The 51,694-nt window shown below is 47.3% G+C and overlaps 1 protein-coding gene across 1 annotated transcript; it reads right to left on the reverse strand.

Moving 5' to 3' along the window:
- Positions 1 to 13,438: 13,438 nt before the first annotated feature.
- On the reverse strand, positions 13,439 to 39,948 carry MALL (mal, T cell differentiation protein like). The gene is made up of 4 exons (XM_055327756.1): positions 39,743 to 39,948; positions 19,720 to 19,887; positions 17,561 to 17,683; positions 13,439 to 15,103 (listed from the first exon to the last, which is right to left on the reverse strand). Exons 1-4 carry the CDS (start codon positions 39,848 to 39,850, stop codon positions 15,041 to 15,043), a joined length of 462 nt encoding a protein of 153 aa, XP_055183731.1. The 5' UTR covers positions 39,851 to 39,948; the 3' UTR covers positions 13,439 to 15,040.
- Between the last annotated feature and the right edge of the window lie 11,746 nt (positions 39,949 to 51,694).

Below are 51,694 nucleotides of genomic sequence, written 5' to 3' on the forward strand. Positions count from 1 at the left end.
GGAGAAGCAGGCTCCCTAAGGGGAGCCTGATGCAGGACTCGATTCCAGGGACTCGATCTCAGGACCCTGGGATCATGACCTGAGCTGGAGGCAGACACTCAACTACTGAGCCACCCAGATATCCCCAGTGTCCCTGTCTTAACCACAGAGCTATAATCTGTCATAAACCGGCAAAGTTGTCTCTGTGTCTCCATAATGCAAATTTAAGATTATTATTTATACACTTGCAGTTTGCAAAATGTCCACAACACACAGCTTTGCTTATTGCCGGGCTCCCTCCCAGGGCCACAGAAGGGCCTGGAAGCTGAGACCTCGCAGCTTCGTGGCAAATTCTCCCCCACTCCTGCTCTAGGCCATCATACCTTACAAATAACTGAAGAGTAGGTTTATTAAATAGCAGGATACATGATGGATTTTGAAATGACAGCCTTCATGATGCAGATTAAGAGCAATGGACAAAAATTGTGACTCTGAGGGAGAAATCAGTTCTCTTGATTAGACTTTCCCTGTTTTGATCATGGCTTTGGGGTCACCCTGGCTCCCTCTGACCAGCCCCCTGAGGGAAGGCTCCTCTCTGGCATCTTTTACAATCTGTAACGAAGGTTTGTGGTGCAAGGTCACTCTGCTTTACAGGTTTAATATCCAATTCATTAAACTCACAAAAACCTAGTGTTTACTTAAGCATTTAATGTTAGCCAACAAATTTTTAGATTTTACATGTTTTATCTTTCATATTTAGCAATCATTTTAAGGGTGCCTTTACTTCTTTAATACTGTTAAGGTTTTACAATTGTATCTATAAATATAATAGTTTCTATTTTCCTTTTATATATTTCAATTATTTGATGTATATTAAAATCTTCCTGAATGTTTAAATAAGTCTCACAAACCTAAAAAATTAAATTTAGAAATACTGTGTATTTTAAGTTCTCTGAAATATATTTTTTTAAGATTTTATTTTTAAGTGATTTCCACACCCAACATGGGACTCGAATGTACCACCCTGAGATCCAGAGTCTCATGCTCCACTGACTGAACCAGCCAGGAGCCCCAGGTTCTCTCAAATATTTTAATATTGGTAAGTTTAGGATGTTTTGACTTAAAATCATAGACCTCAATTGATGACACATTTTAACCTTTACTAGGCCAAATTCTCTTAAACTTGACAAGACAACTAGAACATGAAATATGTACAAATTTACATAAAAAATCATTATACATTTGATTAATTCTCAAATAGTTCTGTACTTCATTCTAAACCTTCCTGGGCTGTGGTTACATAGACAGGGAGGAGCCAGGTCAGCAGAGCAGAGTGGGGGTGGAAGCAAAGGTGCTGATGGAGGTGACCAGCAGTCCTGAGTGGTAGGCAGCCTGTGGTCAGGCCCCAGGGTGTGAGAGCAGCAAAGCAGCCAGGACGTATGCCAGCCTGAGGAGGCTGCTTCTCCATCAAGGTGTCACAGAAAGAGGGCCTGGAGCCAGGCTAGAGGGGGTTTCATTACACCTGTCTTGCAGGTATTCTGGGATCTGCCATGTGGAAACCACAATGTGAACCTATAGTAACATGGAAAGATGTTCAAGGGGTGTATCCAGTATGAAGCCACTTAGCTTCACATGCATGCAGCAAATATTAACCTGGAAATGTCATTGTAGGCTCCAGAGACAGTAGATGCTGCATTTCACAGGAGAGGCTGGACCCTAGAGCATAGAACGAGGCGCCAAGTGCAGCCTATTAGAAGTTGAGAAGACGGGACGTCTGGGTGGCTCAGCAGTTGAGCGTCTGCCTTTGGCTCAGGGTGTGATCCTGGGGTCCCGGGATCAAGTCCCACATCGGGCTCCTTGCAGGGAGCTTGCTTCTCCCTCTGCCTGTGTCTCTGCCTCTCTCTCTCTCTCTGTCTGTCTCTCTTGAATAAATAAATAAAATCTAAAAAAAAGAAAAGAAGTTGAGAAGCCCGGTTCTCCACATGACCATCTGAGGATGTGGAGGATGTTAGGGCACAGATGGGCAGTTGGTATCACGTTGAGGGCTTTAAGGAGCCTGTTTGAAGAGTTTAAGCTGTGACCCTGAAGTATGAGAGACATACAGACTGGTCTCAGATTCAAGCTTGAAAAATCCAGAGAGAACGGCTGGCAGCCTGCTTTCATGTTGGAGCCCAAGTGGGCCATGGCAGAGGATGCCAGAAAAGTTTGCCGTGGACCAGACAGGGGCTAGGCAGCAAGGGAAGGGGCTGAAGTGGTTTTAGCTCCTGCGGGAAGAGGACCACACACAGGGACTGGGGAGAGGAGGGAGGCTGGCACTTCAGAAAGCAGCTAAAGTGGACCGAGCCACATCTTCCTCATTCAGGGTCTGCAAGCCAGAGGTGCATGGCAAAGCACCTGAAGGGCAGGGAGCGGGGCTGGGCAATCTTCACAGAAATCAGGAAAACACCTTTCAGAGAAAGAAGCAGCTTCCCACTTCTTCCAGAGCCAGATCACACCCAGAACCCATCTCCTGAAGTCCTTCCCACTGCCCATTCCATCTGCTTTCCTCATTCACCCCATCAGGGTCTGAAACTATGGTAGCAAGCAGGGGCATGAAGAAGAGGGGAGAAGCCCCCCCCCCCCGCACCCCCCCACCCCTCCCAGGCTGCAGCAGGTGGGAGGCAGGGGAAGCAGTGACCGTGGGATGGGGTGGGTTGGATCCAGGCTTTATCACCTAAGAAATGACCTGACAACCTGCTGGGTTTTCAACCAGGTAAGAACTAGCCCCAAAGAGTGAGTCAAAGGGACAGAGGGAAATTAAAATGTGGCTGAGGGGCACGTGGGTGGCTCAGTCTGTTAAGCATCTGCCTTTAACTCAGGTCATGATCCCGGGGTCCTTGGCTGGGTCCTGTGTCAGGCTCCCTGCTCAGTGAGGAGTCTGCTGCTCCCTCCCCTACCCCTGCTCACGAGCGCTCTCACACACTCTCTCTCTCAAAAAAGGAAATAAAGTGTGGGGGATCCCTGGATGGCGAGTGGTTTAGCGCCGCCTTCAGCCCAGGGCATGATCCTGGAGACCGGGTATCGAGTCCCATGTCAGGCTCCCTGCATGGAGTCTGATTCTCCCTCTGCTTCTCCCTCTGCCTGTGTCTCTGCCTCTCTCTCTCTCTGTGTGTGTCTCACATGAATAAATAAATAAAATCTTAAAAAAAAAAAAAAAGAAAGTGTGGCTGCTCAGGGATTGCTTTGTTCCTCTGCTGGAAGGGCTGGGCATGCTAGGGAAAGCAGAGATGTTCCCTCTTCCTTGTTTCATCTGTTCCTCCGTCTGACAGCCGTTGTCTCTGCCCCGGCCCTTCCGCCTTTCCCGCGGCCCAGGACTAGAGAGCAGAGCAGGGCCTGGAAGACGCAGGCAGGATCCGCCCTGGGCACCTGGCCGCACCCCCCCCCACCCCCACCCCCACCCCCCGGGCGCAGTGCACATTCGTGCAGGGGGCTCCCCCTGTGGCTGCCCAGCGGCGGCTCCGGTTTTGCGGGCCACCCGCACCTCGGCTGCACTGCCGGCTGTCCACCCTCCCTGGACACCCCCGGGAGGTCGCCGTGCGCCTCTGGTCCTCCCTGGGCCCTTGGAGACCCCGGCCCGTGACTGCCCCAGCGCCCCTCGCTCCCTCTCCTGCCACACCTCCTGCTCTGAGATTTTCCAGGCACAGATCACCTGGCTCCCACCCCCACACACACACTCCAGGGGACCCAGCCAAGTTCTGTGGCTGCTCTCTAGGTGTCCCCTTTGTTTGGTTTCCGAGCACCCTCCTCCCTTCCCCTCTATCATCACAGCAGCCCGGGAACCAGCAGAGCATCCCTTTCTGTGAGTCCCGTTGGCTGGACTCCCTGTCCTGGGGATTCCTGGCAGCCGCTGCTGTCGGTGGAGATGCCGAGACCCCATTGTCACCCTGTTGCATTTACAAAATACTGCCAGGAAGGGCACGTCTGCAGCAAAATATTAACATTGGCAGCCCCTGGGGAGGAGCATTCCAGGTGATATTTGATTTCACTTTTTGTATATTGGAATTCTCCAAAATAGTTTTTAAATGCCTACAATTTATTATTTCTAAATGAGAATTTTTTCAAAGATTTGTTTATTTATTTGAGAGAGAGAGCAGACCATGCGAGAACATGAGTGGGGAGGGTAGAGGGCAGAGGGAGAAGCAGGTTCCTCACTGAGCACGGAGCCCAATGCTGGACTCAATCCCAGGACCCTGGGATCATGACCTGAACCCAAGACAGATGCTTGACCCACTGAGTCACCAGGTGCCCCTCTAACTAAGATTCTTTTTTTTTTTTTTTTTTGGAGAAAAGCAATGACTTCTGGGAGTCAAATAGGGTAAGGATATGAATAGTCTAGAGAACATATACTTCTAGAGTGAAGTAAATGGCAGGGGTGTGTGTGTGGTATCTTTGCACACACGCATGTGTAAACAGGATGCTGTGTATTTGGAGACGAAAGCTTCTTAAACAGCAACTCTCCGGCCTTTCTCTGTTCTGCTTTGCATCACCTCCCAGGCTCCCGGCTGCTTGTGTTTTGTGATGTTTGGCCAGTGGTAGGCTCTGGCAGGACACTGTTCCGTGGGTGGGTGGGTGGGTGGGTGGGAGAAGCCATTGTTCTTGCCCTCTGCTTAGGGAAGTTGTTCTGGCTGCCCCAGCTAGCTGTGGGGTCCAGGGGCTTCTGATGGCTTCCCCTTGGCCGCCACCCTCTGCAGATGGGTCAGTTGTGATGCCCTCCTAGGGGACGGGGTCACCACCTCTCCTCCTGTGCTCCCCTGGCCCTCAGGGCTGTGCCGCCTTCCGGCGGTTACTAATCTGTGGGCTGCCTCTCATCTCCCTTTCTACTCCTTCAGTCCTTCAAACCATTTGTCACACGTCCCTGAATTAAATCCTCTCTCTGTGAAAAATACCTGATATGGTTTCTGTTTTCCAAACTGGACTCTGGCCATTTCAGTTAGCCAAGCATGTTGACAACATCGGCCTGGGTTGCTATGTGGCCGCAGCAGCCCTCTTGTCACTCTGTGGCTCCTGGTTGGCTCTGCCACCAGGCCGGGTTCTCTGCCTCCCACCGGGAGCTGGCATGCAGTCATCACATGAACAGCTGGCCCTAGGCTAGCTTGGCCCTGGGCCTATAGCAGCTAGTGACTCCTTGTCTCTAGCACCTCACATCCTGTGCCTTGCCGGGCCCTGAGCCCACCCCCCAGCCCCTGCGGGGACAGGGCATACCCCCGGAGGCCAGTCTGTTCTGTACAGCCTCTCATCTGTGCTCTCAGGCCACAGCGACACCCCAGCTATGACTTGACTGTCCACCCTGAACAACGCCTTTGGGACATATAAACCTTCATTTTCCAGATAAGGAGACAAAGTGAAGTGGAATAAAGAGAAGCGTCCTGCCCAGGGTCACACAAGTGACTTGTAGGAGCCACCACAGCCAGATCCCAGGTCTCCTGCCTCCTGATCCAAAGCACTTCAAAACAAAACCAAAAACTTCTAATTTTAGATCATCGTAGATTCGCATGCAGTTGTAAGAAAAAATACGGAGAGAGCATGTGTGCCCTTTGTCCAGTTTTCCTTAGTAATAACATCTTGCAAAACCATCGTACAATATCATAACCAGGATGTTAATGTTGGTAGTCTACTGGTCTTGTTCAGATGTCCTCAGTGTTACTTATACAAATCAGTGTGTGTGTGAGTTATGAGTGTGTGGCTGTGTCTTTAGTTCTATACAGTTTTATTACAGGTAGATCTCTCTATCCATCGTCACAGTCAAGATAACAGAAGGGTCCCTGATGTGTCCTTTCGTAACCACATCCACTTCCCTCCTACCTCACCTCCTCCTTAGCCCCTGGAACCACTCATCTGTTCTATTTTTGTCATTTCAAGAGTATTATTTCAATGGAATCATGTAGTGTATAATATTTGGGGATTTTTTTTTAGTCCAGCATATTTCTCTGGAGATTCATCCAAGTGTTTGTATCAAGAATTCATTCCTTTTCATTACTGAGTACTACCCTATGCTATGGATGTGCCGCAGTTTGTTAACCAGTCTTCTGTTGGAGGTCATCTGGATTGTTTCCAGTTTGGGACTATTACAAATAAACCTGCTGAGAACATTTGTGTATAAGTTTTTGTGTAAATATAAGTCCTCATTTCTCTGGGATAAGTACCCAGGAATGCAGTTATAGGGTGGCTGCATGTTTAGTTTTACAGAGTGCTGTACCATCTGACTTACATTCCATCAGGAATGTATGAGAGATCCCTTTTTTTTACATCCTCACCTGCTTTTGGTGTTTTCATTATTTTACATTTTAGCCATTGTGATGGGCATGTGAATTTAATATGCTCTTCCTGCCTGCAAATAGAGTTTAAGAACTTTGCACATGCTTCTTGACCACTCTTACCTTTTTCATTCAGATCTTTTGTCCACTTTTTAATGGGAATTTTATTTTTTATTTTTATTTTTTTAAAGATTTTATTTATTTATTCATGAAAGACAGAGAGAGAGAGAGAGAGAGAGAGAGAGGCAGAGACACAGGCAGAGGGAGAAGCAGGCTCCATGCAGGGAGCCCGATGTGGGACTCCATCCCGGGTCTCCAGGATCAGGCCCTGGGCCAAAGGTGGCACTAAACTCCTGAGCCACCCGGGCTGCCCTTTTTTTTTTTTTTTTTAAAGATTTTATTTATTTATTCATGAGAGACACACACACACACAGAGGCAGAGACACAGGCAGAGGGAGAAGCAGGCTCCATGCAGGGAGCCTGACATGGGACTTCATCCCAGGTCTCCAGGATCACACCCTGGGGCTGCAGGCGGCGCTAAACCGCTGGGCCCCCAGGGCTGCCCCCAGGCTACCCTTTAATGGGAATTTTAAAAATTGTTGAGTTGCGGGGCTCCTGGTGGCTCAGTCAGTTAAGTGTCTGCCTCCAGCTCAGGTCAAGATCTCTGGGTCCTGGGATGGAGTCAGGAGCCTGCATCTCTTTCTCCCTCTGCCGCTTCCCACTGCTCATGTTCTCTCTCTGTCTCAAATAAATAAATAAAATCTTTAAAAAAAATTGTTGAGTTATCAGAGTTCTTTATATAGTCTATATACTTTATAAGATACCTGATTTGGACATATTTTTCTCCCATTCTGTGAGTTGTCATTGTACTCTCTTAATAAAGTGTCATTTGAAGCATAAACGTTAAAATTTTCATCAAGTCTAATTTCTTCTTTTTTTCCCCTTGTGCTTTTGGTGCCACATTGAAGAAACCATTGCCTAATCTAAAGTCATGAACAACAACAACAACAAAAAAAACACAAAAAAAATAAAAAATAAAGTCATGAACATTAACTCCTGTGTTTTCTCATATTTAGGCTTTTGATCCACTTGGAGTTAATTTCCATATCTTGGAATGAAGTAGGGCTCCATTTTTTGCATGTGGATATCTAGTTGTCCCAGCATCATTTGTCAAAAAGACCATTTTCCCCCACTGAATTGTCTTGGCACTCTTGTCAAAAATCGATTGACCATAGACATGCAGGTTTAATTCTGCATTTTCAATTCCATTCCTTTCATCTGTATGTGTAACCTTTGCCAGTACCTGACTATATTGATTACTGTGGCTTGTATTAAGTTTTGATATAGGGAAATGTGAGTCCTCCAGCTTTGTTTTTCTTTTTCAAAATTGTTTTTTATTCTGAGTCCTTTGCATTTCCATATGAATTTTGGTGTCAGCTTGTCAATTTTTGCAAAAACTGCCATTGGAGTTTTGACATTTGGCATTATGTGGAACCTGTTGGTTAATTGGGAGAATATTGCCATCTTAAGAATATTAAATCTTCTGACCTATTAAACACAAGATGTCTTTTACTTACTCAGATTTTTAAAAATTTTGTCTCAGCAATGTTTTGTCATTTTCAGTGTACAAACTTGATACTTTTTATTTTTACTTTTTTAAATCTTTTTTTTTTTAAAGGTTGATTGATTGATTCAGAGAGAGAGAGAGAGAGGCAGAGACGCAGGCAGAGGGAGAGGGAGAAGCAGGCTCCTTGCAGGAAGCACAACGTGGGACTCTATCTGGGGTCTCCAGGATCACACCCCTGGCTGCAGGGGGCACTAAACCGCTGCGCCACCGCTGCTGCCCTGATACTTTTTAAATGGAGTTTAATCCTAAGTATTTTATTCTTTTTGATACTATAGTATATGGAATTGTTTCCTTAATTTTATTTTTGGATTATCTGGTGCTAGTGTACAGACAGCAATCATGGGCTTTTCATTAATATCCAGCTTCAGTTGAAAACTTAGTTGAGGAAACGTAGTTAATACATAGTTAATACCTTCTGGTATTTTAAACTATCTTCATAAGTTTAATATATGTGTTTTCCTTTTTAAGCACTTCCATGGTCTTATAAAGTCATTGTGAGCCTTTTAATTTCAAATATTGAATTTGAAATACTATGAATTTTACATTCCCTCAAATGTCCTAATGCTGTTTACAAACTTAGATTTCTGCCCAAAGCCACACATCTAAAGCAGGTATGAAGTTACACACAAGCATCTGAGAGTCCCAAATCTCTCATACATTACTTGCATAAAATTCCAGTTATAAGAGTTCTTCTTGGCACCCAGATCCTAATAACTAAGTATTTCTGAACTCACATCCAGTCCTTCTGAGATAGGCATTTGGGTGCCCTCTGGGAAGGGCGGTCACCTGCAGACCTTGAAGATAATTCCACTCACTCAGCTGAAGAATCACCTAAAAATCTTGATCAGGAATTGATGGTAGCCCATTCAAACAAATTACACCAAAAAGTGTGTACATAAATGTAAGCATGAGTTCTTTTGAAAAGACTCTATTTTGATGTTTCATACCAATTCCACATTAATATCTCCCCTAACACTTTTTTAAATTTTTTTATTTAGTTATGATAGTCACAGAGAGAGAGAGAGGCAGAGACACAGGCAGAGGGAGAAGCAGGCTCCATGCACCGGGAGCCCGACGTGGGATTCGATCCCGGGTCTCCAGGATTGCGCCCTGGGCCAAAGGCAGGTGCCAAACCGCTGCGCCACCCAGGGATCCCTCCCCTAACACTTTTAAATTATTTTTATTACAATTAAATGTCTATATAAAGATAATGTAATGAATTTTTTCACTAAGCCCTATGCAGTCTTCCCAGTTTGTCCCAATGTGCAATAGATTGTATTATTTTCTGTGTGTTCCACGATGGGAAAATATCGGGAAACACGATGTAAGGAGGGTGTACTATGTGCCAGGCCACTGACCCACACCACCTTACTTCATTCTCACAACAGAAGGGCCAGAAAGAGAGTGGATGGCCCAGATTGAAGCCTCTGACTGCTGGCCAACTGGTTCTCAATAAACATTTGCAAAGAAAGGAATGGCCTGTAGTAACCATTTACACTTTAGTGTGAATTTAGTTTTAGAGTATCATTTCACATCTACTTGTGAAATAAAAGGCAAATGTTTCATTTAAACTGCACCAGTCAGAGATCTCAGGAGTCTGGCTGGTTTCAGCCACACAAATGTTTGGATCCAGAGCTGTAGAATACTCTGGCCTAATTCAGCACTGAGAACACAGGTCTGTTAAGAATTGTGACTGCACTGTAGGTCTGAGGGGAGCCAGCTGCTTCCTGGTGGAAGCCCACTGCTTTACAAAGCACCCCCCCACCACCACCAGCCCTCCCACCGCTGGTGCCATCCACACCCTGCTTTATCTTTTCTGGAAAGTGTGGGAGTTATTACCAGCCAACCTGGCTGCTGTTGGCTGCTGAAGCAAGGCTGCTCTGAGCCTGGGGACCCTTCCTTACACTGTTCCCTATCCCTATCACCCTCCCCACTTGGTCGCATCCAACCAGGTGACTCTAGGCCAGGGAAGGGTCTAGAGTGTTGTTGATCACTGGTCATTCTGGTAACTTCCTGGAGGTCCCATTTTCTATGAGACCCTTTATAAATTCCTCCCTTCTATTTCCAGTTGGAGCAGTGTCCTGTCACTGTAGGACACGAGCCCTCTGGCCCCTGCCACACCCCACTCCTAAGTTCTTAAGAGCAGGAGAGCTTGGTCCAGGGCCCGGCATGCAGGAGATGTACAGCAAAAATGCACATAACAGAACTAAACCTGAATTTTTGCAGAAAGCAGACTTCATGGCTGCTCCCAGAAGACATGTGCCCTGGCAGGGCTTTGCTTCTGGAAACCTGGGCATATACCAAATAGACAGAAGCTAATTAAAGGAACATGATATTTTTTAACCAGTGAGGACATTGCAATTCTTCTCCTGTAACCCTGTGACTGGCATCGTCCCCTCTTCCCACAGCCGCTCCTGGCAGCAGCCATGGGAGCTCAGCTCCAGCCCAGCATGTGTCCCTGTCTGGCGCAGGCTCACTACCAAGGGACTCAGAAAGCTCTGGGCATTCCCAAAAAGGGGTAGAGGGGGCTGGTGATGGCTAGGAGGGCATTAGACAGAGGCCCCTCCTTCCTCCTTCTGGGCAGAGTAGACCTTTTCTCACAGCCTAGGCCCAGCCATCCCCTGGCCACAGTGACAGTGGAGGGACAGAGGGGGTCTCTGCAATACCCATCCTCCTTCCTTCAGCTCTGATTCAACATGCAAACTGCAAAGACACAGTCTGTCCCTGGGTGTGAGGCCGGGGCAAAGCTCTGAGGCAGGGGCCCCTTGCATCACCCCCTGAACAGAAGAAGCCTTCCTTGGTGAGATCCCCAAAGATCCCACCTGGGTGGTGCCACCTGCCACCTCTGACCACCTGCTTTCACCGGGACCCCTCCCAGTGGAGCCCACACGCCACCCAGTGGGGCACTTGGGTAACTGCACTTGGGAAACTCCAACCTGTTTCCCACCTCAACTGGGCTCCTGAGTGATTATCCCTTAAAAGGAGTCTTAATTCTGAAAAGAGAAATATTTCCATCATCTTAATGGCAGTGAGGTTGTTTTCTATCGTTGTGGAAGGAAAGGACTTGACCTCAGGGGTGTCTCCTGGGTTCCTGCCAGTTTCGATTCAACCAGTCAGTAATGATTAAGCTTCATGGGCTTCCAAACCTATTGCTGACGCCGCTCTCACCTGGGCCTCATGGCCGCACCTTACCTCACGTGCCCCTTGAGATGACCTGATGTAAATACACCTTGAAAGTACCACACCTTGGTATGATCACACCTTAACCTCGTTGGCCCTGGAACTAACTTCACTGCGGCGTGACCTCACACTAATGCATCTCCGTCTTGACCTACTGCGCCTAGATATTTTGGTGTGGGGACCCCTGTGCATCCCAGTTTATGGAAAGAACACGTTGTGAAGCAGCAGCATGCCTTGCTTGAGTTCACAGAAAGATATGGAAGCAGCATCCTCTGGACTCTCCTCCCTGCCCTCCACCATCTCCCAATTCAGGGTCCCGGGCAGGTAACTTGGTAGGGTTGACCTTGAGACAATTGCCCACTGCACTGCCTTCTTCCTTGAGGTAAGAATGAGTGCTGGTATAAGGAAACAAAGGCATGAGGAAGGAGGCGCCCACAAAGAGTTACTGCTCCTCTGCCTCCACCTCCCCCAAACCCTGGAGCCAGCATTCTTCATGCTGAGAATAAAGGGGACCCCACCCTGTCACACTCAAGGCCACAGCTGACCTCCTGGCCCCCAAATCCACAGTCCTGAAGGCCAAGTTTGAGTAGCTACCTCAGAAGAGCTCCCTGATTGAGGTTTTCCATTCCATTAGCCCTACTATGTGCTGGACTCAGAACCAGGAGTGGACTGAAGGCAAAGTGGCCAACCCAAGTAGCTCTGATAATACATGGTGCTGCCTACAGCGGGGCCCTACGGGCTTCCAGAGCTGGCCCTGCCCTGGTGGTGGTGGCTGGGCTCTTCTCACTGTGGATGAGGTTCTAGGGTTCTAGGATGGAAGCAGCTGAACTGGAAACCCATGGAAATCCGGGTGTAAAGGATAGAGCAGAGAACAGCCTCTGCTCAGGGTGTGAGGCGTCAGATTATGGGGTAGAAGTGAAGACCGGGAGGGCTCAGAACTTAGCTCTGCCTTGGGTCCCTGCAGACTGGCTATGGCCTTTGCACATCCTCCTTGTCCACAGTGCTGGGGCAGAGCTGAGGCTAGTGGGGGCGACCAGGGAGGGTAGGGAAGAGCAATGATGGTAAAATATCCAAGAACCAAACTCCTGCCCTTGAAAATCTCCTAGTCTAGTTGGGGAGACCCCACAGCACATGGGGCAACCCAGTGGGACAGCAGCACACAGCCCTGGTGCAGCCCTGCCACCCAAGGAGGCAGTGATTAACTCCAGGGGATGAGAAAGATGACCTGCAAGATTAACCTGAGTTTTTCACGTAGACAAGAAGGGTGGGGTCTTCATGTTCCCAGGAGGAAGGAACAGAATGTCCCACACACGCATGGAAGCAGCAGTGGGACTCAGCTGGCCAGAGCAACTGCCCTGACAAGCTAGGACTGCCAGGCTAGGCCAGAGCAGGGGGGCAGCTGGACATGGGATAAGGGTCACACCCGCATTTAGGGCCTGGGAAGCCACTTCCTGATGGGTTTGGACTTGATTTTGACAACAGTGAAGGATTTGGGGATAAGGAAGGACCGAATATGATCTGCGGCTGGAGGACTGGCCGAGTGTTCCTGGAGGCAGTGCCTGGCTCTGGGACCCCGGGTCCTGCGATACCCAGTGATGAGGGACTAGAAGGTCTCTGAGCCTGGGGAGAGCCATACACAGACAGGAGAGCTGGAGAGCTGCCCCTCAGGGCTGGAAGGTGCTGGCAGGCTGGCCAGTATGGCCACTGCTGGTGAACTTAGGGGAGCTGGGGCTCAAGGCCAAGTCTACCCAGGGTCATCGTGGGGCACCTTGCAGTGTGGCAAAACAGAAGGACAGCACTCCATCAAGAAGAGTGGGAATGGGGATCCCTGGGTGGCGCAGCGGTTTGGCGCCTGCCTTTGGCCCAGGGCGCGATCCTGGAGACCTGGGATCGAGTCCCACGTCGGGCTCCCGGTGCATGGAGCCTGCTTCTCCCTCTGCCTGTGTCTCTGCCTCTCTCTCTCTCTCTCTCTCTCTCTATCATAAATAATAAATTAAAAAAAATTAAAAAAAAAAAAAAGAAGAGTGGGAATGAGTCAGAGGGCTGGACAAGGGGTCCAATGTGTCTATGGGGGCATCTTCTCCTCCCCAGCCCAGCTAGTGTACCCCATCCCCAGCTTTGCCTAAATTGGAGTTTGTTTTCTGGAACTTGCATTCAAACTGTCCCTCCTGAAGTGGACGTGACACAAGCCCCAAGCCCTGGAGACAAACTTGAGCACCCTTGCGGCTGCCCCAGGAGCAAGGCTGGTGGGCTGGGCCCTGAAACCCTCTCCCTGGGGGGCTCCTGGTGAAACTGCTCTCAGGATGTGTGGAATGGTGGCCAGTTCTGGCTGCTAACATCATGAAAGTGACCAACTCAATACTTTTTACCTACAAACAACTTTTATTTGGATATGGCTACTTGGTAAATATTGAACAGTAATCACCCCAGGCAATAAAATGAGGGATAAATGGTGGCTTTTCAAGATGGTTGGAAAGTGAGTGGTCAACAAAAATGAGCCAGAGTTTTCTCTTTGGTGGCTTTCTGTACCCGCCCTCTACACCCCCAGGAGCAGAAAAACATTGGTACAAAACTGTAAGCCCTAGAATTGGCTAAGACTAGTCCCTTTCACGTAATAATTTATTTCATTTCAAAACCATAGCAGACACATGCTGGGCCCTCCTTGCCTAGGGTCGGGAGACTCAGGATATAGACAAAGGCTGGGGGCTGGTGCCCCTGCACCAATGAAGAGATGCCAGAGAGCACAGCTTTCTTTTGAAAAACATTTACTTTGAAATCAAACACCTCGATTTTATGCTTCTGTGTGTGGAACGCCAGCCTTTTCTTTGAGAATGGCCCCAAATCACAAATGCCTTTGCACATCCAGATGTGTGAACCGTTCACTGCATGAGGCCCTGAGCCCCACCAGCTGGCACCACTCAAGGGAGTGCAGGGGGAGTGGGTGCAGGTGGAAGACCACAGAACATGGGATGGGGGGCGGGGGGTCCTTTCCAGCCTTCTGAGATGTCCCACATGTCAGGACAGAAGGCCACAGAAGAATCCTTGCATGGAACGTCCTGCCTCCTTCCTTGATGGTCATTTCTGAGCGAAAAGGTGGCTTCTGGTCCTTAGGAGGAGGGCTTCTGGAGGCCTGGCGCAGGAGTCCTGTAGCCCTGCAGTTTTCTGACAGGCCTGACTTCCGGAGAAGTGGAGAAGCAGGCCGCATCTCCCTCTCTCCCCTTCTCCCTCCCTCAGGTCTTACTGCATCACAATTTTGTAGAGTCAGTCACTTATTTTTCCCACAAATCTACCCTCAAAGTTGCTTTTATGAAAATTTTCTTTGGATCCCAAAACTGGGGAGGAAAGGGAAGGGGGTGTGGGATGGGGGGGGGCAGTGTGGCTGGTCCCTGTCAGCTCCCCCAGGGAGAGGGAGAGAGGGTTTGGACCATTGCTCCAAAGCAAAGGCAGAACCAGGCACCAGGAACCAGGTCTGTGGGTCTCTTCAGATCTGAAGGCATTGACAGCACCATTTTGATTGTCAAAGAACAAGACTGCATGCTCCCTTCAACCTGCCGTAGGGAACCTCATGGCTGAGTGAGAATCCCCAAACTGGGTGCGACAATGGCAGATCTGGGATTCTCAAAGGTGGCAAGGGCTTCAGATTATTAGTTTTCCAACAGAGTGAGGTTCCCTGTCGGGGAGACATTACTTTTCCAGGCAAAGACCAAACCAAACCAACAAACAAGCAAACAAGCCCCCTCCCCAGCTTTTTCATATTCGCCATAATGAATGAAAATGTCCAAGCTGATAGGCCAGAGTGCGATCTCATCCCTCAGTCTGAGCGGCTGGTCTGTCCTTCCCATCCATGTCCTTGTTGATCTTCTGTTTGTCATCCAGATGGCGAATGTTGAAAGCTACTTTCGGGAGCCGATAATCCAGGTGTCGAGGGGGCACCTCTCCCTGCAGCCGGGCTCCCTGCGCGTCAATGGTAGTAGATGCTGAAGGCGTGGAGGATGTAGAGCAGGGCGGTGATGAAGGCGAAGAACTGGAGGAAGACGGGAGGCTCCTGTGTTAGCGATGGCCAGGGCCGCAGGCCGCCCCCCTCCATCCCGGGGGCCCCCAGCGCTCGCAGCTTGGAAGGCCACCTGTTCTGACCCTGCCTCCCCTGCCTGCCCCATGCTGGCCCGGCCACTCCACCCTCCTCAACACTCGCCATCCCCGGGGGGTCGGAGGCTCCGACTCTCCTGGGCACACGAGTCTCCTGCATCTGCGAGCAGCAGGCTTGCTGCATCCCCGCCTGGGCCCTGTGTCTCTCACTGTCCCCTTGTCCCAGCGTTTCTGGACGCCGACCACTCCCACACGTCCATCCGGTAGCCCAGCACTCTGCGCTGAGCGCCTGCTCCGTCAGCTCCTTGTGAATGCTTCGGAGGCCCCTCCAGCTCTCTGTGGTCCAGACTGGACTCCTGAGCTTTCCTCCCTAGCCTCACGAGCTCAGGGGGCGCCATGACCCTCATCTCATCCCACTGCCCGACGGAAACCAGCCTGATGCCTCCCTTCCCCCACTGCCGTGTCCAAAGCCACCCCCAAACCCATCTGCATGTACTGCCTGGCCATCTCCTGGTATGCCCACTCCTTCCTCGTCTCCATCGCTGTCATCCCTCACCCTCGCCAAGATTTCTCGTGGCCTTGACTTGTCCACTTCTGCTATTCTTCCCCTCTAATCTGTCCCAAGAAGAAGCTGTGATCTTGTTGCTCCCATCATGTAGTTGAAACTGTGTGAGGAGTCCCTGCTTCTCAGGGTAGAGGCCATTGCCCTTAACAGGCCTTCCAGGCCTGGATGACCATTCCAGCCTCACTTTGCCCCACTGTCCACTTACACCCTCTTCTTGTTCATTCATTCATTCAACGAATATCTTTCAAACACCTGCTATATTTCCAAAACAACAGGTGCTGTATCAGTGAACAAAATATTCAAAAATTCCTATTCTCACAGTGCTTACATTCTAGTGGCAGAAGCAGAAAATAAGCAAAATAAACCAGTAGAGTAGCAGGTTTGATGGGGATGAATGCCCAGGAGAAAATAAGCCAGAGAGAGTACAGGGCCTGCTTGGAAGGGGGAAGGGCAAGGCCTCCCCGAGAAGGTGGTCTGTGAGAAGGGAATAGAAGGAGGTGAGGGGTTTGCCTCCTGGAGAAACGGTGTCCCTGCCAGGAGGAGGTGAGAGCAGGTGTCGTGTGTTCAGGCAGCAGCATGGAGGTCAGCCTGGCTGGAGCATCTGAGCAGCAGGAGAGAGGCCAGAGGGTGCCAGGCCAGACCGTGGGAGGGGTATTGCCAGGCAATACCGTGTGGGTATTGCTGGAGTCGGGAGTTTAGGGGAGTTAAAATAGTTGGAGGAGGGGGGCACCTGGGTGGCTCAGTGGTTGAGCATCTGCCTTTGGCTCAGGTCGTGATCTTGGGGTCCTGGGATCGAGTCTCCCTCTGCCTGTGTCTCTGTCTCTCTCTGTGTGTCTCTCATGAATAAATAAAATCTTTTTAAAAAGTTGGAGGAGGAGGGAAAGGCAGCTGGAATACCTTGTGGCCATCCTAGTGCCTGACTGGCACCCCATTCTTACAATGGGGAATGGCACCTCACCCCGTAACCCTTCCTGCTGCCACCTGATCCTTGCTGGAACTCCCACGCTGACACAGGCCTTGACCTTTCCGGGCACAGTGACTGGTCACTGTTGGGTTTATACCCAGTCTGGGTGCTAGATCCTTTCTGAGAAGTTTACAAAGTGGGAATAAGGGAGGTTAGACCACTACAGAAGAGGAAGCTGCTGGCTGTGAGCAAGCTGCCAAGTGAGGGCGCCATTCCACTGAGGGAGAAGTGAGGGGGCGCCTAGGAAGGCAGGCAGGCTGGCTGAGTCTCTGGTCCTAGTGGACCTACGGTCTTGGAGGTCCTGCTCTCCCTACGACTGGCTGGACCACCTGGCTCTGGATTCCGTCAGCCAACAGCCCTGTGGACTTCTGTCACTGAAATAAAAGGACACTGGAACAGTTTGGGCATGCTGAGGAATTCGGGTTCCTGTCCAAAGCAGTGGGGGCCATGGAAGGATTTTCAATAGGAGAGAGAGAGATGCGCTCCAATTCGTGAAGGCGATATACTGGGTGTACAAGTGAGCAAGGCAGAGGCGGGAAAAGCAGGAGATGAGAGATGACACCTGGACCTGTGCTTGGTACCCTTTGAGCTTGTGCCCGGCTGTTTACACGTACACACACGCACACACAGACACATACACAGACAGAGAGACATAGACACAGACATACAGACATACATAGCGACACACACACACAGACACATAGACACACACAGACACATAGACACACACACATACACCGCACACACACCTCCTGTCCCTCAAGGCCTCTTCAGCCTGAGGCTCAGGGTCGCCCGGCCTGCAGGAGGCAGAGCTGAGCCTCCTGCGACGCGCTCCCCAGGGGCTCGGTGTTCTGTGCAGCACTCACCGAGGCCGCAGTGTTTACGAAGTAGTTATTCAGGTCCTGGGTCTCAGACACGATGGTGGCGTGTGCTTGTAAGACAGCGGCACTCATGTACAGGATGCCAGTGGTGCCGTGGTACAGGCTGTCCTGCAAAGGCAGAGGCGGGGCACAGCCAGTGTCAGGTGGGTACTTCAGCAGGTGACACTTGCCTCTCTGACTAGACAGCTGGGAGGAGTGAGCAAAAGAGATAAGCCTGCTCCCCAGACTCCTGCTTTTTTTTCTGCAGTGTTTCTGAGGATCTATCGATACGTTGAACAATGATGGATTAATAAACGCCAACAATGATATCAATATGAGCCAACATTTGGCTGAGTGCTTATTCCATGTTAAGCCTTTTCTCAGGTAGCTCATGTAACCTTGTCAACTGTGACAAGGCACTACTTATCATCAGTACTATTCCATTCTATATACCCTTCAGTATCCCTCCAAAAAATATGCACACTTTCTTACATTATCATGCTTATATGAAGTTATTAACAATAATTCCTTGGTACCATCTAAGACCCAGGCCATATTCAGATTTACCCAGTTACACCTGAAATGGAAAGCTCAAATGAAAAGGAAATAGAGGCTCAAAGTTAAGGTTAGTGAATAAATAGCTGAGTCAGGATTTGAACCCAGGCCAGATTAACTCTGAGCCTATGCTCGTAACCATTAGCATTATACAGACCTGCAATGGGATGCCTGGGTGGCTCAGTGGTTGAGTGTCTGCCTTTGGCTCAGGGCATGTTCCTGGGGTCCTGGGATCAAGGTCTGCATCAGGCTTCCTGCAGGAGACTGTCTCTGCCTATGTCTCCATCTGCCTGTGTCTCTGTGCCTCTCTCTGTGTCTCTCATAAATAAGTAAAATCTTTAAAAAGTGGTAACCAATTCTGGAAGGAACGTCATCATAGGCAAATTGGCATTTTGCAACCCCTGATGAGATATGCAGTTCAGGCACTCATTAAGAGTTGAAAAAAAGCGTTTGGGAAAAAGTTGATGGGGGCAAGCCTGTCACACTGGAAGAGGGGCCACCAGTCACCGTGTGTGATGTGACTGGAAACACTTAACAAAACGTTGTTGCCAGAAAGGTTAACCTATCTTCAATTCAGGGACTTGGAGGAGCAAGTCACATCACACCAGGAAGAAGCCAACAGACAAACCCAAAATGTCAGATCTTCTATAGGACAGCTGACTCTCCTTCTTCAAGGAGAAGGTCACTGGCAGGGAGAGCCATCCTATAGATTAAAGATACCCAAGAACCATAACTACCACGTGTAGCACATGGTGCCTGTGAAGATCCCTATCAAACAGGCCAACTGTAAAAAGACATTTCAGGTGTAACTGGGTAAAGCTGAATATGGCCTGGGTCTTAGACGATACCTAGGAATTATTGATAATAACTTCAGATAAGCATGATAATGTAAGAAAGCGTGCATATCTTTTGGAGGCATCCTGAAGTGTGTAGAATGGAATGATATGATGTTTTGGGTTTGCTTTAAATTCCTTTAGGAAAAAAAGGCTAAGTGCAACAAGTGTGGTGATATCTTACTAGTGCAGGAATCTGGGTTATGGTTACTTAAGGGTTCACAGGATGATGTTCCTTGCTTTTGTGTATATTCCAAATTGTTTAATAACAGAAAAATTTTAAATGATTACCAAGATGATGTGACATGAAAACAATTTAATGACATAATATTAATGAAAGAATTGACATCCAAAATTAATGGTTCAGTGTGATTATATGTACATTTTTACATAAGATTTGCAAGGAATATAGGAATCACAGTGGGATTGGGGTGATTTCCCTCCACCCACTATCATTTCCTTTAATGCTGCTCCAACAGTTTAACCATAAATAAAATTTAAAGGGAAATGAGTCAGGATGTGCTTGATATAGGATATATATATTCCTAAAATGGAAGACAATGGAAGGGAATACGATGAAAAATTTACTGTGGCAGAGGAATGTTTTCATTCTGGCTTAATAGTAAACACATTAAAGTAAAAAGTCTTGGTTCCAGAGTGGCCCAGTCCTGAAAAGGCCTCTGGTGCCTGGTCTCTGGTTCTCCCTCCCAGCCCAGAAGGCCCAGGATGGACATCAGGAGGAGCCCAGGGGCCTGGGTCACTCCCTCTGGTTCTTACCAGGACTCTCCAGGACTGGTATCTTTTGTAAAATCCAAACAAGTAAGACAACAGGAACATCAGGGAGATGAGAAATGAGGTGAGTGAGACATATAGCACCCATCCTTGCAGTAATGGGTTCGCTACGTGGGTGGCAGCTACCAGGATCCAGACCCAGCACCCAAATATCTGTAAGAAAAAAACAAAAGAAGAGCTGTCATTTGCTTGTGGAGGGTATACTTTCCTTTGCAGGGCATCTCTTCTCCTCTGTCTAGTTAAAAACTCTTCATGTGAAGTTAGGTGTGAACCAAGAGGGAAATAGAGAAGGAAGACTGGCCCTGGGGAAGAGTGGATTTTTTTCTTTTTTAGAAAATTCAAGTGGTTAACACAGAGGCACAGAGGTCACTGATAGAAGGACTTGGGTAATTTGGCCTATGGATTATGTCTTCTTGGCACAAATCATGTTGGCATACAAAATTTTTAAAAACATTTCTGAATAAGTTGCCAATATTTAAAATAGGATATTTCATGTGAAAAATTCAGATTGCAGACGTTTCTTGAGAAATCCATAGTACTAGTGAGCACACTCCTAGGCCAGAGTAGGTTGAAATGAGATGTGACCATTTCTTTAAAAAGGACCTAGAGTTCTCAGTGGACCACCTCTTCTTTACCCCCACACCATTGTGTGGCATGTTTTCTGTTGCTCACTCTCAATATGGAATAGTATTTCCTTTCCTCGGCTCCCTTTACCCACTCACAGTGCCCACCTGGCCCTGTGGGCATTTGGTTTGGGTCCCTGGGTGATAGTATCTGACACTCTTGTGGCCAGATACCAGTTGGGCAATACCATTCCAGTTTAATCACTTCTTTGCTCTGTACAGCCTTTTATTATCCCCTTGGTGGAGAAACCAAAACTTTTCCCAGTTCTCCCTGCGCTCTGCCTTTGTTTGCTTTTGTGCTGGATTTATACCCATGTTGGTCAGCCCAGGGAAAGAACTAAATGTTCACCAGATAGCATGATCAGTTAGAGGCCTGAGGGAGAGGGTCAACATGAGAGCACCAAGTGGTTTTGCTGTTGATTTGTCTCAGACTTTCTCTATTCCTCTACTTTCTGGGGTCCCCTTAGGATGTCCTTGTGAGCCTCCTTGGTTTTCTCTCTCCTCACTCCTGTTAAATCTCTTCTTCTTCTTCTTCTTCTTCTTCTTCTTCTTCTTCTTCTTCTTCTTCTTCTTCTTCTTCTTCTTCTTCTTCTTCTTCTTTTCTTCTTCTTTTTAATCTATGCTTCTAAGTGCCATATAGGCTGACCTTCAGTCCCATATATACAGTTGCTCACTGTATGTCTCTATTCAGATGTTCCATTGCAGGGGCCAACCTTGTGCTTGTAGAACCCTGAGAGTGAGTGCCTTATTAAATCTTGCACCTCGAGCACCTCATTTGCCCCACCCCAGCCCTGGATTTGCTCCCTCAAGCTCCTCAAATCCAACAGATACAAAATTAGAACTCATTGCTACTCCTCAATACCCTCAGAAACTGTTCTCCTCAGGACTTTCTGAGAATGGCCCTTCTGAGGGAGAGAGTGATGGGATTGGGAATGAGTGTACTGAGACCTCCAAAGATAGTCATAATGTTCTGTTTCTTACATGGCATCATTGGTAATTTTTTCTTTTATAAAGCAATAAAATAATTTTGAATAAAAAAAGAGAATGTGTTGGATTAATAGACCACCACTGGAGATTTGTAGTGATGGAAAGAGAGAGCCAAGGATGGCTCCCAGGTTTGTGGTGTGGAGGAATCACACCACCAGATTTTATTTATTTGTTTGTTTGTTTATTTATTTATTTATTTAAAGATTTTATTTATTTATTCATGAGAGAGAGAGAGAGAGAGAGAGGCAGAGACACAGGCAGAGGAAGAAGCAGGCTCTACTCAGGGAGCCCAACATGGGACTCAATCCCGGGTCTCCAGGATCAGGCCCTGGGCTGAAGGCAGCGCTAAACCGCTGAGCTACCCAGGCTGCCCATACTACCAGATTTTAAAACTTTCTGTAAATCTACAGTAATCAAAAGAGTTGTCAATGCAGATGGCCCACATTTCTGCCCATTCTCAGGAGATAGCTCATCCTCTTCCCTAATTCTGTTGCCTTCCACACAGATTTTAGCTGCAGACTGTCAATATGTAGGATATCTATCTGTTGGGATTTTGTGTTAGATCTATAGATCAGTTTGGGAGAGAACTGACATCTTTCTGAGTTTCCCAATCCATGAACATGGTATGCTTTTCCAATTATTGAAAAGTTCTTTGACTTCTTTTACCAATATTTTGTTATTTTTAGCATACAGGTACTACACACACATATCCTATATTTATGCCTAACTATTTTATTTTGGGAGCTATTGTAAATAGTATTGATTTTTACAAATTTCTTTTCCCAATTGTTCAATGCCAGTAGATAGAAACATGATCTGTTGTTTTGTGTGTTAACATGGTATCCTGCACTTGGTAAACTCATTAGTGCAAGAAGAGTTTTTTTTTTCCTTTTCTTTTGTTCTTTGGTATATTCCTTGGGAATTTCTATATATCTAATTAGATTTTAATTTTTTATGATTATAGATAACAATGAGCTTACTTTCACATATTTCATCCTCTGTAAAATTAAAAAAATTTTTATTGGTTACAAATTTCTTGTGGGTTTGCCTTTTTCTTTTTGATTCAGAGTAATTCTAATAGTGTGGATCTCATTGAATATTACAACATTGCAAATATATTTCCCCAGTATGTTTCTCACACATTTTATGATGCCTTTTGATGAAATGAGTTCTTAATTTCAATGTAACTGAATATGTTTATCTCTTCCTTTACAGACTGTGATTTTTGATCAAGTTTAAGAAACCTTTCCCTACTTTGAGTCATGAATATATTCTTGTATTTCAGATACTTCTTCTGGGATCACTTTCTTCCCTCCTGCAGTACAATCATTACTAGTTTCTTTAAGAAAGGGCAGTTGGTAGTAGCCAGTTTGATTTGTCAGAAAATGTTATTTTTCCCCTGATAATTATTTCCTTTCAGCACTTCTATTTTCCCGCTGTGTTCTACATCTTCCTATATTATTCCGTTATATTCCAGCTGCCATTGTTGCTGCTGAGAGGAGAGCTGTCTGTTGCACTGCTGGGCTTCTGTAGGAATCTGTCTTTGGTATCTGATTGCTTTGGGAGTCTTCTTTCTGCCTTTGGTGCTTTGCAGTTTGTGCAATAGTTATACAATGTGTTGAAGTATGGGTGTCTTTGTATTATATTTGCATGGTATTAATTTCATATTCAATATCTGATAATTCCATTTTCTCAGTCTTGGTGCTTGATTGTGCAGCTTGTGGATTCTGTTAACTTTCATTCCCGCTCACTTTTTTCTTCCTATGTTTGGTAAATTTTGGTTGTCAATGACTGTGAGAGTAGGTCATTTCTGAATGATGCAATTAGAGAACTTCCAGACTAAACAAATTCATGTAACGTCTGTCTAGTTTAGCTGAAAGATATGCAACTGTCAGTTCTGATTTTCATAACATATCCCTGCCTTTATGAGACTGGCAGTTCTCATCTTACAAATAAACAATACATAGACATAAATATGTCAACCATCCTTTATGAGGCTTCCACTGCTATTATTCTGGAGAAGAAAAGTACTTTTGAAATTATAGAGATTTCATGGGCCCTTAAGAAAAGGAAAAGGAGGTGAGAAGCCAAAGTAGACTAAGAGGGTGACCATAAAGCTCTTGCTGGACTGGACAACACCTCCAGACACCTCTTGAAGCTTGGCCTTCACTTAAAGTACCAGCTCTGGGAGTACATTTCCTCAGACTCTCTTTTTTTTTTTTTTTTTTTGAGAGAGAGAGAGAGAGCATGAGCTGGGGCCAGGTGGCAGGGGCAGAGGGAGAGGGAGAGAGAGAGAGAGAACCTTAAGTAGACTCCATGCTCAGTGTGGAGCTCAACACAGGGCTCAATCTCACAACCCTGAGATCATGACCTGAGCTGAAATTAAAGTTGGGTGCTTAACAAACTGAGGCACTCAGGTGTCCTCACATTTCCCCAGATCTTAATAATCACTGTCCCCATGAATTTTGGAAATCTTGGGTTGGGTCTGGGGCTGCCTGAGTGAGTTGGCTAACTTATCCCAAAGAGGGGTTGTTGAGGGACAGAAGCCATTGTCTCCCCTGAACTGGGCTCTTGCATGTTAATCTCAGTGATAGGGGCTGCTGGTGCTTTTGGGCACCTGCCAAGCATCCTCCCCATCAATACTTGGGACATGCATAGAAATGCTTGCACACTGTCAACACCCAAACAATGCTAGCTAGTAGTGGGAATGATATTTGGGATTTAGTGATTGCACCAGAACTTGTAAAATCCTAGACTCACATTAGACTTCTGAGGGCAGATAATGCTCTGTGCTGTTCTCTGCTATATTCATGGTGCCTAGCATAGGGCCTAAAACAAAATGGGTGGGGATGGAATCAAAGAACATTCTTTAGAGTGAATCAATGATGACATGACTACCACCTCAGTTTATGAAATGTATCCGCTCAGATGGCCTCATTTAGTCTCTGTGGCAATTCTAACTCCCTTGAGCTTTCTGAGACCAGAGAGCTGACATTTGATTCCTGCCACTGATTATTGCCAGTTCACCTCTGCTAGACCTGGGGGTGTGTCAGGGTGCCTCAGCACCACTGTGCCTGTCAGTGCCTGCAGAGAGGTCTGCCCCTGCCTCCCCTCCTGCCATCAGAGACTGCCCCTGGGCAGACATTGCCAAATGCACATTATTTATGTGTCAGCACTAAATTCTCACCACACTGTGACGTGGTGCCATATTGGAGAGGCCTGAGCCTTAGATCACATGGAACGTGGAGTAGGACAGCTCTGGATCTCTTCTCACAACAGTGTTCACCTCTGAGGGCAGGGGCCTCTGAGCATTTGGGTAGCTACTCAAATTGCTTAGAATCTTCTGAAATGGCTTTAGTGTTGCATAATCAATGTGACGCAGACGAATGTTATTTTTTATTTCCACACCCTCTACCTTCTGGACAGAAGAAGGGACCAGGGCCAAGGACAAACTCCAGGTGAATTTAAACTTAGTATTTGTTAGCTCATTTCTGCCCCAAATAGTCTAGGTTGAATTCTTTATAGGTTAGGCAGTTTCAAGTAGTTGTCTTTACTTTTTTTTTTTTAACTTATATTTAGCTTTCCATATTTTCTTGGCAGGTTAAACTGCTCTCTTATTTTAACCTTCAGTTTGTATTTCCCAAGAGCAGGAGATATTTTTAGATGTTTGGGGCTGGCTCTCAAAGTGGAAGAATATGTTATTATAGTAATATATTGTGATCAAGTGTATTCCAAGTACAACTTTGTTCAGAATCTGTTTCTCATGAACAAACACAGATTAGTCATCTATACATTCTCCAAAGGCTGAGCCAAAATTTGAAGAGATCTCTTAAGATAGGTTGGAGCCTAACAGTAAGTTTGGCCACTTATTCTTCTCTGGAACATGGAGAACAGATCCCTCACATGTAGAGAGCTGGTTAAAGCACTAGAATATAATAAGAGAGTAGCAGCACTGAGATTGCACCCTGGGAGAAATCTTGATTCAGGGCTGGGGAGGAGAAGTAAGGCCTGAGCATCTTATCAAACCAGGAGTGAGAAAACTTTCAACGGCATCTGGGGTTAGGTCAGGAGGTTTCAGACAGCTCTTGCTGACCAAAGATGGGACAATTTGAGCTTCAAATAAGGATAACACCTGTGGACTGAAATATATCAACTAGGTTGAAGTCCATGAGTTGAAAATGATACTTTAAGCCCTTTTTGGGGTCACTTTTGGGTAAGGATGTTTATTATTTTGGAAGGCAACCATGCTCATTATATCACCAATGCTTATTATTTTGAAAACTGCTTAAGAAGGAAAAGAATCAACAAAAAATATGGTGTAGGGGTAAGGAGATTTCTAAAATACATGGATATCTGTGCTCTGAGTCCTGTTACTTCTGGGGTCTTTGAGAAATCCCCAACGTCTGGATCCTCCCCCAGAGGTTCTGACCAAGCCAGTGAGAGAGGCTGCATTGTTACACATTGCCCAGATGGTGCAGTTAGAACTGAGAACCCCTGGAACCTGTCTCTCTGTTTCCCATCTTACCCACCCATTTATGTGGCTGGGGATGCAGCATTGTTCCTCCTGGGTTCCAATTCCAGCTTTGCCTGCTGGGCAGGTTATTTGACTCATCTGTACCTCCATGCCCCTGTCCATCAAACAGAGGAGGTAGGGATTGCCTCTTTCATCTGGTTCTGGTGAGAACTAGCTAAGCCTTCCTGGCACACAGTGAGTCTGGGGTAACCATGTTAGCCATGTTAGCCATAACCATTCAGAGTGGCACAGAAGACAAGAGAGAAGTTCCCCCAGAAAGACCCGGAGGAAGGAGTGTCCCAGGCCTATCTTCCTGAGGGAGGAGAAGTTCACTTCTGGGAGAGCTGGTAGACCAATCAACCAGGTAAGTGAGAGAACATTTAGGGGGCACAGATCCCTCTTAGGAGTTGATGAAAGTTTTGGTCACCCTAGAAAGATGTACCTATGTACACGCATGATTTTTATCTACAGACCTGGGGACTCACAGACCTTCAAAGCCCATCTACAGCTCCAGGGTGAAATCCAGTGCCATCTCCAGTTTAAGTAACAGTGCCATAGATTGCTGTATTATTTTGACAATATCAGTCATAGCATTAAATTCACATATTGTTTTTTTTTTAATTTTTAAAACTATTTATTTATGATAGTCACAGAGAGAGAGAGAGAGAGGCAGAGACACAGGCAGAGGGAGAAGCAGTCTCCATGCACTGGGAGCCCGACGTGGGATTCGATCCTGGGTCTCCAGGATCGCGCCCTGAGCCAAAGGCAGGCGCCAAACCGCTGCGCCACCCAGGGATCTCTGCACATATTGTTTGATCCAACAATTTCACTTTTTTTGACTCTGTCCTATAAATAATGCACAAGAACAAAATGATGGATGTACAAGGCTGTTTAGTGGAGCCTTGTTGTTTCCAGAAAAGATAAGATACATCCTAAAAGTTCGTTCAGAAAGGACCAGTCAAAGAAATTATGTCTGCACAGTGGAACACTCAGCAGCCTTCAAAAAGAATGAACAAATTGTTGTATACCAAAGGGACTAAGCTCTAGGGCCAATACAAGGCACAGACTTGCATGCCCAGTGCACTGTGATTTATTTTTTCTTTAAAGATTTTATTTATTTATTCATGAGAGACACACACACAGAGAGAGAGGCAGAGACACAGGCAGTGGGAGAAGCAGGCTCTACGCAGGGAGCCCGATGTGGGACTCGATCCAGGGTCTCCAGGATCAGGCCCTGGGCTGAAGGCGGTACTAAACTGCTAAGCCACCGGGGCTGCCCCTGCACTGTGATTTATGTAGAAAAAGGAAAAAATGTATGTGCATGTGTATGTGCATTTGTTTACAGATGCACAGAAAATTTCTGGAATGAGACCCAATAAACCAATCATTCCACGGATTCCCAGGAGAACCACTTGACAGGGTTCTGAATGTTTAAACCAATTAGAAAAAAACCATTATTTACATTTACAAAGAAAGAAAGAACATGCTATCCTGGATGATGGAGGCAGACTTCAAAGGTCAAGATTTTGAGTGTGAGAGACAGGAAAATCACCTGTTCTCTTGGGAACATGAGTCTGTTCACCTGGATAGCGCAGCTGGGAGCTGAGGCCTCAGGTGTGTAGGGCAGGTGAGTGTCATGCACTTAGAGGTTCTGAAGAAAAGCACTGCCCTAGGGATAACCCCGTATGAAAGGTTAGAGAGTCAAATGGATGCTCAGTCTCAGATCCGCATGGCTCAGTCTCTGAGCTGTGGCAAGAAGGTGTGGGCTAAGGAGGGGCAGTCAGGGGCTGAGAGCGAGGGAGGAGCACTAGGGCGATACCCCTGTGGCAGGTTTTTCTGCATAGCTGGGTAGTATCTCAGCATGGTGGGGCTCACCACCAGCACTGCCGCCTTCTCCTTCCCACCTGTCTTCATTTTTATGAAGTGTTGCCTTCCCTTTCCTGGAACTCAGGGGAATGCAGGCTCTACACAAAGCCTCAGAAACTTCAGGCTGGAAGGGAGAGGCCCAAATCAAGACAGCTGTTACTGTTTCTCAACTCGAAGATTCTAAGTTAATTATCAAAATAATCATAATAGCAAAGGAATTTTTTTATGTTACCTTCCCTCCCAAGTTTGGTACTTATGCATATATATTTTCCATAAAATTGTAGATCATGATGCACATACATTTTGTATTCTTACTTTTTATATTTTATATTTTGCTACACAACTTCACAATAAAATTGATTCTTGTTACTCAAGATAGTTCTATGAAGTTGGCCTGAACACTGAATCAGTGAACACTGAACCATTGCTCCCAGGGGAAATAGGAGTTAGGTTCCTGCAAACCTCTGGTCACCATATTTTCATCAACTGATCAACACATACCTTTATTTTAGGTGCATTTCTGTTTAAAGACATCTTATGCAATATATACTGTTGATCCACTAATGCTTAACTCCTGGCCAATAGCACTATAAACTTATTGAGCAGGTATTGTCTATGAAAAGTAAATCACGGCCTTCTTGTGCTTAAACACTAGACAGTACTTTAGCACTAATTTAGGGGTGATTTTAAACAGCAAAATCACCAACAAAAAGTACAAAAATATGAAAGACATGGCACCAAACAGACTTTGAAAAGGACACTTGTTTACAGTGTGAGAGCTGAAACAAGAAGGGAGATTATCATCTTGTTTAACTTCAGGTGGGAACATGCATGTCAACAGCTCAAACTTTTTGCTGTTCTGCACATGCTAATGAATAAAGCGCTGTATTGATTTGCAGGTTGCAAATAAATTTTAGTGAATAAGTAAATTTGCAAATAGAGAATCTGTGAGTAATGAGGATTGACTGTACTTTTTTGTTTTTTTAGACAGCACAAATAGGAGGGCAGAAGGAGAGGGAGAGAGAATCTCAAGCAGACTTCCTGCTGAGTGCAGAGCCTGACCAGGGGTTTGATCCCAGCAGCTCAAGATCATAACCTGAGCTGAAGTCAAGAGTTGGCACTTAGCCAACTAAGCTACCTAGGTGCTCCAAGATTGATTTTACCTTCTTTCATTTTTTATAAAGATTTTATTTATTATTTATTTATTTGAGAGAAGGAGAAAGTGCACAAGCAGAGTTAGGAACAGAGGGAGAAGGAGAGGGAGAAGCAGCCTTCTCATTGAGCAGGGAGCCCGACACAGGGCTTGATCCCAGAACCCCAAGATCATGACCTGAAACCAAGAGTCAGATGCTTAACCAACTGAGCCACTCAGGCACTCCAAGGATTGACTGTACTTTCAAAGCCACAGTTACATTCCATCAAGTCAGTAAATGTCTTTAACCCCATTAGGCCCCTGTGCAAGTTTGTTGGCTCTCTCCAGCTTTCCCTGTAATAGATAATGCCCCAATAAATAATGCTGCAGAGATGGTTGTCTCCATTCAAATTGTTTCCTTAAATTCCCCAAATGGGCTTATTGGTAGGAGGTATCGGCAGGAAGGGGATGTAGTTGGTGACTTTCCGACATTCAGTAGGCTCGTTGCATGCCCTGGCTGGGACAGTTGTGTGACCGTGTGCAGCCCTTTCAGGGGGAAGCTTTTAGGGGACCCCTAGGAAGGGGTCCCTTATGCCTAAGGAGACCCAGATGAGACAGTCCCTGTTCTTGCTCTGGCCATTGCTGTGCCTGGTATTAGGCCTGGAGCTATGAAATGGAAGAGGAGAGAGGTGGAGAGAAAAAGCCAAGGCCCCGGGGACACAGCAATGCTGCCAAAGAATCAACACAGAGGTACAGTTGATGGGCTGCAGACTTCCCAGCATGTGGCCATAGTCTACTTTCTTTCCTTTCAAGCCAGTCTGAGCCCACGACAGCCCTTGTCACAGCACTGCTGAGGACCACCTGGGGTGCCTGGGACCTGGGACCTCATTCCCTCTTAGAATACCCTGCCAGTTTCCAGTGCCCCTCGGACCACACTCAGGCCACAGCCTGCCTCACCCTCTCCACTCTGGGCCAGTCTCCCTGAGCCTCCGTCAGTGCCCCTAGCCCTGGGGCTTCCCAAGTGTGGGTTGAGATTCATTCATGGGTGGTGAAATCTATTTAGTTTGTCACCAACAGTATTAAAAGATTAAGTAGACTAGATTAGCAAACAGGAGTACATTGCCCATGGGAAACAGAAACAGTGTCCTGAATCTGTTGTTTCATCTCTCTCTCTCTCTCTCTCTCTCTCTCTCTCTCTCACACACACACACACACACACACACACACACACACACGTGTACCAGGTTGCCATGAGAATTTCTCTTTTCTGTGGGTCACAGTTGGTGTGTGGAGACCTTTGCTCTAGAATGCCTGCCTTCCTCCAGCCAGGGGCCTCTTCCTGTGCTGGTGTGCACCCCTGTCCCTGTCCCTTCCTCCACAGAGCTGTCCCTTGGGGCAGAAACACTCCCAGTGGTAGACCACAACATGCCTGTGGGATCTGGGGGCCACACTGGGGCCTGCGTGGGCAGCGGGCAGCGTGAGCCTGGGTGAGGAAGGGCACAGAAATGCTGCTGATGGGACAGGTGGGGGGCTCCTGGAGCATCCCATACTTGCAGTGAGTGAAACTCAGTGTGGACGAGCCAGGGCCCATGCCGCTGGGGGGTGCTGGCCTTCTCTAGGGCGCTCGGGGAGCCAGGTGCCCCAGCTGTGGCCCTTCGTGTGGCCACCTTGGAGACCCCAGCGCCCACATGGGTGCTGACTCCAGCCCACAGGGCAGCTCCCATGCCTGAGTCTGGCGCCTGGCAGCCTGTGAAGCTTCTGAACAAGAATCCTTACTTACCTCCTTCTTACAGGGGAGGAAACCGGTTCTGAGAGGCCAAGTGCTTTACCCAGAGTTACCCACGGGAGCGTGCCAGGCCTGGCCTGGAAGCCCGTCCTCGCACACAACCAGCATTGTATGGAAGTCCTACGCTCCGTAATTTAACCTAGGACACTTCCAAACACTGAGTCACCACATCCTGATTCAGGGTGAGAGTTTTCTCTGTGGCTTTAAGGTTAGCAGGAAATGGTGGCCCAGGCCCCCTGGCCTCCGGTGAGGGCCCGTGTCTTATCCGGTCCGCTCCAGGAACAATGGTGCTGGCCAGGCCTCCCTCCACCGCCGCGCCCGGCAGAAGGAGTCCTATAAGGAGCCCTTGGTGTCCATAAGTGCTCTCGGGACCGGGCTGGCCGCAGGCCAGGGAAAATCTGTGCCTACCTTGGGGTGTGTGCTCGGGAGGGGCAGGATGCCACAGCCCGGGAGGGGTGGTGAGTCAGCTGGGCCTCCCTTGCCTTCCTCGCCCCTCCTGGCTTCCTCCCCCAGGACCGCGCCCACCCATTCAGACCTCGGCACCCCCACTGACCCAGCTTTTTTTACTGACTGAGCAGTGCAGGTTTATAGAAAAGAGGATAATAAAAACAGTCTTATCCATCCAAAGTCTAAAGAGCTTTCCCTTCTTGTCTCTTACCGAAAAAACCAAACCAATAAAAAACAAAGACTTTTTAAGGCAGAAATTTTTCTACTTTTTTTTTTTTTAAACTTGTGCCCCTGAGATAAATTAGAAAGTAGAGAAAAGATGTAAAAGCAGACAAATGCATCCCACTTTCCTGTCCCCACAGTGGCCTGGTGGACGGGCTCCCTCCTACCCTGGTCTCTTTCTCTTTGGCTTTCACTGTGGATTTTAACATCATGTCGCTTCACACGTTCCCAGAAAATCCCCAGGTGAGCCTAGGAGCCAGGCTCAGGGGAGGTTCCCCACCTCCTCTTTCCCTCAAGAATCCACAGACATTTTGTGACCAAGGGCAGGACCCAGACCAGAGTCACCTCCTCCAGGAAGCCATTCTTGACTGCCAAGTCCCCAGTGTACCACTCGGTGACCTCCTTCATAGTTTTGTCTCTCCACTGCCTCCTCCCCAGGCCCCGAGCTCCCAGATGCAGGACTCTGCCCTATGGTTTTCATGTCCCCAGTGTAGGGCACAGAGCCTGGCACAAAGCAGGTGTTCTGTATACACTGCTGACTTGAAAAGGAGGCAGGAGGCAGGTGGCTGGACCCTCCATTCCCCAGCTGCTCAGTGTCGTATGCCTGGGCCTGATTCCCATGCAGGTGGCACGAGCTGACACCTTTGGGCCTGCACACTGTGGCCCAAACACAGACTGGCATTTCCACCAGAAGTCAGGACAGAATAGGGACAAACACCCATTTGTTTCATCCCCACCCACTTCCTGCTCCATTACCTCATAGACTCTAGAAATTCTCCAGATCAGCAGCACCTACCCCAGAGAGCAGAGAGGATTCCCTGGGAAGCTTTCCCACCCCAAGGCCTTCTCTGCCAGCACATAGGAAAACCTATACAAAAATGTGCTGTCAGGGACGCCTGGGTGGCTCAGCAATTGAACATCTGCCTTCAGCTCAGGGCATGATCCTGGGATCAAGTCCTACATCAGGCTCCCTTCAGGGAGTCTTCTTCTCCCTCTGCCTGTGTCTCTGCCTCTCTCTGTGTGTCTCTCACGAATAAATAAAATCCTAAAACCAAAAATGTGCTGTCAGAGAGGACAATGTTCAAATAGTCACACCACCCCTCCCACACCCATCCAGCATCACTTGGGCAGAGACAGGGTGCAGATGTGCATGGAGGTGGGGCTGGGCCGTGAGCAGAAAAGCAAAGCTCAGAGAATCCCTCCAAGGGAAGAGCCAAGGCAGGCTACTTTGACATAGGGCAGAAGATTCTGGGGTCCCAAACCTATGATGTCTGGCCCCACTCTCTGACCCATCTGGGACGTTCTAGGTATAGCTCGAGGCAGGAGGGGGGACCTGTGCTTCAAGAAGCTGTGGAACCTGGGTACGGGCTGGCTCTATTGCAACAGGATCAGGTGCACAGACATCTATTCTGGCTGAGGTGGGAAAGATCTGATTAAGTGATAACATGGGGCAGGGCTGGTAGCAGGGGTGGGAGGACACAAGGAGGGGAGGGCTGGGAGACATGAGAGGGGTAAAGGCCAGGGAACTCAGGTGGGGCTCCCCCACCCCTCCCTATGTGGGCCGCCTGCTTCCTGTCACTTACCAATCTGGACAACACTCCAGAAACTTCTCCTGCCTCCCATGGATCTGCCTTGCCCCAGGGGAAAGTTCTCTAGGAAAAAACTCCTGGAAGGGCGCTGGCAGCAGGTGAGGCACTTATTGGTGAGATTTCTTATCTGGGGCTCCCCACATTCCAGCAGGTCAGAATGCTGCCAGGCTCCTCCCCTGCAACCTGGGTAGGACCTGGGTTATTTCCTTCAGAGCACCTGCTAGTTACATGAAATCCTCCCGGTGGGCTGACCTTCCAGCAGCAGCTTGGTGCCTGTCTTGTTGGAACTGAGAGAGGCCACTGGTTCAAGAAAGCTGTGCATGGTTTGGTCAGATGGTCAGGGAAGGATGGGACCAGAATTCCAGACTTGGGCAGAGGGCGAGTGTGCCAGTTAGTTCCAAGGGTCTCTCAGCTTTAGCTCACCCTTCTATGGTCCACGCTGTGATATGGGCTGGAACCCTGCAAACCACAATTCTCTTTAGACTTTGGATGGATAAGAATGTTTTTATTATCTGATTATTTGTTTCCTCCCACACCCTGACAGCACAGCACAGCTCCATTCACCCATCTCCTAGGCTGGTCTCCCTCTGCCCCATCAGGCGTCACGCTCCAGAAGGCAGGGGTGGTGTCTGCCTTCTTTGTCTTTATATCCCCATGCTTGGCACAGAGTGGGTGCTCAAGAAGTATGTGTTGAGTGAACATAGGATTAAAGGGTGGCCATCTCCTCTCTCCTTACAGCAGGATTTTATATACTTGTTAACCTCCTGGTCATAGGAAGTGCTCGTCTGAACAAGCACACATCTAATCCCTCAGTCCAAACCCTTGAAGAATGTCAAGACCCCGCCTTGAGTGAGCTTAGCCTGACAAGTATCTAGCCCCTGGAGTCTTTGGCAATTGGGGCTGTGCACTCCAGCTTTTCACTCTTTCCTATCGTGGGGTGTTCTCCATGTGTTCATGTGCCATTCCTTCAAGACAGGGCTCCTGACTTACCTTACCCTCCTTATTAAAACTTTCTCATTCTTGTACCCCCTGAGAGCAGAGCATATGGCTTGAGCTGTAGCAGCATCTCAGTGAATATCTGTTGGTTCACAGTTGGAAGTTGCTCACAGGAGACCCACACTTTCTAGTAAGAGTCCAGATGACCAACAATAAAATACACGGGCTCACATTTCTAGAACAGTTGTGATGCACTGTTGTATCCTGTGAATGTCCTTACTGAGCCCCCAGAGCCGTCTTATGAGATCTTTACTGTTACTCTCTCCACTGTTGAGGCTCAGAGTGGTTAAGTAATCTGCCCAAGCTCTCACAGCGATTTAGTAGCACAGCCAGGCTCTTGACCCTGTACCGACCGATTCTATTTTCCTGAACCTAATTTCCTGAACCACACTGGGTGCCCCTAAGAATAAAGATGGGACTGGTGCAGGGAGGCCAAAGTGGGTCCAGGCAACATAGGGAGGTTAACATGGATGACTTCCCACAATGCCTCTTCCATTGCTCTTCTGCGGCCCCACACTTCAATCTTCCTTCCCTGTCCCTTGTTCTCCCTTTGGGGGGGGGCATTCTGGGGCATTATAGTGGGCATCAGTGGCCCCCCAGGCATGGAGATCATTAACTCCCTCATCCTGCAGGAGGAGAGTGGGGGAGGGCCACATGGTGGTGAGGTGGGGGGGTGAAGGTAGGGACAAGCTAGGCTGTTTTTTTAGAGGGTGGGAAGGGACAGAAGGCGAGAATCCCAAGCAGACTCTCTGCTAAGCGGCGACTTGATCCTGGGACCCTGAGATCATGAGCTGAACTGAAATCAAGAGTCAGATACCTAACTGACTGAGCCACCCAGGCGCCCCTCAGACAGGCTTTTACATACAAATAGAGTAGAAGAAGAAGCAGACTGAAAATAGGTGAAACTGAGGATATAAAGGTGAGCTTCCCCAGCTAAGATTCTGGAATGAGCTTCTAGGGGCATCAGAGAATTTCCCTCTGACCACCATGCAAGCGAGGTAAGAAGCTGAAACATCAAACACCAGAGTGCCTGAATTATTTTACCTTTTACCTGGCTGACTAGAAATCTTAGCTGTTTCTTTTTAATTAAACATTGAATCAATAAAGTTAACTAGTGAAGAGATTAAAGTCAAAAGACTTCTTGGACTCTGCTTCATAGAGCACTCCCCAGATCACAGTCACCTGGGTTGGCTCTCGGCATCCCCATCATCTTGTAAAAAAGTTGATGAGTCAACTCACACCACACAGGCAATGATCTCCCCCCACCACCCACGGCAATCACTCTCCCCACCTCCCCAGCCACCTGCACAGTGTGTGCTCTGAAGAGCTGAGCCAGTCACCTGGCCCCCAGCCCCACCAAGCTCTGGCACCAGCGGGCTCTCACACTCTAAGAATGAAAGGCAGAGGGAATACACCATGTCTATTCTCACCTTAAAATGCACTGTTTCACACTTAGGGATTATATTTTGAAATCAGTATCATTTTCAAGTGAGAAATCTGAACCCAACAGTAAGCCTAACAAAACACGAATTTTAATGTTAAAATCTCAGAAAGTCTCCTCAGTTGCTGGTAGGAATGTATAGGCACTGTGGAAAACAGTTTGTCAGTTTCTTTTTTTTTTTTTTTTTAGTTTGTCAGTTTCTTGATAAAAAGTGAGCACACACTTATTATACAACCCAACAATCACACTCGGGCATTTTCCCCGAAGAGTGAAAAGAACACCCGCACTAAAGCCTGTACGTGAACGTTCATAGAGCTTTATGTAGAATAGCTGAAAACTGCACATGACTAAAATATGTCTCAATGAATCAATGGTTAAATAGACTATGGTACATCCATGCCATGGACTACTATGCAGCGATCAAAGGAAGGAACTATTGATGCATACACAACTGGGGTGGACCTTAAGGGCGTTATGCAATGTGGAGGAGGCCAATCTCAAAAGGCCACATACTCTATGACTCCATTTATTCATATAACTTTTTTAAAAAAAGATTTATTTATTTTAGAGAGAGAGAGCTCGTGAGCATGAGTGGGGGGAGGGATGGAGGGTGAGGGAGAGAATTTCCAGCAGACTCTGAATTGAGAATGGAGCCCAACATAGTGCTGGATCTCACTACCCTAAGATCATGACCCTGAGCCAAAATCAAGAGTTGGACACTTAACCAACTGAGCCACCTCAGCGCCCTTGTTTGTATAACTTTCTTGAAAAGTTAACAAAATATAAGTAACAAAATTATAGAGATGTAATTGGTGGGTTCCAGGGGTTCTAGAGGGGAAGAAGGAAGACCAGGTCGGGGTCGGGTGACTGTAAAAAGGAAGCAGGAGGAAGACATTTGCGGTGGCAGTTTTCTGACTGTGGGGGTGACATGAATCTACACGAGAAGATGACACAGAAGTATGGACATACTTTACCAATATCAGTTACTTGGTTTTGATGGGACTAGCAATACAAAAGATGCAACTACCTGGGGGAAGCTGGGGGAAGGCTGTGAGAGACCTCTCTGAACTATATTTGTAACTGCTTATGAATCCCTAATTACCGTAAAACAAATGTTTAAAATGTGCATTTTAATGTTAAAGAGTCTGAAATAAAGCAACTTAGGTAGAGCCTGTATGAGCAGGCTCCGGGGGCAGAGCTGGGGCGGGGGGCAAATATGCTGATCCTCTCGTCACCCTAGTTTGTCACTGTTGTTAGAGCAAAAGAGCCTAAGACTGCTTGCTGCTAGCAGCAGGGGTGGCAGGGGGGCCTCGGGGGAGCCAGAGTTAAGAGCTCAGGGCCTCATTGGAGTGCTGCTCTTCTTATAGTTTTGTCCCTCACTCCCATGGAAAGGCCCTTGGCACAGGCCCTGCTCTCCAGACCTCACAGTGGGTGCTTGGTAAATAGCGGCTGGAGGGAAGTATGCCTGCAGACACCACCCATGTCCACCCTGGGCCACCCCCGTCACCGACTGTATCTGAATCCAGGGATGGATTCCACTTGCTAACTGCCCCTTTCTGCAGCCCTGAGATCCTGGTTTCATCCAATCTCTGGACTCATGTCCTTAGACAAACATACAGATGTCTATGATGCCTCAGGTCCACAGACTGAGAGTCTGCTGGGCCCCCAAGGCCTGGTGCTCCGTGGTGCTCGGTGCCCAGGTGCAGCATGGTGCAGCATGCCCAGGTGGTCGGGGGCAGAGGGGTGTCTCTTGGGCTGATTCTCACCCTCTTCTCCAGCCCAGCATATCTTCTGCTCAATGGGATCAGAATCAACCAACCAACTTGATATTCTTTCTCCTCTCTGGTTCACCTCCCATCCCTGGTCCCTGGTCCTAGATATGAGGCAGGCACACTTGATTCTATAGTCTGTGCTAGTAACATGCTTTTAAGGAAAAGCCAGTACAAAATACATGTACAGAATAACCCCATTAGATACATACATATACATATACATAGATATATATGAATATATGCATATAAATGTGTTATATTTATTTCCGTATTTTCTAAGTATTCCACAATGAATAAGGATCACTTGTGAATTAAAACTAAACTTGTAGGGGCACCTGGGTGGTGCAGTTGGTTAAGTGCCCAACTCTTGATTTCAGCTCCTGTCTTGATCTTGGAGTCGTGAGGTCGAGCCCCATGTCAGGCTCCCTACTCAGCTTGGAGTCTGCTTGAGCTTCTCTCTCTCTTTCTCCTGCTGCCCCTCCCACTCATGTTCTCTCTCTCTCTAAACAAATATATACTATATGTTGGCAAATCGAACTTCAATAAAAACAAATGAAAGAAATTTCTTTTTTTAAAGAAACCTTTAAAAAAACTAAAGTTGTAAATAAGGAAACATCAGACAAGGCCAAATGAAAGGACATCTACAAAACCACATTTTCTTCAAAAATGTTAAGACACGGACTGAAGGAGACAAAGGAGATAAGACAACCAAAGGCAATGCAGAATCCTTGACTGGAACCTGGACCGGAAAAATGACATGAGTGGACACATCGGCACAATTTGAGTGAGGTTTATTAGAACCGTTGACCAATGAAAATATTGATGCTAATTTCCTGATTTTGATAGCTGTATGAGGTAAGCTGCAGACTTTAAAGGAAGCTGAGTAGAGTATACGGGAACTCTCTGTACTATTCACATGGCTTTGTTATAGATCTACAAGTACTTCAAAAGAAAAATAAGTGAATACAATCGAGCCAATGACATACCCTACCCCTTGAGGTACTTAATGCTCCAGAGACCAGCAGAAGCATACAGGAGCCCAGCCTCAGGCAGTGGGTGCATGAGGTGGCCCCTATCACGACGACATTCCTCCTGGGGGGTTTCCTAGTTCTTTAAGCCCCTTCCCTTCAGCCTGCTGCCTGCTGGGCTCTCCTGGATTCCAGCGCCTTTCCTTTCCAGGCTGGCACTGGCCGCCAGTCTGGAGAGCCACCCTATCCATTGAGGTCCAGCACCAAAACTGCTGCCTCAGTCGTAGGTCTGAATCCCTCCCTGACTTGACAAGGTCAGGTCTCTCCTTGCTGATGCCACAGGCCAGGGCAGTCACCACCTCAAGCAGAGTCTGACTGTGGAGAAGTCCTTGGGAGTCTCTCTCCAGTGGGCGGGGAACCTGGGAAGGCAGGGCCTGTAGCGGGGGCTTTGCACAATTGGCATAAAGCATGCACTCCGTACAAAGTAGTGGAGTGGACCACAATCCTGGCAGTTCATGTGGTTGTTCTGAGGGGAGGGACACACCCAGGGCCAGGCACAGAGCACTTGCAAGAGCACTAAGCTGTCATCCGCCTGGCTTATGCTCCCCCTGGGGTGGCGGGTCTGGCAGAAACCTGGCTCTTGGGTGGGGTTTCAGCTGGACCCCCCCGAATGTTTGGTCCACCCTGCCTGGCTTCCCTTTCTTGGTGCCATCAATGGGCACACTTTAACCACTTTGCCACAGGGTCGCTGGATCAGGCCCAGCCTTCCAGCAGATGATGAGAGAGGGCTAGTCAGGTCCACCTGAAAACTGGGGCCACTTTCCACCTTCCCCTCCCAGGCCCGGGGTCAGCACTGCCAAATTTAGGGCTGGTAAGAGTGTCACCCACAAGCTAGATACTTCAGGAGGTGTTCCAAAACAAAGCTAACTCCTTTGCCCTGAATTGCTCACCAGACTTCAGTGTCCCCCTGAGTAGAAAGGGGATAGTGACAGCTGGCTCAGAGGGACACTGTGTGCAGAGCTCTGCAGACTGCAACCTGTGCGAGCCACCCCCCCCCGGCCCCTGGCAGGGATTAGGGCCACAAATCAGCTGCAGGGCATCTCAGACTATGCGGTGACAGGTTCCAGTACACAACCAGGGCGGCTCACACAACTGTTTTATGGCAGATGTTGTCACAAGCTACCTCTTGCACAGAGTCTACAAGTCAAAGTTCAAAGTCAGCGAATGTGACAGACAGCTAAGAAAATCTTGGAAGACCTCCTCTCAGAAGGAAAGACAGAGCCGCCCCCCACCACTGTCCTGTTTTGAACTTGAGAAAAGCAGAAATAAGCAAGTGGTTGGAGAAAAGAAACCATATCAAAGTCGATTTCCAGCATCTTCCCCAGGACCTGGCATATTTTAGCAGCATCCCCCCATCCCTCACTGACCCTCCGATCACCAGGTGGCCTGGCTGTCACCCTGGGTTTGTTTGGGAAACCCACCATACTGCAGGAATTGGGAGGAGCACAGGGAGGGATTAGGGACCGTGGGGCTGAGTCTGAGCAGTGGGGGAGCCGGGCCCAGAGCAGCTCGGCTGTGCCCCTGTCCCCAGGGAGCCCTTGTCCCCAGGGAGTGCGCTTCTCCGGGGCCCTCCCCTTCTGCAGGCAGCCCACGCGGCAGCACTCACCAGCTCCGGCAAGAAGAAGGCGTAGGGGATGGTGAGGAACAGCATGACCCCCGGGGGCACTTCGGGCGGGGCATGGCTGGTGGGGGGCGGCAGGTCCGGGGAGGCCATCTCTCGCCCGCTGCCTGTTGCCCTTGGCTCCGCTGCAGCTCGACCGCGCTGGTTCCGTCAAATATCACCTCCTGCCCGACACACCCATCGGACGTCGCCTGGGAGGGAAAAAAAAAAAAAAAACGTTCCAGCCGAGCAGGTCCTTCCACTCCCTCGGGCCAAAAGACTCCTTGGTGAAATGCGAATGCGGATTCGGATTTGCATCAGATGGGCCTGGGCTCGCTGGGGGCACCGAGGCAAGGAGGGCAGGAGTCTCTTCCCAGACTTCTCCTCCTCAGGGATTTTGAATCCGGAGCATAGTACTCCAAGGGGTGCTCGCTACAGCCACCACCCCTCAACCTTGTGGCTGGAGTGTAAGCGGAGGCCACTTGCTATGACCAGCACTGTTTACTGAGGACCTACTATGAGCTAGGCAATCTGCAGGCAAGTCTGGGGCTCCCCACAGCCGTGCTCAGGGCTCTATCATCTCGTTCCCAAGCAGGGAGACTGAGGATCTGGTAGGTAAAGGCCACAGAGCTGGTCACTGACGATGCTGGGTCTTATGTCCGTCCGCCCCTGCTGCCTGGGTCCCCACTTCTCCACTCATGGGGGCCACCTTCCATCCCCAACTAGCTGTCCTCACTTCTGGCTCCTGTCCCCAGGAAACTGCCATTTCCTTCTCTCCCTGCATCCGCTTCACCACCCTCCTCTCTTCTCTGTTCACACAGCAGATGGAGGGGTTCTCCCTCTCTAGAAGTCCGCCCCGGCAGGCACCTGAGAAGGGTTCAGCTGGCTGGGTGCTGCCCCAAGTATGAGCCTTCCTCCTTCCTTGCCACGGCCCCCAGTGTGGCCAGGAGGCGGGCTTGGGGCCAGGCTGTTCCTTCCTGCCTCCCGCCCACTCGCCAGTGGATCAGGGGGGCTGTAACCCAGTGGGCAAGCAACTCCTCTCACTCTCAACCAGGTCCTGGAGACTTGAGTCTTTTTCTTCTCCGTCTTAGAGTTGACCATCTGCAGAAAGGCCTGGAACCTCAGGGTCTACTCGGGATGCTTGGCATCGGGGTCCTTTCTCTTTGCCCTCCGTGGCCTCAACCTCAGCCCCTGGCAGGCCAGTCAGGGAGCTGATCCCTGGTGAGGAGGGGATGTAGGAAGGTTAGATTTGTGTGCTGGGGTGATTAGCGTCCTCAACAAGAGTGTGTCTGTTTGCAGTGTCTGTTCATTAGCTAGGGTAGTGCATTCCAGGGCCTGCTCTCCTGGGCACAGCTCAGGGGAACAGCCAGCTGAGCCTTTGCCTGGTCTGCGGATAGCCAGTGGAGGGGGGTGATTGGGACAAATGAAGCCCAAAGCAAAGCATTGCAAGGAGATGCAAAGCATCCTGAGTAAACCTCAAGCCATCCTGATTACTCCCTTCTCCCAGGCCTGTGGAGACCAAGGGAGAAAGCAAGGCCCTAATTCTACCTGCCATCTGGCCCCACCTCGTTTGCAAGAGGAACTCAAGCTAAGCAGGCATTGCCTCAGGAATCTCACCTCTTGCACCTCTCCTGAAGGTTGTAAATGAGCCCTGTGACACTCTTATGGCCTGTAGGATACTTTGACTTGACCACTGACAACATGGCATCATGGGAGCAGCTTAGGGAAAGCAAGAAGGAAAACACGGTCCTTAGGCTCACTGCTCATCTACAGGTAATAATAGAACCTGGAACCCCTTAGAGGTTAACAGGGCCTGAGCCACTTCCACCTCCTGAGGTAATTAGTGTAATTAAGAAATGAAGATGGGGGCTCCTGGGTGGCTCAATCAGTTGAGTGATGGACTCTTAATTTAGGCTCAGGTCATGATCTCAGGGTCATGAGATGAAGCTTCGAATCACGCTCTGCGCTGAGAGTGGAGCCTGCTTGGGATTCTCTCTCTCCTAATCTCTGCTGCTTCTCCCCTCTCTTTAAAAAAGAAAACAAACAGGGACACCTGGGTGGCTCAGTGGTTGAGCATCTGCCTTCGGCTCAGGATGTGATCCCGGAGTTCCAGGATGGAGACCCACATCAGGCTCCCTGCAAGGAACTTGCTTCTCCCTCTGCCTATGTCTCTGCCTCTCTCTGTGTGTCTCTCATGAATAAAAAATAAAATCTTTCAAAAAAAAAAAAAAAGAAAGACAGAGAAAAGAAAACAAACAAGAAATGAAGATGTAACAAAACAAAAACAAAAACTTTGGCATATTTAAACATTTTACATTTAACCAAGTGATGTATTATATGTGACAAAGTATAGCACGCTCTATGTAGACATTAATAAGAAAGCTATAGGAGTCATAATGCACCACAGGTAGTGAAATCCCAGAAGGGACAGAAGTTTAGAACTATAAGAACAGCTTCAATGGAGAAGAAATAGAAAAAAAAAAAAACACATTCCTGAAATGATCTGAGTTTTGTATTGTATTCCTGGAGGAGGTGCCACAAAATACTCCACAGCAGTCCCGCTGAAATGTGTTTCAGAAGGATCCAGTATCCCTGATGCATCAGGTCTGGTTATACCTTAATCGAAGGCTTCAGATAATCAGATCACATTACCAGCTAGATGCTCCCACAGCATCTGTCTTGCCGTGGACGATGTGAGGAAGCTCTTGAAGATTACTCTTTGGCAGTGTCTTCTTCTCCCTGCCGTTTTTTTTTTCCTTCTTTCTTTTTGGATCGGTTTTCATTCTTTTACCTTATGTCCCAAGACACTTCTTACTAATACAACTGTTAAACATTCTATATAAAAAGTTTTATTAAAAAAAAGTTGTACTATCTGAGAATGTATTAGGAAATGTCTTTACTTTTCACAGAGAATCTCAAATAAAAATGAACCAAAGGGTGCCTTTGCCATGCTTTCTGTCCTATACAACAGATTTAAGTTTTGTGCAAGAAAATATTCTTTAAGTAAACAAAAAATTACAAAGTCCACTCAAGGCATTTCTGGGGCTTTGGATATAAATGCACTTGAAGAGGAGGTCAGAAGTCTGGTGTGAGGCCGTGGGGAATGCCAGGCCCAGAAGAGGGACCTTTCAGACTCTTCTGCAAAGGGCCTGCTGGTTTCCAACTCCTGGATGGAGAATTGGGAGTTATTCTTAAAAATCATGCAACAATACTCAATACTGCTGATTTCTATTATCATTGTGTTCATGCTCTCCTTTGTTTATGGTGGTGGGTTAAATGGGATAATGCATACAAAAGCATTTAGGAAAGTTCTGGCATATGGCAGATGCTTAATAAGTATTTGCTTATCTAATTCTTTTATTTTTTATTTTTTTATCTAATTCTAATCCTGAAATCACTTCTCTTCTGGACCTCTTTCCTTTCCATAACAACAGCACCTCCCCTGTTAATATTTCCATTCTGGTTTTTAAAAGTAGTTCCAAAATTGTTTTTATTGATGCATAATATACTTCCAGAAAAAGTGCACAAAACATACAGACCATGAAACTTCCACCCCGGTCATAGAATGTTGCCAGACTCCCAGGCATTTCTCCTGCTCTCCTCCCTAATATCTGCTCTCATGATGTCCTAACCCCTAGGCTGGTTTTGCCTGTTTTTGAATAGATTCCTTTGTGTCTGGTTTCTTTTACTCAACATGAGGTCTGTGAAACTCATCCATGACACTGTGTGTTGCTGTAGTTCACTCACTGCTGCATGGTGTTCCACTGTATGAATATGCTACACTTTATCAATCTATTGTTTCTGGACATTTGAATTCTTTCAATCTGGGTTATAATTAAGAACAATACTATAAACATTCTAGAACATATCTTTTTAAGCATCTATGAATCCAGCATCTACGGTCACTAGATAGCTATGTATACACCTTTAAAAAAAAGATTTTATTTATTTGCAAGAAGAGAGAGAGCATGAGTGGGAGGAACAGAAGGAGAAGCAAACCATGTAGTTCCCTTCACCGTATTGTTTTCCAATCATAGCTGTTGTGGGGATTGTATAAGCATAAACTCAAATCCCACCAGACAAGTGTTATGACCTTTGCTTTCAACTACCATACATATTTCAAAGAACTTAAGAGGAAAAAAATTGAGCCTATGCAATGTTTGCAGTGTGATTATTATATTCTTTATTCCCGAAACTTGAATTCAGTTCTTTTTGTATTGTCTATTTTTCTGATGAGACCATCTTTCTGTTCAAGATTTGCCTGTATTTCTTGGAGCATAATTGTCGTAGCTGCTTTAATGCCTTAATTTTAACTCTTGTGTCATCTCAGAGTTGTCTCTTGATTGTCCTTTTGTCTTTTTCCTTGAGAGATGTGGAGATTTTCCTGGGTCTTCAAATGTCATGTAATTTTGGATTATATCTGGACATTTTGCATATTGTCATGAGTTTCTGGGTCTTGTTTAAACCCTACAAAAATGTTGATTTTTTTTTTTTTTTGGCTTATCAGGCAAATGCCTGGTTAGGTTCCAGCTGCAAGTTGCTGCTATCTTTGGGCTGTAACCACTGACCAATGTCAGTTCAATTTTTAAGGTTTTGCAGGGCGACTCCAATCTGCTCCGTGTGTGTGCGCTTGTCAGGGACTTGGGACCGGTCTGGGGCCCTGGTGCAGTTCTAAACCCCTAGCGGTATGCTGTGTAGGGTGAGCTCAGGCATTCATACACTATAATGAATCACTTTCTCTAGCTCTCTCCTCTCCATGAATTCCCCAACACTTTCCAATTCCCGGGAGATCCTGCTCTCTCCCCCTCTCACTTTGGTCTTCTGGATGAAAAGCCAGGGTTTTAGTTTCCCTCCTCTGCTGTGCCAAAACACACACACACACACACACACACACACATACACACACACACCCTGAGAGACAGAGGGATAGAGACCCAGACACACAGACCAAGACGGGGGTTGGGGAAAGCATTAGAGATTCTCCTCAATGCTCTTAGGATCCCAGTTTCTGTGGTCAGAGAGAAAGGTTCCCCTCTCTCAGAGTTCTGTTACCTGTCCAGCTGCCACTGCCTTTCACCACTACCGCCAATAGATAGCTGGAGGCTGGGGCAGGAAAGACTGATGTAAACAGGGTTTTTCTACTCTCTCTGACCTGGAGGGGCTCTCCTTCCCTTTCCTTAGACCAGAAATAGGGGGCTCCTTTTGCAGATGTTTTTTCATCTGTATCTTGGGCACAGTTTTGGTTGCACCATGTCTCTGAGCCAGGTCTGGAGATACCAGAGGAAAGAAAATGGGTGATTTATCACTAGTCTCTATTTGCTCAGAACCAGAACTATATCAGCCTGTTCTGATTCTCTGAATTGCACTTATCCTCATCTAGTATTTTTCTTGTTTATTGATTCATATTTGCATATTGCTTGCCTCCCCACTCTCCCCGCCTCTACCTGTTGGCTTAGTGGTAGTTCTGTTCCTATTGAACACCACTCAGAACACAGTCAGTGCTCACTAAATGTTTTCCAATGACTAAATCTACACTTTTTGTCATAATGACTTTGGAGACAACTGCTTATCTTGACTCCTCTTCCTCAACCTCTCTGCTCACCAATAAGCGGCTTCATATATTTTTCAGAAAAGATGTATCTTGGTTGCCTGACAAATAAGAAACAGGCCAGGAGAAAGCTGGCCTCTAGGCTTGTAGTCACTGGGACTCTTCCCATTGCAAGGGTTAGGAGAACCCGTTATGACTTGAACAATGGCGGGAATATATTACTTTAGGCAAGTGAGAAGTTCAGAGGGAATGCTGCCTTCAGGTGAGGCTGGGTCCAATGACTCAATGCAATCATGGGTCTAGATCCCTTCTGCGTGTCAGCTCCACTGGTTTCTGTCACTGCAGTTGGCCTCATTCTTAACCCCACTAGTGCTACCCTCACATACACACAGCTCTAGGCTCTCTTTTCCTGGTTGCAATGTCCCTGAAGCACACAGTGGCTTCAAGTCTCATCTGTCCCACTACACCAGGCAGGGGATGAAAGTGCTCTGGTGAGTAAACGTCCTGGGATTGATTTGTTCTTTGTTGGTCCATTCCCAGTCCCCTCACTGTGAGCCAGCTGATCTGCTTGGGCCTATCATAGCCCATCCTTGGAGCTGGAATAAAAGGGTGTGTGCATGTGTGTGTGTACATGCGTGCATGTGTAAAGAGGGCTCCTCTAGAAGCGGAAGAGGAATAAAGTTACCGGGAGAGAAGTATATGGATGCTGGGCAGCAAAATTACCAGCTGGCTTAACAACTTTCCACTGCAGAAAAAGAGCACAGCTCTCCCCCTTTATGTTGCAGGGATATGCATATCCCACTAGCTCTAGCCTCTTGATTCAGACACAGCTGGACTGCAGCTACTATCTCTACAAATAAAGGTCATGTTGACTTTCAAATCAGGGAGATAGAAGCACACACGGGTAGGCCCATACTGGGGAGGAGGTTGTGGTTCCTGCAGTCTCTGAGGCAGAATAGAGTCTGGTTCCCCGTATCTGTGGGATCTGGGTGGCACAGAACATGCCAGGGTCAAAGGGGTGGCTTCGAGGAAAGACTCAATGGAATAATGTCTGGGTCATCCAGAGATACCTACCTGGAAGAGAGCTCAGGAAGCTGGGAGCCTTTTTCTGCTATCCCCCAGTATGGCCTCTTGGAAAGGACAAAGTTCTGCGAAGTTAATCTTTTGCCGGGGAAGTCAGACACAAGTGAGCAGGTTAAGGTCCAGGCTATCTCCATCCATAGCATGAGAAATAGACTAAGCAATAGACACACTATCAAAGTCCTGAATTTGAGCTGTATTCCATTAATGATTTTCACTTTATATTGCTGCCCGCAGAGCTGCGTGCCCTCACCTAATGTGTTATTGGGGAGTCATAAAGCCCTAGGCCTCCGTTTCCCTGAGCCGGCACAGCCCTTCACTTGTCACTCACTTAGGCTCCACCCACCTTCCCTACTCAAATCTATGTGACTACTACGTTGAAATATCAGGAGTTCAGACAGCAAGTTGGGATGTGGAGAAATAACTAGGTTGTCAAACCCATGTGTTCCTGAGTTTCATTTTTTTTTTTTTTAGGTTTTTTAAAAATTTATTTGTTCATGAGAGACACATGGAGAGGCAGAGATAGGCAGAGGGAGAAGCAGGTTCCCCAAAGGAAGCCAGACACTTAACCACTGAGCCACCCAGGTGTCCCGTGTTCTTCAATTTCAGAGCAAATTGTGAGGGTTCAGATAGATAGTGAGGTATACGTCCAAACACTGATCAAAATCCAGTTGCTCCCCAAGGGTCAGACAGTGGAATTGGGGCAGAAAAGATGAAGATCAGGAAAAATAGCTACACTGACCACATACTTGGGCCTGTGGCAGTTCTATTAACACTCCAGGCTCCAGGAGTGTCAGAATGCAGGTTGAACAGCAATAACAAAAAGACACAATGATAGGCTCTGCTACGGGTCTGTGCCCTTCCTTTGTGGTCCTGCATGTGATTACTGTCTATCTCATGCATTGTGAGGTAGGACAGGGATCGGGTCAGGGCTGCTCCCCGCCCCATCCTCAAAGCTGAATGCTGTGCCTGGAGCATAGTAGGTGCTCAGTGAGTACCTGCTGAATGGATAAAGGAACGGACAATTGTAAACCTCCGACGCACAGTGCTTTAAGTGAGTAAGGTGTGGGCTCTGATTCTCTGCTTTGAGGAAACAGACAGAAAGCAGCTAGGTGACAGCTAGCTCTGATCACCTTCACACCCCAAGAGAACCTCCCAACTTGGAATGCTTCACTCAAGAGGAAACAGGGCCAGTTCACGGCAAAGGATATCCTATAATGCTGCAAACTGACAAAGCCCTCAGCTGGTAGAGGACACTTCCAGTTCCCTTTACTGATGGGTTTCCCAGATGCTACTGGGTTGGCAAGTTAAACCTGCTTTGTTTGTGTGTGGTGTATTTCAAATGGATCCTTGTGAGTTGTTCTGGCTTCATACCTCACACCGTAAAAACCACTCAAGACTGAGATCATACCCACTCTATTCCAGGCCCTGTCCCCTCACCATCAAGCCCACACATGCAGACAAGGGAATCACAACATTTTTCACCTCCAGCAGATCTGATGAATATGACCCTCAATCATTCATAAGAGACTGGGATGTTGGGGAAGAGAGGGCCATGTAGTTTCCAGTTTTAAAGCCCCTCCTTGCCCTGCCCCCCACAGTGGTTCTGATGTGGGGAGTCCCTGTGGCCTCACAGCACATATGGGTCACTGGGCAAAGGTCTGCTAATCCCCCTGTTGCTGCTCCCCCACCAAGGCTCTCACAATTAATTCAGTGTTGCCAAGTCACGCTCCTTGAAACAGACCCTAGGACTCATTTCCAGGATGTTTTGGCTGCCTGACAACCTCTTCCTGTTTTGGAAGCTAGAAAGTGACATTTAAAAAGCCAGGGAGGTTTCAGTGTGTGTGTGTGTTTTTTTTTTTTTTTTTTTAAAGATTCCATTGACTGAAGAGACAATGTGGAGTCTCTCAATGGCAGAGACATGCTCACCCCTGAGGAACTGTTGCCTACACTTAGACTAAGTGCCTCACTTTTTGGCCTGATCATTTCTGAAACTGTTTTCTCTTGTGTTCCCATATTTTCCTCATGTGTCAGAGACGATGAAGTTGCTCCCACTTGTTAATCATGACACATTTCAATGACCACAGAAGACAGTCTGAAAACACATTCTAAAGAAAGCTTGCTCTCTTCATGTGCACATTGGCTGAAAGGAATTCGCCAGCAATATTTTCTTTCATTCAAAATGCCCAACCTCTGGTTTAATACTAAGCTAAGTGATTAAATAAATAAAAAGGTAGGATAGGGAATTAAAGATTCCATAGAGGTGCGCCTGGGTGACTCAGCCGGTTAAGTGTCTGCCTTCACTGTCCCAGTGTCAGGCCCTGGGATCATGGCCTGGGATAGAGAGTCCCACATTGGGCTCCCTGCTCAATGGGGAGCCTGCTTCCCCTTCTTCCTCTGCCTCTCTCCCTGCTTGTGCTCTCCCTCGTTTTTGTGCTTACTCTCTCTCCTTCTCAAATAAATAAGATCTTAAAAAAAAAAATAAAGATTCTACCAAAACATGACTTTCACAATGGCAAGTGACATGGTTTCATGGTATCTTCCAACAAGACTACAGGGACCTAAGATGAGGCAGTTTATGACAGAAAAAGTCCTGGTTACACTCTCACCACCTCCATTTGGAAAGGCAGGAACCCCTTTCCCTTGGAGCAGAGCTAAGGAGGGCCATGGCCCCTGAGAAAGGGGAGGCAGCACCTGGGAAGGAGATGGGGCAGCTGCATCATGACGGCCATAAGAATGGTGTCTGGACATCCAGCTGCCCACATGGCACAGAGGGGAGACAGAGAGATTCTCCAGAAAACAGCAGAAGTCTTTTGCAAGGCCAAGTTCCCTCGTCAGATTTGAGGCTGGGAGCCCTGTAACACCATGTTACTTTGTGAGATGAAGGCCCAGGTAGCCTTTAGATGAAGGGCTTAGTGCAAGCTCAGATGAAGCTGAGCAGTTTCATGATAGATGGATCTCTAAAAGTAAATGCCTCTTCTAAGGCAGCATGTGGCCAGAAAAAGTACCTCAATTGGTTCTCTGGTTCTCTTTATTTAGATTAAACTCTAATTGATCATGTGTTTCTTCAAACGGCCCTTTCATGTTTTATTTGCACATGCAAGTCCTCAACGTTTGTCCTGATGAGAGGAATATCTTACGTTGCAGAACATTTTATGTGGTAGCTTTACTTCCCATATTAGCTGTGCTACTTACTGGCTTTGACTTTGGACAAAGTGCTTATCCTGCTTGGCCTGTTTCTTTAGTAGCAATACAGGAACAAACCAGTATCTATTTCCCATAGTAGTTGTGGGGATTAACCTAGTTAACTGAGAATACACACAGTAGGCACTTCATAAATGGCAGCTGTACTACTACTAACAGTGAAAGCTTGGGACAATTCGCCAGCAGTCACAAGTTTATTTGAAATGCAACAAAACGTTTGTTCTTTGATATAGGGGTGGGTTAACTCATTCCTCAAAGCCTGAAAGGTTTTCGTTTATTTTAAAAGAGCATTTATATGGACTTGAGATTTAATTTGAGAGAGAGAGAGGAAGAGAGCGAGTGTGTGGCATGTAAGAGCAGGGGAAGGGCTGAGGGAGAGAATCTTCAAGCAGATTCCCTGTTAAGCATGGAGCCTGACATGGGGCTTGATCCCACAACCCATGAGATCAGGACCAGAGCCCAAACCAAGAATCAGATGCTCAACCAACTGAGCCACCCAGGCGCCCCCTGAACACATATGGACTTGAAAAAGCAAAACTAGATCCTACTTTTATATCTAATTAAGATAAAGTACATTCAAATACTAGATTGAATCAAATGATTAATAGGACAATTTTCTCTGATTTCCCCTTCCTTTCACAACACAAATTTTATTAGCAATGATCATTTATATATGCTAGATACTAGGCTATTTTTTTTAATAAATTTTTTATTGGTGTTCAATTTGCCAACATATAGAATAATACCCAGTGCTCATCCCATCAGTGTCCCCCTCAGTGCCCGTCACCCAGTCACCCCCACCCCCCACCCACATCCCCTTCCACCACCCCTAGTTCATTTCCCAGAGTTAGGAGTCTTTCATGTTCTGTCTCCCTTTCTGATATTTCCCACTTATTTTTTCTCCTTTTCCCTTTATTCCCTTTCACTATTTTTTATAGTCCCCAAATGAATGAGACCATATAATGTTTGTCCTTCTCCGATTGACTTATTTCTCTCAGCATAATACCCTCCAGTTCCATCCACGTCGAAGCAAATGGTGGGTATTTGTCGTTTCTAATGGCTGAGGAATATTCCATCATAGATACTATGCTCTTAATAGACATAGTTTGCAATTATTTTCTCCCATTCTGTGCATTGTATTTTCACTTTCTTTTTCTTAATCATTTTATTTTTTTCATCATGATAAGTGCACTCTTTAATTTCCATTCCCTATTTCCCCTATCCCTAACCTTTTTTTTTAAAATTTTTATTTATTTATGATAGTCACAGAGAGAGAGAGAGGCAGAGACACAGGCAGAGGGAGAAGCAGGCTCCATGCACCGGGAGCCCGACGTGGGATCCGATCCCGGGCCTCCAGGATCGCGCCCTGAGCCAAAGGCAGGCGCCAAACCGCTGCACCACCCAGGGATCCCCCCTATCCCTAACCTTAACCTTATTTTCTCCCTGGGAACCATTACTCTCTTCTTTAGTCTAGAGTCTGTTTCTTGGTTTGTCTTTTTCCCTTTGCTCGTTTGCCTTCTTAAATTCCACACATGAGTGGGATCACATAATATTTGTCTTTCTCAATTTCCCTCAGCATGATACTCTCTAGTTCCACCCATGTTGTTGCAAATGGCAAGATTTCATTTTTTCAATGGCTGAAAAATATTCCATTGTATATATACCACATCTTCTTTATCCACTCATCTATTGATGGACACTTGGGCTGCTTCCATAGTTTAGCTATTGTGAATAATGTTGCTATAAACAGAGGTATAAATATCCCTTTGGATTAGTTTTTGTATTTTGGAGTTAAATACCCAGTAGTGAAATTACTGAATTATAGGGTAGTTCTATTTTTAATTTTTTGAGGAAACTCCATTCTGTTTTCCACAGTGGCTATACCAGTTTGCACTCCTACCAATAGTCCACAAAGGTTCCCCTTTCTCCACATCCTCACCAACACTTGTTTCTTGTGTTTTTGATTTTAGCCATTCTGATGGATATAAGGTGATATCTCATTGCATTTTGATTTGCCTTTCCCTGATGATGAGTGATGCTGAGCATCTTTTCATGTGTCCGTTGGCCATCTGTATATCTTCTTTGGAGAAATGTCTATTCATGTCTTCTGCTCACTTTTGAACTGG

The sequence above is a fragment of the Nyctereutes procyonoides genome, unplaced genomic scaffold (assembly GCF_905146905.1).
Source record: "Nyctereutes procyonoides isolate TBG_1078 unplaced genomic scaffold, NYPRO_anot_genome, whole genome shotgun sequence".
Lineage (NCBI taxonomy): Eukaryota > Metazoa > Chordata > Mammalia > Carnivora > Canidae > Nyctereutes > Nyctereutes procyonoides.

Coding starts and splice junctions, on each gene's coding strand:
- MALL (XM_055327756.1), bottom strand. CDS start 39,850: ATGGCCTCCCCGGACCTGCCGCCCCCCACCAGCCATGCCCCGCCCGAA. Junction 19,888..39,742: donor CCTTCTTCTTGCCGGAGCTG/GTGAGTGCTGCC, acceptor TTTTTCTTACAG/ATATTTGGGTGCTGGGTCTG. Junction 15,104..17,560: donor TCGTAAACACTGCGGCCTCG/GTGAGTGCTGCA, acceptor GTCTTCCTCCAG/TTCTTCGCCTTCATCACCGC.